Source organism: Vicia villosa, linkage group LG7 (genome assembly GCF_029867415.1).
Source record: "Vicia villosa cultivar HV-30 ecotype Madison, WI linkage group LG7, Vvil1.0, whole genome shotgun sequence".
In the NCBI taxonomy this organism is placed as follows: Eukaryota; Viridiplantae; Streptophyta; class Magnoliopsida; order Fabales; family Fabaceae; genus Vicia; species Vicia villosa.
Window position 1 is genome coordinate 76205282 of NC_081186.1, and position 72089 is coordinate 76277370.

The window sequence follows — 72089 nt, forward strand, 5'->3', positions numbered from 1 at the left end:
ATTACTAAAACAAAACAAAATCTCTTTCAAAAAAATATAAATGGTAGTTATAAAAAAATAATGATAAATAATAATCATGAAAAAATAATGATAAATGGTAAAAACTGTACTATCATTTTATAAATTCAAATATTAATACAATTGTTTTTAACATGAATAAATTAAAATATTTTTATAAATTGTCACACAAGTTCAAGACACTTATAAACGAAAAAAATCTACATATTAATATAATTACTTTTATAAACAAAAATAAGTTACAATAATTTTATAAATTACCATTTTTTTTATAAATAGTAAAAATTTAACTATTGATACATAAATGATTATATATTGTAACTATATAAATGTTAGCCAACTAAATACATGAAATAGATTAACTGGTAGATGATTTATAAGATACTAGCGTAGACTATTCATTTTAATGTCCACCTTTTACATTTTTCTTTTGTTATTTCTCAATTTATCAATAGATTGTTCATTATAATGAAGGTTCTTGCGACATAGATTCACGAGTAGATATAAACGTATATCTGAGATATCAATTGTAGACGGTTTATTTTAATGTCTATCTTTTAAATATTTTTTCCTACTATTTTAGATAATTGAAGTTAGAGAATCGAGAGTAAGATTTATTATAAGTACAAATCAATGCTTTAAAGTTTGTACATATTATTAATCTTTATTTTTAATCAATTAAAATATGAATTCAAACTTTATAAATATGTGTTTAGTATAAGTGTGTAATGTAAATTCGCTTGAGTTTCTTACTAGTTAAATTAAATACATAAAAGGATATATAATTCTTTATTGAAAAAGTTGTTAAAGGAAAACAATGATAACATATAGTTTGATACACTGAGCATCATTTGAGTATTTCACTCAAAAATAAATACATTAAGTATCAAATGCTATTTACTTAAGTAGGTATTTGGCTATAAGTCAGCTATCTCAATCGCACATTTAAAGCTGGCAACTCCAACAAGTGAGTTTGTGATGCTTGATCTAAACATCTGTATGAGTTTGGTTCTCATGATCAAAATTGTTTTTAAATAAATTGATTTTATCAAATTCATTTTTGGATAAAAATCAACTGAAAAAAATAATTTATTTTAAAATATTTATTTAAAATGGGTTAATGATAAATATAAATGTAAAAATTACATTTAAATTTAAACATTACAAATCTAAATTATAAGTAAAATCAATTTTATTTTTAAAACAAAACATAATAAAATCAATTTTATATTTAAATAATTATTTTTAATGATAAAATTATATGTAGTTCGATTTAATTTTACAAAGTCAAATAAATAAATTCAATCTAACCTGCTTAATTTGGATTAATTTTCAAGTATCAAAATTTAAAATATAAAAGATTTTTATTATAAATTTTTGGTAAAAGAATAAATTTGATGCAACAACTTATTTAGACTAATATATAATTATTGTTAATGGAAAGAAATGATTGAACTTTGAAACAACAAATTACACCCATTTTATATTTTGTTAATGGAATTAGTATTTTATTGAAAATGAATTGCTTAAAATTAAAATCTATAGTAATCTATAAATTATTTATAATAAAACATTAAATTAGGTTATGTTAATTATATAATTAGAATCAATTTTGAACCAAATTATCTAAACAATATGAAGCAATAAAAACCAGTTTTGAGTTAAAAAATTTAAACTTAAATATATTTATATTCAATTAATTTCAATTAAAATCAATTCAAAAACAAAATTAGTTTATTAAAACAATAGTAATATAGAAAAGATGTAACCAATAAATTACAAAATCAATCGTTAAAGCTCTCTGAAAAAAGATAAAAGTGGTTTCACTTTTATAAAAATGACTTTACAAATTAAAATAGATTTAAAAATATTTAATCTTTTAAAAATTAAATTAAATTAAATTAACTTTTAGAATTGATTTTATTTAAACTTAAAATCAGCTCTTGATTTTAAAATTAATATTTAATTTAAATGTGTTATTTAACTCACTTTTTCATAAAAATATAAATTATTTTATCTATAATAACTTTGTCATTAAAAAAAAATAGTCATGAATTTTTTATTCGTTTGCCTTATACTTTTACATAAACTTTAAGGGCCTGTTTAGTGCGCAGGATAAGAGACAGGATAGGATAACTGTATCATATTCTATCTCAATCCAGTGTTTGCTGATACAACAGGATAGGATAAATTAGTCCTGAAACTTATCCTATCCTGCCTTACTAGTTCAAATTGCTATCCTGAATATGAGTTGGGTTAGAATCCGACAGGATAGGATAAGAAAATGATCTACTAATTTACCCCTGTAAAATATAATTTAAAATAAAAAATTAAATATGACAAAATATAAATAAAAAATAATTTGATATTATATTAAAAATATTAATAAGTAATTTTAAAAAAATATGTATCAATGTCATCAGGATGATTTTTTAACTTAATAAAATATAAAAAATTAGAATTTTTAAAAATAAAATAATTATTAAAATTTTAATATATGAATACTATTTTTATTTTTATCAAATATATATATACTTTTATTTTGTTTATCTAATATATACTAGAATTCATGATTTTTTTTTAAAAATTGAAATTATTTACTCAATAGTGTTAATGAGTTTTTTTTTAATTATAGAAAATTATAATTTTTAATACCAATTTATAAATTTTAAAATATTTACAAAATAATTTTAAAAAAATAGAATTGTTTTACAAGGGTATACATATATATATATATATATATATATATATATATATATATATATATATATATATATATATATATATATATATATATATATATATATATATATATATATATATATATATTTAGCATCCATTGTAAACCAAACACATGATAGGATAAGTCTTATCCTGTCTGTATCATATCCTATTCTTATCCTGCTTGATATCCTATCATGTCTCTATCATATCCTGCGCACCAAACGAGCTCTAAAACTACAAATAATAATATGACTTCAAACGTAATTTACTATTAGTCAAAATCTATTTATTTTAAATTAATTTTTGTCACAATATATCTAGAATCGATTTTAAAAGCAGAAACGTTTTTTATTTCTTACACAACCAACCAACTTTTTAAAGACAATAATTCTTGTTAAAGGTTGGGAACCTAACTAGAAGACATTTTAATGTCTTCCAAACATACAATACAATAAGTGCTTCTTCTATAATCAAAGATTAATAACTATATGCAGATATATTATCAAAAGTTATTACAGAAACAAGACAAATATCAATTATCACAACATGCAATCGTTTTCCATTTTTTTCTTTCTTTCCATTCTTATTCATATAAAGACAATTATATGAGTAACAATAAACCTTAAAGTCTACTATTGATGTTAATGTTTGGAACTTTATGCGATTTAGGAGATGAATCTTTAGGAACAACAACAGTGAGAACTCCATTTTCAATATGTGCCTTAATCTTATCCAATTTCACATCCTCAGGTAATTCAATCATCCTTGAGAAATCTTCTTTTCCATTTCCTCTCTCAGCAATATGCCAAATAATTTCCTTTCCATGTTTCTCTTCTTTCAAACTTTCTCCTCTAAGGTGCAAAATATTCCCTTCCTCAATCTGCACTTTTATCTCATCTTTCTTAAATCCTATCCAATATCAAATAACAAATAAATTTTAATCAACAAAAAGATTATATTTTTACAACATAATATATAATCACAGATTAATAATTCATAGGGGTTATTAAAAATGATGGAAAGAAAATGAAAATTGTACCTGGAACATTGATTTTGAAGATATGAGCAGTTGGAGATTCAATCCAATCCAAGAGTGATGTTGAGCCATAGTATTCTCTAAAATTTGGAGGATGGTCCAAGAAAAAGTTTCTAAAAGGATATCGAAAAATATTGTCGGCCATTGATTTGACACAATTCTAGCAAAATTGATGAATAAAATGTTGGTTCAAATTTAGTGATATTTGGTATGTGTTTATGATGAAATAGTAGTTCAAAATATTCGTTGGCTGTTACCATATCTAATATCACTAAACACATACCTAATAGTAGTTCTATAGGACTAGAGTGGGGTTTTAGTAGCTTTTTCCATGAAGACCAAATAGGATCACCCAACCACTACTAAGGGTAAGTATAACACCATAGAAGGAAAAGAACACCCTAATGATAGGTGAGACCTCTAACCACTGGCACATGATTTTGAACACCGAATATTGCCTTAGATATTAGGTGTAATTTGAGAAAGGGCGACGTTGGTGGCCATTAAGAGTTTCGTCTCAAATGGTGTGAATGGGACTAAGACTCGCTGATCATAAATGATGGGAAGGTGAAGCTAGAAATAGGGAGTAGGAGAATCATCCATGACGACCATGTTCGGTCTCTCCCTTTTAAAACAAGGTTCCAAGATCACATCTTCCTCGTGCCCGATATCAGAAAGCCCAATCTTACTCTGAACTTCAGTCATCCTTTCTTCGTCAAAATACAAGGATGTAATATATTGCATATTGAAACGCTTATCACCAACCATCGATTCCTAATAAGAGCAAGGAGAGAAATAAAGTTACTTTCAAAATCACCCAGGACTTCACGTCCCACAAATCCCTGAACATGACGTTAAAAGTATAACTACTCCTAAAAAGACCTCAAAGACGCTAATAACAAAATATATAAGGAAGGAACAAAGCCATAGCTATAACCATAATTAATAAATTAAAGAGAAAATGCACTATTTGGTGATGGAGACCTTTAACTGTATGAATAAACACCTAAAAAAGGGCGGGAAATATTTGTTTTGTTTCGGAACCAAAATTAGGTGTAGGCTATAGATGAGGAATCATGAACCAGGGGTGTTGATTTTCAGTACAACGACGTGGGGGTGAACTTACAAGATTAGTACTCTAACGCTCAAGTCAGTTCAAAATTCCATATGAGTATAGTGAAAATGGAGATTAGAAAGTATGCCTTGCATTTCGCGTGAGATAAATTTTATACCATAGGTCATTTGGAGTGGATTGACATTAATTTGAGCCTTAACACTTTGGGCCGACCTAGGATAGTTGCCCTCAAGTCTTGTCGGGAGCTTAGGCAGTCGTGGACATCTTTAGCGGTCGTGGCCAGCCTCCGAGGATTTCGTTCGCTTCGAAATAGAAGTGGAAACACTTAAAGTTAGTTGAAAAAGTATTGGGGAACTAGCACGTTAAATGCATTTCCATCTTTGAAATCTTTCACTGCCTTTTTCTGACATGTAGGTTGAAGTGAATACTTAGGGCATGACGCCGTTTATAATACACTCAAGTTTGTTTATATTTCCCAAGGGAAAATCTAAACGTTGATTTGTTAGCTTCCCTTTGCCTCTAATTTGGCTCGTTTAGTCGATATTACCTATATATATGGATTGTTGAGCACAAAGGAAACTTTTCACAATCCTTAAAAGTCAGTTTTCATTCACAAATATTTATTAATAACAAGTTTTTTCCTCTCTTACCTCTTGAAAGTATCTAGAAGAGAAATTGGAGCTCTTTGCTTAAAGCTTATACTTTTCTCCATTACATTTACTTCGCCAACTTTGCCTTACCAGGTACCCTCCTCAGCTCAAACTTTTACCTTTAGCATTCTCTATTATTTTGGTCATGATGAGTGATATCCCTATTCGCATAGTTAGTGATACTGAGAGTGACGCTTCTTCTATCGTGAGAACGAGAGTATCTCCTGTCTCAAACCCCTACCCTTTCCCATAATTGCATGAGCCATGAAATTATATCCTTGACCGATGACTCTGATTCGAAAACAGTATATGGTAACTCCCTTGATGAGTGGGCTTCCTCCATGGATTATTTCGTTGCTCCCTTTTCAGATGATGATGCTGGAGCGGGTCATATGGTGGCTCTCATATCCCCTCTCATTTTGTCTGTTGCAGAAATGCAAGCTGCTAAGTAGAGGAGAGAACACTCTGAACATTTGTTACCTTAGATTATCGACACAAAAATAGGTTAAGGTAATAAGGGTCGGAAGCTTAAGAGTTTAGGTCTGAATAATTGTGTTATGGTAAAAAAAGTCTCAGTCGACCTAGGAGTTTAGTTCATTTAATTGACTTTTTCAAATGGCCAGATGAAGCACCCATGACCTTGGTTGAGTTCTTCTCACTAGGGAAACCAAGGTCATGCAGTTTATAGACTTAGAATTTTTTTGGAGTTTCTTGTTACCTGAAGCGTATTTGAAGCAAGTTAAAGTGGATAAGAGTATACAATTATTAAAGACACGTGAAAGCTTGCATGACGAAATCTGCATGAGGTTGGAAACGTGGCAGATTTTGCTTAGTCAACCATTGTAGACGGTTATTTTATGATTTCTATATAAACAAAATTTGTTTTCAATTTTAGAGGTCCGCATTTGTTACATTTCTCTAGGTTTTTCCTAATTTTTTCGCAGTTTATAAATGTTTGAGGCGAAACCTTGTTTTGCAGGTAATAGGTTTTCTGTTTTGATGATGACAATTATGAAGAACTATAAAAAGATCAAACAAAGTAAGGTAACATCAACATGATGACAACTATGAAGAACAAAATAAGATATTTAACATGATAAAGATACAACATGACGTCAACTGTAAAAGATAAGAAAAGGTCAACACTCAACATAGTACAGATGCAACCATTGTGAAAGTCAGCCAATGCATTTAAGTGGTTAAAGATGCAAGCCATAGGTTTAATAAAGGGTTGATAAAGTGTTTAGACAAAGGCAAACAAAGTGATTATCAGAAGCCTCAGGAGATCTCAAATAATACATCAGACACATGTTTAGGGAAGTTATCCCAATTTAGTAAGTGAGTGAAACTTTTGTAAACGCAAAAATATTTCTTTATAGAAGTAGAAGGCTAGAAGCACACACATACATACACACTAAAACCTTTTTTTAAATGTCCTTGGAAAAGAAATGAATTGAGAAAAAAATATATAAGTTGCATAGAAAGAGATGGGAACATTAAAAAAGCCAGAAAATATTTTTTACTGGATCTAATCGATTATGTCAATCAATTAGATTGGTACGTTTTTAAGGTTTAAGGTTGTTTGAATGATCTAATCCATTGGTCCAATTGATTAGTAACGGTCAAATTTAATTTAATGAGGTTTCCTATTTTGGAGAATTTGAAGCCTATAAATAGAAGTCTCATTTCATTTCATCCAAAACTTGATTTGTGTATTGACACACACACACACACACACACTCACACACACACACTCTCTTTCTCTCTCTCTCTCTCTCTCTCTCTCTCTCTCTCTCTCTCTCTCTCTCTCTCTCCCTCTCTCTCCCTCTCTAAATTTTATTTTCACTTTCTCTCCCTAGTTCTTATAGCCAAATACTTTTGTGAGGATAAATTTTTTGTCAGTGAGGTGTCCTTGTAATTCTGGATGGGTAGCATTGTATAAGTTCTTCAAGAATGTTGTTTTTGCTTCTTGGATGAAAACAATCCATTTAGGTATAAAAATATGTGGTTAGAAGTTAAACCCCTTAAAAGGTTTGGTTGGGAATTATGTGATCAGTTCCTAATATTTAGTTAGGTTGAAGATCTTTAATATGGTTGAACTTCCCTGAAGGCTATTGTAAAGCCTTGTTCATTCAAAGGATGAAGTTCTTCAATATTGACGAACTTACCGTTAGGTTCATGATTATCTCGTATAAAACCATAGTTTAGATGATGAGCCTATTAAAATCATTAGAGGTTATTGGTTGTCCTGTTAAACCAAATTGAGCTCCAATATTTTATGGAGAGAAGTCTTATCGCTTCACTCTACTGTTGGGAAGGAAGCCTGGCCACTTCGGTCTCAATATTTCAATGGAGAAGACGCAAACGATCATATCATCCGTCTTGTATTATCATAGTTGTAGGTCAATCACTATTTCTTTGTATAATGGGGTTCGTGAGCTTCACCAACTAAAAGCTCTTAAATACTTAATGGAAACTCTCAAGATTAATTCTTGGGGAGAGGAGTAGGTCCTTTAGATTTGACCGAACCTCTATAATTCTCAGTGTTTTTCTTCTTCCTTTAAACTCTTTAATTTCCGCTACTTAGATAAAGTATTTTTCAAATTACTTAGATTTAGAAAAATATTTTTCAAACTCTGATTTTAACCCGAAAAGTTTTCAAAACCATGTTTTTCCAAATCACAAAATTCACCTCTCTTGTGTGTGAAGTCTCAAGTCCAACATTTGAGTATAAATCATTCTCAAAATTTACTTTGGTATATGAATCTAAGAAGTGGTAGAGGTCCTCCAGAAATGACGCATCCACCCATCAATAGTTCACACAGTAATCCCCAAAGTAGTGGAGAACCACCAGTTGCATCAACAATGGAGAAGCGGTTATTTCGACCCATGTGGGGGCAACTGCCCCGTTAGCATCACAGACGTCGACAATGGCAATACCACCAGAACAAAATGTAAATGCTTCCTAGGTATTAAGTTCCCCAAGACCAATTTTTGGTAAACCCATGATACTTTGTTCCGGCTTTGCAATGCCAACAGATAATAGAACTTACTCATACAATATGTCTTCATAGGTTATGGCGGTCTTCAAGCCAATGTTTCGGCTTTGCATATGTCTTCACAATGGCGACTATGCACCCTTTTCCCCACCATGCTTCGGTGCTGACCATGAACAATTTGGGTCGAACGTTGCCACCATTTGGAGGGACAAGTTACATCCCCCAGACGACACCATCGCTGAATACGACGTTTCTGATGTCTATCAGGCATCAGATGGATGAAAGCAACTAGGAAATGGTGAATGCTCTAACGCAACAAATTGGGACAATTGTCAATCCCCTGATCAATAAAACTGACCAGAGTTATGAAATGATCGCAAACCAGATGGCGCGAATAACCGACTTCTTCGGCACCCTACAGCCTCAAGCGAGGCTAAACCCTCAAATTTCGAATGTCAGGCCTGTCGAAACCCCTGATAATGGGGCAATTTCTAGTAATCAGAGGCAAATACCAAATAAGGATGACGAAAAATATATATGTCAAAATAACCCAAGAGTAACAGTAGTGAACATAATTCAAGACACCGACCAAATTCTTAGGAATGCCCAACAAAATAATTATGGGGGCCACACCAACATAGCAAACGTGGTCGATCAAATTTTAGTTCAAAATGGCCTGAATATAGGTCTTCATATACCCAATTTCATATCTCCTCTCTCAGAGTGTGTTTAACAAACTAAATTTACTCGGGGTTGAAAAGTTCCTAAATTTATCAAGTTCGCTGACGACACAAATGAGCCTACAGTCGAACATGTCTCTAGGTACCACATTGAGGCTGGCAACATAGTCAATAACGAGAATTTAAAGATGAAATATTTTTCAAATTCTCTTTACTTAATTTACCACACTCCCGCCACACCCACTAACGGATAATTTAAAATGCACACAATTTTAAATTGTGATAAAAATAAATGTCTTCTTTTAAATTTACTACTTTTTGATGGATTAATGGCTTGACCCCTTTTTTATTTTATATATAAGTTTTCATTTGAAAAAATGTCCTCCAAACATAAAATAAGTGCTTCTTCTATAATCAAATTTCATGTTACTATAAACTATTTCTATAAACAAATAAAAGCTGGAGTCAGGAATAAAAATTTTTGGTAAATTTTGTATAGTGAACAAAATCTATCCGTACAACCTTCTTTCAATGTGAATATACTAAAAATATTTAAAAGTAATTACATAAACACAAGACTCATATCAATTGTTCATACAATCCAAACAGAAAAATTCCATTACTTTTGATCACAACATGCAATTGTTTTTCATTTATTTTTCCTTCCATTCTTATTCATATAAATACAATTAATATGATAAACTTAAAGCCTACTATTGATGTTAACTTTTCGAACTTTATGCGATTTAGGAGATAAATCCTTAGGAACAACAACAGTGAGAACTCCATTTTCAATATGTGCCTTAATCTTATCCAATTTAACATCCTCAGGCAATTCAATCATCCTTGAGAAATCTTCTTTTCCATTTCCTCTCTCAGCAATATGCCAAATAATTTCCTTTCCATGATTCTCCTCTATCAAACTTTCTCCTCTTAGGTGCAAAACATTCCCTTCCTCAATCTGCACTTTTATCTCATCTTTCTTGAATCCTATCAAAAATCAAATTACCAATCAATTTTAATCAACAAAAATATTATATTTTTACAACATAACATATAATCACAGCTCAATAATTAATAGGGGTTATTAAGAAATATTGAAGAAAAAAAATGAAAATTGTACCTGGAACATTGATTTTGATGATATGAGCAGTTGGGGATTCAATCCAATCCAAGAGTGATGTTGAGCCATAATATTCTCTAAAATTTGGAGGATGGTCCAAGAAAAAGTTTCTAAAAGGATATCGAAAAATTGTGTCGGCCATTGATTCGACACTATTCTAGCAAAAGTGATGAATAAAAATGCTGTTGGGTTCAAATTTAGTGTTATATGGCATGTGTTTATGATGAGAAATAGCACTTCAAAATATCTGTTGACTTTTATCATATCTTCTTAAATTCAATGAATTACTTCAATAAAAATGGATTAGATAAATTCAAACAATTATTCTTCTAGTTATGGAATGTGACAACTGCAAATGGGTTTAATTTCTAGGCCCATATATTTTTGAGCTCAGCTAGAAATTGACTTTTTGTTTGGTCACCCCTAAAGTTTGACATGACACCCCATTGCAGTATTTTTAATATATTATTCTTTCATTTTAAAAAATTATTTATACATTTTTATTATTATATTTTGAATTTTTTGAAAAACTGTGCATTTTATCGGACATTTCAAGTTAACCCCCTAATTTTTATAAGTTGTGTTTTTATCGACAATTTAAGTTTTATACCGCATATTTCGTTAAAACCATACACTTATACCGGTATTTTCAGAATGTCACATAAAAACTCATATTTCTCATGCATTTTTACCTTTACTTTTTGAAAAAATGCAGCACCCAATATGCATTTTCACCATAAATTTTAAAAAGTTCAATAAAATGCATGCAAGTGTAGTGACACTTTTAAAAAATCAACATACAAGATGTTTTATTAGCATACTTTTAAAAAAATTTGGTAAACCATGTAAAATTCCGGATTTCTAAATGATGGGTAGTTCTTAATTTTTTTGCTTTTTATTTATTAAATATTACAGTGAGGATCAGAGGTAAAGACGATAGTATTTTGTTTAAAGTTGGTGATCTATTAGAGAGACAGACTACAAAGAGCTTTCACGGAGAAGGAGACGGAGAGGACTCTCATATCCGAGCGAGTAAAGTAGTTTTGACCGGTTCTAACAGGAGGTGGATCGAGCAATCTCAGGCACCTTGTACGCTGCAGTGTAGAGGAGGTAGAGTTAGACAGAACAAAGATCTTGCTAATGAGCCATATATTGCAGTTGTTAACTATGTAGAGACATCAACTCAAGAAGTAAAGGGTCGAGATGACAAGCATGTGGTGGCTGAGACGAAGGTGATGACTTCGACTAATACACTGGAGGTGGCTGCTCCGACTAGTACGAAAGTGACCGCTCCAAATGATACGGAGGCGACTGCTCTGGTTAATACAGAGGTGACTGCTCCGATATCAACGGAGCCGTCGATATACACTTATGAGGGTTTTTTGGAGGGCCCAATGACCATACCTTGCTCACTGGATATGTCAATCATGTGGCATTGAGATTATGATATATATATCAGGGTGTGTGCGCGCGCGTGTTGTGTAATTTTAATTTTTTTATTAATTTATTATTGATACTTTGAAAATAATTGATGGTTTTTAGTTTACTTGTTACAGGACCGCGCCCCATTGAAGGCGCCCATCCACGAGGCGAAGCTGAAGAAGTTCTCAAATGTCCAAATGCTTGAGGAGGTCAAAGACATTGTCGATGATGGTGGTATCCTTTTGTCGGTGGATTGTTCGCTGACCATGCTGAACGTTCCACTGTTGTCCTCTTTTGTTGAGCGACGACATAAGGAGACACCCTCATTTCATCTTCCATTTGGTGAGATTCATCTTCCATTTGGTAAGATGACGATTATTTTAGATGGTATCTCCTTGCTCTTCTATTTCCCCCTTCCAAGGAGCTTATTCACCGCTTTTCTTATTAACCATAAGCTTACATGTATTACTGCTACACAATGCTTGGGTCATCGTGGCATACGTGAGGGAGGAGTTTAAGTTTAACAGGGGTGCTCACTTTCGCCTCTCTTGGCTTCTGAGAGGTATACGACACTGGTGAAACACTCTATGCATGAGGCAATTGCTTCGGTATACATGTTACATCCTATAGGATACGTCTCATGTATATATTGATGTCAGGTACATGCCTTTGTTTACTGATCTTCACCATTTCAACTAGGCATGTAATGTGATGTATTGATTGTACTATGGAAGGTGTTGTCTCTGAGACGAGGCAACTTTCCGGTAATATGATTCTATTTCAGGTATAAAATTTCATTATGTCTTATTAATTTAGTTCATGTTTATGACATTTTTTGTTTTTCCTATGTTCTTGTGCAGTGTTGCATATACGAGCATTTCCGTCCTATTGTGACAGGCGTGTTAGTGGTCCTACCACTGATGGCTCCCCACGCGCCAAGAGATTGGGGCCAAACAGTCACACCCATGCGATCTTCAGGAGTACAGACGGAGGATCAATGTGCTGATTGTTGACGATGTCATCCGGACACCCTATGCAGACCATAAAGAGTGTCAGGAGTTTGATGAAACTTTATTTTTTTCCAGTTATCTACAATGAGAGATCAATTGCTAAATACTTACCTGAGAGGTGTCTGCGCCAGTTTGGATATGTTTAAGACATCCCTCGACTAGTCCCTATTGTGCCAGTTGAGGGCATGGATAGATAGTTTATGTCTAACAATGTTAGTTGTGCTCGTGCTATTAAAAATCATGCAATGGAAGTTCAATTTCCTAGTCAGTGTATGAATGGTTACTTAGAATGGCACTTTATAGTATCACACCCTCACATCATTCCATATGTTCAGCATGCAAATTATGTTGGTCCTTCCGATGTCGCGGGACTTTTCGATGACGCGCCACCACTTCTAGCGGCGTGGATGACCAAAAGCGTCTGTAGATGATAACATTACTTTCAAATAATGTCATGGGTTTGATAAATCTAGATGGTAAGGTTTATACTTTAGCATCACATATAACACACATAACCCATGGGGGACATGTTTAGATTTTATTATTTTTGTATTATTTGTATATTAATGACATTTCAACTTACCAGTTTATTGGATAAACATTTAACATTACATTATTACGGGATTAACATAACTTAACACGAACAATAACATAACTTAACAAAACAATAATAAATAACAAAAAAGAAGTGATTCGTATTGGTATTGGTATTGAGTTTGATAATCTGCTTGGTATTGGTATTGGTATTGGTATTGGTATTGGTATTGGTATTGGTATTGGTATTGGTTGTTGTGGATCACGCCAACGTGGAGAGGTACAAAATTCTGTGTAGAAATCCTGATTGTGGATTCAGGCTGGCTGCATCACACAGGAAGAGAAGTGATTCCTGGGTGATAGGATCTATTTCCCAAGATCACACATGCGTTAACACAGATCTGTCCCAAGATCATCGAAAGCTAAGTTATGATTTTACATCTCTAAAAACCTTACCTCTTGGGACCAACGATCCGTCATTAAAGGTGAAAACGATAATCTCTCATATCGTTACAACGTACAACTATACTCTATCTTATAGAAAGGTGTGGTTAGCAAACACCAAGGTAATTGAAATTGTGTATGGAAACCAGGAAGACTCATACAAACAACTTCCACGTTTCTTGACTGCGCTTCAGACTTATGCTCCTGACACCGTTTCTATTTTAGAAACACTTCCAGCGCATTCTCCCGACTGAGCGTTTGTTCAAAGGAAATTGGATATTCCATCGACTGTTCTGGGCATCCGACCTTGCATTATAGGATTTGCATATTGCAAACCAGTTCTTCAAATAGATGGCACTTGGCTATACAGTAAATACGAGGGAACCTTATTGATGGCCGTTGCACAAGATGGAAACAATAATATTTTTCCAATTGAATTCGCTCTTGTGGAAGGTGAAACTGCTGGGGGTTGGAGTTTCTTTCTCAGGAATCTCCGGACAGACATTGCTCTACAACCTGGGCTCTGTTTGATTTCCGATAGGCATGCTTCCATCGAGAGTGCATACAACAATCCTGCAAACAATTGACACGATCCACCTTCAGCGCATGTCAAAATTTCATGTGGGAGATCAAGTATAAGGTTCTTCGAAAGATTCTTGTCAATGGTGGATATGCATTAAATCAACCAATATTCCAACATTATTGCCATGAAATCGTATTGTCAAATTCGGATGCAGGAAAATGAATTGATAATCTAGCCCGAGAGAAATAGACTAGGGCTTACAACAAAGGGCTGCGATGGGGCAACATGACTATAAATCTTGTGGAGTCGATTTATGGTGTTTTTAAGGGCATCTGACACCTTCCGATTACTGCCTTGGTGAGATCAACCTACTTTAGGATGGATTCCCTTTTCGCAAGAAGAGGTGAGCAGTGGAGTGCAGTTTTAGAATCGGGACAACTGTTTAGCGAAAGTTGCATGAAATTTATGAAAGAACAATCTGCCAAAGCCAACAACCATCATGTTATATCTTTCGAACAATTCAACCGCACATTTAGTGTCAAAGAGATAATTGACCATAATGAGGGCCTGCCGAGACAAGAGTACAGGGTTCTGCTAGAAGAAGGGTGGTGCGATTGCGCTAAGTTTCAAGTGTTTCGTATGTCTTGCTCCCATGTTATAGCAGCATGTTCATATGCGCACCAAGATGTCTTAACACTCTTATCTCCCATTTATAAGATCGACACCTTGCTCGGAGTATACAACAATGCATTTCCAGTGATGGCAAAGGAGGATTACTGGCCTGCGTATGAGGGACAAGTAGTTTGGCATAATGATATGATGTGAAGAAAGAAAAAGGGTCGATCCAACATCACGCATATTAGAACTAATATGGATGATCATGAAAAAATAGAAAGAAAGTGTAACATATGTCGTCAGGTCAGACACAATAAAAATAATTGTCCTAATCGAGGAACAACCTCCACCAACCAATAATTATATGTCCTGTATTTATACTATCTTTTGTGAAATCAATTAGACTTTATTTATTCGTGAAACATATTGATATTACAACTAAACGAACACAAACAAAGATTAAACAACAACACAAACAACGCTTAACAACAAACACGAACAAAAATTGAATACATTAATACAACAATATTTTTACGATATCACAACCATCAAAACAAATGTTGTTTGTGTCATCCCACCATCGCTCAATTTTTCCCGTTCTCATAATAATTTTTGAAAAATAATTTAATTAACTTTTAACGACCAGAGTTAAGAAACCTTATCTTTAATAGAGAAATAGATTCTTTTTTTAAAATTTAAGAGTTGTTTATTTCAGATGACATAAATCAGTAAACCATAATATAATTCAATGTTCAATATATTTCATCACACATTCATTCGTCATCACAAGATGCAATGCAATTGTTTACACCACCATGTCACCATTTTCTTGCCCTCTATTCTTATTCATATCAACACAATTACAATATATTTTTGCCAATCTTAAAGCCTACTAGTGATATTAATGTTTCGAACTTTATGCGATTTAGAAGCTGAATCTTTAGGAACAATAACAGTGAGAACTCCATTTTCAACATGTGCTTTAATCTGATCCAATTTCACATTCTCAGGCAACTCAATCATCCTTGAGAAACCCTCTTTTCCAGTCCCTCTCTCAGCCACATGCCAAACAATCTCCTTTCCATGATTCTCCTCTTTCAAACTTTCTCCTCTAAGGTGCAAAATATTCCCTTCTTCAATCTGCAATTTTATCTCATCTTTGCTTAATCCTATATCCAAATGACCCATCACCCAAAACTTAATCAAAATCAAATAACCAACAAAAAAAATTATATTTTTACAACAAAACATAGAATTACAAGTCAAAAATCCATTTGGGTCGGTAAAATTGAAAGAGGAAAGAGTGTGATTCATTTACCTGGAACATTGATTTTGAGAATATGTGAAGTTGGGGACTCAATCCAATCCAATAGTGCTGTTGAGCCAGGATATCCTCTGTAAATTGGAGGATTACCCAAGAAAAAACGTCTAAAAGGGTATCCAAAGATAGTGTCAGCCATTTAGTACAACAAAAAGAGATAATCGAAAAATGTTATAGAGCAGAAGTGATGAAGTTGATATATTATATACTATATGATAATGTTGTGTTTTTGATGAGACACTCGAGAATGTTCTTTGATTTGTTCCTATGTTCCACATTCATCATTCTTCTAGGTTCTTCCGGTTATGGAACGTCATAAAATACTATTGGGTTTAATTTCTAGGCCCATAATTTTTGGGCATGGTAATAAGTGGGCATGGTAAAATTTGAAGGATTACTTTAGGTTTTTCAAAAAATAAATGTTTAAAAGAAGTAAAAAGTTAAAATTAAAAATTAAAATTTTTTCTAAACAAGTTCAGGAGTGTATGGATTAGTTGATGGGTACTATAAAGTGATTTGGAGGGACTTAAATAAGTGTTTTAAAAATAAATTTAATTGAAATAGATTGACGGTGTAAAGAAATTTGACACTGTTAGTAAATTATAGTGGTTAAAATTTTGTAAATATTTAACTTTTTCTTTAATCACAATTAAAGGATTATTTGTGAATGATTGAAATGCGTTAACTGTGTAAAATATTTTACATTGTCAATGTCTAGCAATTAATCTCTTAAAAATTTTTATTCTACTTTGTTATACTACACTCATAGTTAAAAATGAATTAAAATTAAATATTTATTTATTATTTTCTACAAAAATCTTTTTTAAGTTTTTAGAATGACAAATATAATATATAAATTAAAGAAAGAAAGACAACTAAAGAAGATCCACACAGATAAAAAAAATTTGTTCAATTAGTTTGCACAAGATTTACCGATGCAGTGAGTTTATAACGCCGAGAACTAAAAGAAAAAGTAAAAGAGCAAACTATAATAACAACAAAACAAGAAGCAAAACCCCAAAAATATTAAATAAACTAACTAGTAAACATGCAATAAAAACTCAAGCAATAAAACCTCACCCCTACGAGGAGAGCATATATTAGATCTCAACCCTCAAGAAACCACCATAATCATTATGTAATTTTATGTAGTTTGTTTCTCAAATTGAGTAAAAAAAAAACGTCGATGTAACTCTCATTGAGAACCATTAGTCTCTTACTATGCAAGATGAGTTCAATCAATTTAAGAGAAATAATATTTAAGAACTTGTTCTTAAACCTTCGTCTAAACTAATGATTGGAATCAAATGTGTTTTTTTTGTAATAAATTGAACAAAAATTGCAATGTTTTAAGAAATAAAGTCAGAAGTGTTGCGAAAAGGTACAACCAATAGGATGTATCGTTATAAGTCAACTCTACCAGTTATCCATGCTAAACTTCTTTAGAGATATTTGAGATATATGAGAATTCCTCATCGAAGATATTAGACCATAATTCCCTAATTGTCCTAAAGCCAGGACGAGCTAGCAGTACAAAAGACGATCTTCCCCGAACCAGAGCATTTTCTCCAATGGATCTCAATAAAGGACGTTTTGTAGGTGGCCTCTCAACCTGAAGCTATTCATGTTCATGAATGGAGGTCGACCCTTCCTCGACCTCTTGCCATGAAAGGGGCAAAACTTTATCTTCCACAGTCCAAAGAAGTGAGACTTGAACTTACATTTCAACAAGGGGATGCGTAACCCAAGCAGTTGGACCAATGGGAGTTCCAGAAGATGTACTCGAACCTCAGGCTTCCCTAGTAGAAGGGGTACTTAAGATGCTGGCCAGAAGAGAAGTAGCATGAACATCCATCTCCATATGTCGCATTGCATCTTCACTCTTCATTATATCTGCACTGCCAACAAAGGTTAGTTCAAAATAAACATTCAAGGGAGTGAAACTTCTACGTCACTTACCAAAAATGATTTTCCTCTCATTCTCTTATTTAGCATTCACCATCCAGCGGGTTTGAATGCACCTTTTCAACTGTTTTCTTGATGTCGTGGCAGATGAAATATCTCCACCAACGTAACTAAGCTCCTTATACAAGGCCACAAACTAGATATTCAAATATAATTCTTCTTGAAACAGGCCCCTCCTTGTAGAAATAAGATCCCGCCCTCGTCAAGAAGTGACTTTGACTCAAATACTTAGGAAATAAGATCCTGCCGCCGTCAATAAATTAAATTATGCAACCATACAAAAATCATGTTGAAAACATAAAGGCAAGAATCGCAAGAACTTTTCAAGGTTGTAATGTGGCTTGGTTAATAAACAAGGGATAATTCCTAAGGCTAATCAAAACATAAACTTGCCCAAACTTAAGGGAGTGATAAGCTTACAAAATTTCAAACGCAAAATTCCAATCAACACAAACTAGTTGTGCTCAAAATGAAACAAAAATATATTGATCCTTTTCATGCTTTCATATAATCAACACAAAATATTAAGCATAATAAAATTCAGTTAGAACAAGAGTTTGGGTCTCCAGCATATGTGAACAATGGAAAGCTACCTTACAAAAAGGTGGGAACTAAAATAATTCACAAAAGAACAAGTATACAAAAAATAAATGGAATAGAAGTTGTAAAAAGCCTACGTAACATGAATATGCTAAAGTCAAGAAAGCGATAAACATATACCTTGGATGTGTACAAAACTTTAAACAATATCATTACCACACATTCGCAAGTTAAAACGATAAAAAATGGACAAACGCCTCAGGTGACTTCAAATAATCGGACCAAATTTTGAGTCCAAACAACAACAAAAAGAATTAAAAAAATAATACTATTAATTACTATATTATAAATCCTTGGTGGAAGTGGAAAAAAGGAGAGCCAAGTTAAAAAATAAAAAGAATTCATTGGCTATGCACAGCAGGGCACGCTAAGCGCGCTACACCAGAACCAGAAAAACCAGTCCAGTAGACAGCAGTTCTGATGCAACTCCACTTAACATCTACACATCTCATTTACACAACTAAACAAAATTTACAAAAGTTGGGGTGCCTCCCAACAAGCGCTTGTTTTACGTCATTAGCTCGACGCCTTTATTGTGCTTAGATAGTAACTTCCTCCCTTCATGCCATGGTGATGCTTCACTGTGCAAACCAAAAGTAAGTGTCCTAACCAAACACTTGAACAAACATTACGAAACAATATAATTTACAACAATATGTAAACAACACATATGTGCACATACTTGAACAATAAGAAAAACGTAATTTTTATAAAACGGAATGGTGAAAATGAATAAACAAGTTGAAAAGGGAAGATTTGTAATTAAAGAGCTAATCTGAGTTCAACTTGTTTAGTCAGTTCACCAAAAAAATTGAAGTATGTATAACTATACACAAGTATACAAGTCTCAATATATACGATATCTAAAAAACTCAAAAACAAACAAAGTATTGCAATGTGATCCAATAGAACCACGAGTCCCTGTAACGGCGCCATTTTGTTGAAGCGATAAAGCGGCAAACAAAAGATTGGAAGTATTCTGGAATTTATCGTATCCACAGAGAATGGTCTAGTTATAATTCCAATCAATGGTTTCTGCGTTTCTGAACTTGGTTTTGAATGGTTTAAAGTAAATGTGGGAATTAAAAGATATGAACATAAAAAGAATTCCCTCTTTGAATCTAAGAAAATCTGACAGGTTTGTGTTACACCCATCTATCAACTACTTAAACCTAATGATCATTTGCACTCAACCTAAATCACTCGTCAATGTCATCACATATCACTCATAACAAGGTTATGTCTAACGCAAATTTGAGAGAACAATCATATTGTCTCAAAGGCGATGTTGTGCGCAACTCAACAACACAAAAGCATTAAGAACCGTTACCCACTGTGAACATCAGACCTAAATCTATCTCTAGAGTCCAAAATCTAATAGATAATCATCCTAGATAGAGATTCGAGAAGTATATGCCTATAGCAACCAAAACCCAAGCATAAAGCATAAAGCAAAAATCAAGGATAATCACCGATAAAGATTTGAGAAATAAATTCTATACAACACCATAATCAGTAGATATACATAGAATAAAAGTAAATATACATAAAAATCCACACAAGAGTAAAATACATAGATAAGAGAGAAGTGGAATCAACTAACTCCCCCGGTGTTAAACGCGATTGAAGCTTAATCCGACTTCGAATTCTCAAGATGTAAGCTCCAAATGTGTTGTAGAATCATCCAAGAATCAAAGAAATGAAGGTGATGGTGTTGGGATCTAAAAATGCCCAAACTATACCTAAAAAAAATGTGTTTTTGGCCTAAATATACAATTTTGCTCAGCAGATCTCGCTTAGCGGTAGAAGAAGCTCGCTAAGCTCGGTCTTCTGGAAGTTGAAATATTATTTCGGCCATAACTTAAGAACCGTAACTCCGATTTGCATCCGGTTCGAAGCATTGGAAAAGTTATTCAATGCTCTATCTAAAAATGACTAAATGGCAACCAAATTGATGATTTTTATCATCCTTACTTTGAGCCTTATTCTTTGATAAATTGCTAAACATTGCAATCTTGAAGCTTAGCCTTTGGCCTTTATTACTCAATGCTCCAACCATGCATGAATACCTTAAAAAAAACATAAAAATTATCAAACGGTACATAAATGAATCAAAAACAAAAAATTATATACAATATGTACAAATCTAATTAAAACGTGGGAGTTCACACACAAGTTGAAGAACAAGAGACGATAAGTGCCGCAAAACTATATGCACAAATAACTACAATTTGACACTTATCAAAGGCGAAGTCATTCATTATGCCATGTTAGTATACGATGAACTTGCAAATACAAAATAAGCACTCAAGAAGAAAATTTGGCTGAAGGCCGTGAAAGAAGAACTAGAGGCTATAGAAAGAAACAAGACTTGAGAGTTGACTGAGCTTCCAAAGGAGAAGAAAGCCATCAGTGTCAGATGGGTCTTCAAGGTAAATTTGAAGCCAGATGGATCAAGTGGAAAACACAAGGAAAGATTAGTAGCTAGAGGTTTTCTTTAGAATCCTGGGCTAGATTATTTTTGAGGTGTTTGCACATGTAGCTAGACATGAAACAATCAGGTTGGTGATTGCTATGGCTGCTAATAGGAATTGGCCTATGATACATATAGATGTTAAATTGGTATTTTTGAACGGTCCTTTACAAGAAGAAGTCTATGTTTCACAACCTTCTGAATTTATGGAAACGAATCAGGAAGGGACGGTGTACAAGTTGCATAAAGCCTTGTATGGATTGAAGCTCTAGAGCTTAGAATTTGAAGATTGATTTGTTTTTCAAGAAGCAGGGGTTTCAAAAATGTGAGATAGAATATGGTGTTTATGTTCAGCATACTTCTGAAGGAAATATGATTATGTTATGTCTCTATGTTGATGACATATTGCTGACTAGAAGTTTTAATGATGAGATAGTCAAGTTCAAGAAGGTGTTGATGAATGAGTTTGAGATGACTGATCTGGAAAATATGGTATATTTTCTAGGGATGGAGATTTTGTACTCTTAAAAGGGTATCATTTTACATCAGATAAAGTATGAACTTTAACTTCTAAAGAGATTTGAGTTACCAAATTGCAAGTTTGCAATCACAAGTTAAATTCTGATGATGAGGGTTATGATGTAGATGCTACAACTTTTAAATAGTTGGTTGGCTCGCTAAGATATATCTATAATATCAAACTTGACATTTGCCATGGAGTGGAAATGATGAGTATGTTTATGAACAAACCAAAGTGATCACAGTACCAAGCTGCAGTTAGGATTGTGAGGTATATTAAGAGGACTCTGAAGTTTGGAGTTTTGTTTCCTTATGGTGCTGAATGTAAGTCAGAACTGATGTGCTACTCAGACTCTGACTGGACTGGTGAAAGAGTTGACATAAGAAGTACTTATAGATATTTTTTTAAAATATTTGGGAAGTCCCATTTCTTAGTGCTCCAAGAAGCAACATGTGGTTGCCTTATGAACTTGTGAAGTTGAGTATATTGCAGGTGTTTTGTCTGCGCGTCAAGTTGTTTGGCTTATGAACTTATTGTAGGATCTGAAGATTAATGTGAGCAAGCTTGTGAGGTTGATGATTGGAAACAAATCAACTATAAATATTGTCAAGAATCCATTGTTGCATAGAAGGAGCAAACACATTGACAAGAAGTATTTTTTTAAGGAATCAAGTTCATAATGAAGTGTTAGAAATTATGCACTGTAACACTCAGAAACAACTTACAAATGTGCGGACTAAAGTTGTTAAGACTAAACACTTTATCAATTTAAAAAATGAAATTGATGTTATTAATTTTATCTCTGAATGTGAATTCATTGATTTTCTTTCATCTTCTTCATCTTCATCTTTAACCTTTGTGTACCTATAGTTACTACTAATTCTTCACCCTCTCTTCAACATATTTTTGGGGCCGTTCCATTAAACATATAAATTTTTATTATTAATTTATTGTATCATGGATGTATGGTGTATATTTGTGCATGATTGCATGGTAAGCGTTTCCTTAATCTTTAAGCTTTGATAACCATTTTTTTATATAAAAGAATTAGGTATCCAAAAAGTTCAAGGGCGCATATACCAAGTATGATAAGATAAAGCAAAATATGATAGAACTTTACAGAAACAAATTAATAATATAATTACTTTTCTTTGCAAAGCTTGAGACATTAGACAACACAACTTTGTAAAGTGGAGAGGAAAGCAACTAGAATCTCTTGACTCAATTCTTTTTTTTTTTCTTTTTTCTTTTTTCTTTTGTATTCAAATACAAAACACCCATTCTTGCACATCTTTTTTGGCATCCTCTTCAAGGTTCAAAGTCCTCTCTTGAATTCAATTTTAAATTTGAAAGAGAAACAAGGGAAAGAAAAGATAAAGAAAGAACAACGTGAAACAAAAGAGGCCAAAAGCAAAATCATAGAGGATGACCATAGGTGAGATTTGATTTGTGGGAATGCCACTGAGTGCTACAAACTTCATTTAATTTATTTACCTGCATGGGAAAAATTAAAGATTGCTTAATCCATATAGTTATTTTTCTTCATGATTTGAATTGAATATATAAGCTAAGGAAAAAACCAAAGAGACCAAAATAATAATAATAATAATAATAATAGTACTACTTACCCTGTTTCCTACAAATTTTGGTTAAGAAAGCAAGGAGAATAACAAATATGGCTACTCCTGCTAATAACCCTATGATCATTGCAAATTTCTTTTCACCCAATTTTCCTGCAAGCCATTCAACAAAAAAAGTCAGGTAATCTATACAATATATTATCATAATTCAAATGGAACTCATAAGTAACATTAATTTTGATAAATATTTTTCCTCTATAAAATATAGGTTTTTTAAAAATTGAACTTAAATGTAAAAAATACAATATAAAATATTGAAAATAAAATATTCATAAATTATCATATAAATATTATAAAACAAAAAAAAACTAAATTTAAAAAAAAATTAATAATAAAGCATAATATTTTCACTAGTAATAATTACAAAAAGAAAAATATGGGCATAACATAGGACATGTTTAAATAAACAAAACACAGTTATTATTATTTTTTATTAAATCTACCAAATCCTCCAAGTCCAGTAACTTACAAATTAGCATGGAGTGGCCAAATAGAAAAAAAAAATGAAAAAAGTGACATAACATAAAGTAAAAAAAAAAATACATGACATGAAAATTTTCATCTTTTACAGTTCAATTAAGCAATAAAGCCATACTAATTAAAAAAGAAGTAGAAGCAGCAACAATGGCAACATGAGAAAGAATCCCCTACGGGCTTTACCATGGGCCTTAGAACTATCATGGGCCCCACCAGTAGAATATCTCGCATAACATTTCCCCAAGAACAAATCTCCATAATCCGCCGTGCCACAATCACTTTTCAACCGTCCGATCGCCTCCGCAACACAATCCTGACACTCCCCAAAACTAAGATCCCCCGTACACTGCGCCACACCCCGCACAATCCCTGACCCACCAACCCTAAAAGGCCCACCCAACCCCACAAGCCCGCCAAGCACAGCATCCCTTGAGCCCATGGCCTCCGGATTATAGCCCACGGACGGCCCGCACTTTTTCAACAAAACATTCTTATCCTCCACGCCCAAAAAAGTAGCGTTATCGTACTTCACGTAACAACCGTCGAGCTGGACCGTGCCTCCGCATGTGTTGCGGCACATGTCGCCCGCCCGCGTGACTGCGCGTGCGATGCATGACGCGCAGTCAGGCATGGCGAGGTCGCCGCGGCATTGGTAGAGACCGTAGATTATGTCTTGTTGGGTGGAGCCTAGGACGGTGAAGTTGTTGTAGGAGGAGTATGTGGCTGAGTTGACTAACGAGGTGAGGAGTGAGTCGAGGTTTAACTCGTAGGGGGAGTTTGGTGTGTACATTTGTTGTGTGCAACCACCGTATAGGTAGAGGTTTGTGGTTGATGATTCTGATAAGGAAATAAAAAGGGTTGTAGAAATAATAAAAACAAGAAATCTTTTGGAAAAACTCATTTTTATTTTGTTGGTTGAGGAAGTATATATGTGCATGGAATATGTGCTTTGATATGGTGTAATTTGGTTAGAGTGAAAACTTGGATTTTGGTTTTTGGGGCAAGACCTATGAGTATGGATATGGAGTTGGTTTAAATAAGAGAATTTTCATGGTATAGCCATGTCATGTCACAAAAAAGTTGAAAAAGCTTTTCTTCATTTATTTTATTACATAATGTGGGATCTATGTGAACCTTTATTTTTTTTATCTTAGTTATGTTGATCATTTGGTTTGCTTTTCTCTTTTTTTGACAACTTTAATTTGGTTTATTCTTTTTAATAATTTGAATTTTGATAGGGTTTAGTGTTTTTTTATTTGAAAAATGATTGAAGTAATTATGAGTACTTTTCACACTCGGCATCCACTGAGAAATAGTATGAAGTAAATAATTGCAGTCATTGTATTTCTATAACTTAAGTATATATAAAGCATGATAGAGAAGAACTTAGTTTACAATAAGTGTCCAAATTGGTATAATTTATACCTCTAATTTCTTTTGTGATTTCAGTGTTTATAAATTACCTTTAATTATTCATTGTGTTTTAGAGGTGAGAATAGACCGAATTAAGGTAGGCTTAAAAAGTTTAAGTCCTGACGTGATAACAAAAATATGAAGGCATAAGTGTGATATATTTAAAATTTTGAAGTTTGGCTTAAAGAAAATTTATGAAAGAATTACTTTGTCTTGTAGAAAACTCAAGTTAAGTAAGTGTTAACACAATCATGATTACACAATTCAATACATTCACTAATTCACACATATTTTATAACTTAAATAAGATAAACACATCATATAATATCAAATAAAATTTATCCATAATACATAGCATTTAAACTAAAAGAATCCAATTAAAATTTTACACAAGATAAACAATGATAACAATTACTCTGTATAATATATCACATACATATCTTTTTCACTGTTTGCTTCATAGAGACTTTTATATTGATCGATTTCTTAATAGTTAAATCTTAAACTTGTCACACGTATACACTCATCAAATCCTTTATTTTCTTAAAATTAACACCTATTTTTAAAAAAAACATGTGAGTTAATGTATTGACAACTTAATAATTATGCTTGTCATACAATTGTTTTTTTATTTCAAAATGTTTAAATAACACATGTATTAGAAAGTTATAGAAAGAAAGTTATAGTTATAATTCAATTTGAATGTATATTAATTTAGAATACAATTCAATCAACATAATCTTAAGAGAAGAGTGTTGTTTTTATAGTTAAAGTTGTTTTAATTCTAAGTAAAAAATAAAATAAAAATTAACAAAAAGCCCGCGGCCAAAATCCGTCCAGCCCCGTCTTAGTCCGTATTTTTAAGTGGGTTAGACGGGACGGACCAACTTAAAGTACCAAGCCGAAAACTTTAGCCTAACTCGCTCAAGATGATGGGTCAAATAGATGACCCGGCAGATTTGATCCGTTTTATCATCCATAGTTATCACGGATTAGATTGAGTATACTCATTATTATTAAATGAGTTCGAATAATTAATATATTGATTTGATTTAAGTTACAGATTTATAGATCGATCCGCATGAACATCTCTAATTAACATCGACCGGATATGAAATGAGTTTTAGGCTAATCCATAAGAGTTTCTTAATGCCAAATAAAAATTATTTGAACACGTTAAAAAATACAAATAATTTAATTATATTAAAGAGACTCTCTTCTATTATTTTTTAATTAAATAAATATATTTTTATCTATGATTGATCTCTATGGATTAATAGCGAAGTAAAGGTGACGTGAAAAAAGAAAGAGGTTTTGCACTTTTTCTATCGAAGACACTAAAGAACAACTGTAGCATCGCACTAGACCTAATACCGTCCTCAATCTCATTAATTCTTGCTTTAGGACACACAAAGTTTCATTCATAAATGTCGTATGCAAGCTAGCCGCACAAGACACTTGGTTTGCATCAGCTAAGTAAATCGCCAAAATAAGCATCAAGTGTTTCAAGTGTTGTGCAGTATCTGAACTTTAGATAAATGAAGCCCATATATTCTGGAAAGATCTTTGCTGCAGCCCCTCACCCATCATACTACTCTCTCCTCCACAAAAAAGTATAGATATTAATGAAGATGGGTGAACTTCTCCTACGAAACTTGTCGCCAAGGTAGAGGACTCTATAGGCTTTGACTCTATGAATTCATTCAAAACTCTCAAACTCAATGGCATTAAGTGCACTTTAAAGAAATGATGACAGTGACATATTGTAAAAACGATATCTTAGCCTTGTCAACAATGCTCTACATGAAACATCTTGAGATATAAGTGTAATTTGAAAGTTTCATATTGTTTGATAAGTTGAGATCGAATATTTTATAAGCGAAATGGCTCATACACCTATAATTTTAGAGTGTGTTTGGATGAGATAATTAGAAATTTTAAAAAAATTTAAAATTCAAAGCAATTCAGATAATTCAATTAAAATCCATTTAATTTTAAATTATTTTGTTTGGATGGAGTATTAAGATAATTCATTGTTAGATTTTTGGAGTCATTTTTTATAAAATTTAAATTTTTTGACCAACTTAAAAAATTAAAAAGTAGGGACCAATTTGCAATTTTTAAAAATTTAAAGTACCAAATTGTAAATTGTAAAAATTATTAAGGATCAATTTGCAATTTTAAAAAAAACAATTTGGACTCAATTTTATAATTTTGAAAAATATGAGGACCAATTTGCAAAATTTGAAGAAATAATAGTAACAAATACATTCTAGGGAGTATGAGAGGAATTTCAAATTCTTTGGTTTTTTGGTGTCATTTCAAAATGATTAAATTTAACTTAGATAAAATACTCCATAAATTTCCATTATTTTAACAATTCTTCATTTTTGTATCCAAACAATAAATTTTATGCAAATCATTTTAAATTCCCTCAAAACATTACATTACCTCATTAAAATGCGTCATCCAAACACACTCTTAATGTTTTTGGTAAATATGTGACGTCACTCTTACTTATTTGGATGGATTTTTGACCCAATGTGGACTCTTCCCTTTTATTATGACACATGAGTGGCATTAGAGTCTGGTTCGAGTAAAGGATCGACTAATTGTATCAAAAATCTTCTAGACATGGTGGTAGTCATGCGGCATGTCCCGTTGAAGTTTTCGTGACGTGGCAATGGTGTCAACATCGGTACAAGGGTATGTGGATGAAAGATCTTCCACTTGAGACGAAACATAATGGATGAACTCACACTTGAGCGCGAGATTGTTGAGATACAAGTGTGAGTTGAAAGTCATGCATTTATTGGAAAAGTTGAGGTTGCACACTTTATAAGTGAGAGGACTCATACAACTATCACATTAAGTCTTTGGGCGAGTCTTTGACTCAATGTGGTGCTTCCTATGATGGCCCATTAGAGCTCTTGCTCAATTGTTGAGATACAAGTGTGAGTTGAAAGTCCCACATTGCTTGAAAAAGTTGAGGTTGAACACTTTATAAGTGAGATGACACATATATCCAATATCTTAAGGTTTGTGTGAACATGCGGTGTTTGTTTCACTTATGTGTTACTCTTGACCCAATATGGATGCTTATCCTCATGTAGACTCATCTCTGATATCAGAATCGATGGTTTCGAGTAAGAGATTGACTCCTTGTATCGAAAGTCTTTCTAACAACGTGGTGTCAGGCGGCGTGTCTTGTTGAAGTGCTTTTGATGTGGTAAGGATGTCAACGACGATAAGTGAGTGTTGATGAAAAAGCTTTCACATGAGGGAGAACATACTGGATGAAATCATACTTGAGGGAGAGATTGTTGAGATACAAGTGCGATTTGAAAGTCCCACATTGCTTGGAAAAGTTGAGGTTGAGTACTTTATAAGTGAGAAGACTCATACACCTATCACCTTAAGGTTTTTGAGTGAATATGCAATGTCTCTTTTATTTGTTGTGAGTCTTTGATCCGATGTGAATGCTTTCCCCCATGATGACCCATCATAACATTGATCCAAACATCTAAAAAACTTTAATACCCATCAGTCCAAAATTGAAATCCCCAAAGTGACTTTTAGAAACTATATGCCTCTCCATAAATGAATCGCTCATATCCCACCTTATTTTTTGAAGATGACCTCCTTCTATTTTCCATGGACATGTAGCCTCAAATTAAGCATATTGCTTACCTTTTATGAGCATGATCAGTGATAGAACGTTTACCTCTTGTGGGATTAACATCTTTGATGCAAAATCATAAGAACAATCTTAAGAGTTGAAAGAAGAACAATACCTCTATTTAGTTCACATGAACAAAGTGTCTTCAATCTCAGTACTAGATGGTCTAAATGAACACCTTGAGAGAGAGAGAGAGAGAATACAAATAGGATTTGAAGCCGAATTTATCAATTGTAAAGGCTTCTGCACAAGGGTTTTATTTATAGAAATGCTTGTGTGGACTTCAAGCTAAAAAATCTCACTTAAGTGCATCTTACCTTATAATGTACTACATTTCACTTAAGTTCATATATCTTATAATATTCTATAGTCCACTTAAGTGCATTGTACCTTACAGTGCTCTACAATTCATATAAGTGCACCGTATATTATGGTGTTCCATATTTATTTAGTACAATTTATCTTACGGTGTTTCGTATTTCACTTATTCATTCTATCTTTCATCAATATGTCCTTATGAGTGTGACCCTGTAGTGACGTTGACAATTATACCAAATCACACATTTAATATAATAAATAGTGAGCAATATTTGGCAACACATCACTGCTATCCAAGTCATGATAATGTCATGTGATATGACAAAACATTTTCATGATATTGTTTATGTTTACATTTACCCTTTTGTCCTCGTGTATATATTGAGCACAAGGCATAGACTGTGTCACTTTTGTCCAGTTCAATATTGGACCCCTATAAATCTATTGTGTCATGCTAGATGAGAAAATTCTATCTAGGTCACTTATGTCCCTTAGTATGATTTATGGAGTACGCATCAACTATCTTTATGGCCATTAAGTCATAGAAAATATTTGATTAGAAATAAAGTATTCAACTCCACATCTAGGGTTCATAGTGGTTTCAAGTCAAAGGGAGATATACACCACTATCACCGTGAGAATAACTTATGACACTTGCATAATATTCTATGTAGTATTCTCATAACGGCTCAATCCAGTATAAATATAACTCATAATATCCATACCTATGTGAAGACTTGATAACTCTTTATTCATGATCCATGATACGTGATCATCAGTCTATCTATATAATAGTCTCAATGTTTTAATGTTATCCCACATTATAATAAAGCTCGACTACATATGTACTTTAAAAATAATAGCCTTATGTTTAATGGGATCTCGTGATTAAGTTAAACTTAATATGTCATTAAACAGACTAGCTATTATAAGGATTTTATTATTATGGAAGTACAAACATATCAAATAAATGTTTTTTATTAATAATTCAATACAAGTATCAATTTCTAATAAAACTATTGATTTTTATGTTTACACCAACAATCTCCCACTATCACTAGATCCAATCAGACATACACATAATAACGAAAGATCTAGTATGGCCATTATGCTTCTGCTGTGCAAGAGGCTTTCTCAGTGGGTCATCAAAGCTTGATACCTTTTGCAAACCCTAAGGCACGAATCTTGCACTATTACAAAACCTAATCGTAAAACTCATGACAACAGAACTGTTGCGTCGTCATAAACCCTAATGCAACATGTTCATACCATTATAAACATTATGATCGATTATTCAATAGGGTTGATCGAAATGTCATTACTTCACCATACAAATGTCGGATTCTGAAGCAGAATGAATATTGATCATTCAAATGAATAAAAAACATTACACTAATCGAATGAATAAAATAAAATAGCATATCAAATACACTGTCGTTTCACCAACATTATTTATATATTACATAAATCGATCAATCATATTTGTATTAATTATGGATGATCGAAGTATCACAGTTTCACCATACAAATGTTGGATTCCAAAGCATAATCAACAAAGAACATTCAAATTCTAAAAAAATGATTTCATATTTAATTTCTTATTTTTCTTTAATTTATTATGTGTTTTAATAAAATTTAGACAAAAATTACAGAAAATTAACAGCTATTTAATACATGGATTTGTAAGCGGCAGTGATCCCATTCAAGAGAAATTACAATCTAAAATACAATCGAAAACAAAAATTTCCATTAAGTTGATCCTTACAAATGAACATGATCATTGATAAAAAAATTTCTTCTTATTATAATTAACACCTTTGATGCAAAATTAGAAGAATGATCACAAGCATTAAAAGAAGAACAACACCTCTATTCAGTCCATGCAAATATAATGCCTTCAATTACAGTGCTAGTTGTTCTAAATGAAGTAATTAAGAGAGAGAGAGGGAGAGAGAGGGTGAGGGAGAGAGAGACAGAGGGGGAGAGAGAGAGAAAGATAAGTATATATAGAGAATATGGTTAGGGTTCAAAATCGAACTTCATCAAGTGTAAGAACTTATGCACAAAGGTTCTATTTATAGTGCTGCTTGTGTGCGATACAAGCTGAAAAAGCCCACTTAAATGCATTGTACCTTATGATGTATGGTATTTCACTTAAATGCATAATATATTACGGTATTCTGTATTCCCCTTAAGTGAATTGTACCTTACGATATCTACAATTCACTTAAGTGCATTGTACCTTACAATATTACATAAATATATTGTACGATACGTTGTTTTGTATTTTGCTTATTCATTCTATCTCTTAACAATCAACTCTTATGTGTGTGACCTTGTATGTTCTCGCAATATTGGCAATTAAATTAAATCTCACATTTAATAAAATAGTGAGTGGTATCTAGCAACACATCACTACTACACAAGTATAAAAAATATCATGTGATTTGACAAAACATTTATGTGATGAATATTGTAAGTACAAATGCCCTTTTGCTCTCATGTATATATTGAACACAAGATATAGATTGTGTCACCCTTGTCCTTGGCAATATTAGGCCCTTAGACATTTATCTTCTTACGTAGTATGAAAAAAATTTCATCTCGGTCACTCATGTCCCTTAACATGATTTATGGAGTACTCATCAACTATCTTTATCACCATCTAGTCACAAACAATGTTTGATTAGCAATAAAATACTCGATTCCATATCTAGGATCCATAGTGGTTTTAGGTCAAAAAGTGGCATACACTATTATCACCAAGAGAATAACTTCTGACACTTGCACAATATTCTATGTAGTATTCTCATAGCGATTTAATCTAGTATAAGTATTATTCCTAATATTCATACCTATGTGAAGACTTGATAACTCTTTATCCATGATTAATGAGATGTGATCATCAATCTACTCACATAATAGCTTCAATGCTTTAATGTTATTCAACTTCATAATAAAACTCGACTACAAATACTTTAAAAATAGTGTTCTCATGTTTAAAGGAATCTCATGATTAATCACACTTAATATTTTATTGAACAGGCTAGTTCTTCTAATGACTTTATTAGTTTGAAAAAACAAACATAACAAAAGATGTCTTCTTTTATTCATAAATAATTCCATACATGTACCAAATTCTAATAAAATTATTGGTGTCAAGGGCTTACACCAACAATCTCCCACTAGCACTAGAGTCAATCAGACATACACCTATTACCCATAGATTTAATATGGCCATCATGCTTCTGATGCGCAAGATGCTTTGTTAGCAGGTCAATGATATTGTTAAGTGTTGGTACTCTACATATCTTCACATCTCCTTTATCTATTATCTCTCGAATTAGGTGATATCACGTTGGTGAGATATAGGCTCCTTGGCTTGTGTTATGGCACCATTGTTATCACAATAAAGATCAATGGGTTCCATAATGCTAGGGACTTGGCTTGTGTTATGGCACCAATACTTTTAGTGCAAACTGTATTTTGATTTTAATTTATTTTAAAAAAAATTAAAAAATGTACATTAAATTCTATTATTTGATTGAACAAGGATACCGGTATCCAACTAAATTCAAATGTAAATCAGTGTTCGTCAAGAATTTAATCTTTATTCTATGTGACCTTAATTTATAATAAGAGATACTATATTAATTAAAAAGTTGGGAACATTTTTCCTATTTATAACTAAGGAAATAGGTGGATGAATTGTTTACTTCTTCTATGTGATCTACCACAATCTTTTATTATATATTATAAGACTATCAAGTAATATTTGTACAAATTCCATATGCTACAATTTTAGACTGAGCTCTATATCTATGCATCAATGTCCAGGAAACTACCATGTTCACAAGTCAGAATTGGTGTCTCCTGTGCACTGAACAGAACCTACTACTACCAATTGTTTTACATGATCAAGTTTCTGACCCTTGAGACGATTTACTAGTCTCTCTAATGCCTCTTTCATCCACCACTGTTGACAAACTTCCCTTGCTTCTGAAACGTTCATCTACATCAAAAAAATATACATAGAAAATTCAAACACTGCTCTATCAATAATCATCATCATTTGGAAGAAGTAACAAGAAGGGAATAAAATAGAAAAAGGACAAATTCAATTTATTCAAACCATTTGTGTTCCATGCACGCATGCCGTTTTTTCTATAAATAATTAAATATTTAAGCATTTTTTTATACTTTTTATAATATTTATATTTAAGTATTTTTTTTTCTACGTACCCATTTTCTTTGACGAAAATTTTGTTCTGGCCAAATCTCTAATTGCTCTTGAACAAGTAGAGGGAACATGTAGCCTTCATATGAAGAACCATGGTTTTTACTCTTGAACCTCCACTTACCTAATTTACCCTGCACCAAAACCATCAACAATATCAACAAAAAATAAACTTTAATTTTGATCTATAAGTTTATTTATTCTAAGCTTCACTCAATAACTTCACCTCTACAATGCCTCTTACTCCTGCTTCCTCCATGGTTTCTCGCAGAGCTGCTTCTTTTTTTGATTCGTCAATTTCCCATCCTCCCTATTGTGTTTTTGCAATGACTTGTTTAAAAATATTTGTAAATCAAAATAACAAAATAACATTCAACACTTTGATGCACAGGCTTACCTTAGGAAACAACATCCTTTTTCCTTTCTTAGAAGTAATAACCAAAACTTCTAATTCTTCATTTTTCCCTAAGGAAGCTTGGCCACCACTTATGTATCTGTATGGTATGCATCTACATGAATAGTTACAGATAAATGTTCAATAACCATTAGAAACAAACCCTTTGAGGCTTAGTAAAAAAATGTAAAAAAAAAATGTTAGTAGAGTGAAGAGACAACAAACCCGACAACTTGACGACGACCTTTTCGGTAGCGTTGCAACTCTCTTCCAGTACGAGAAACCAATGTAACAATGTTTTCTTGGGATAAAGTTGTCATTGTTTTGTTTTGTTTTTAAGTTTGGCCTAGGCTGTGAGGAGAATATTTTGAAAGAAGAAAAAAAAAGAGAGAAGGAAGAGGAAATTGATAGAACAACTAGTGTGGAGCGCAAGGAAGGTGCAAATGTGAATTGTGATTGTTGGTGAATCATAGGATGATATATAGAATAAGAAGATCGATCATATTAAATATTGATAATAGTATTTAATATAGATAGTTAGGGATAAGGGCAGGCAAGGACAAACAGGAAGGGCACACATTTTGACTGGCCTTGGAAGAGAGGATCACATGTGTGTAAAGTTCATTTAATCTTTGATATACTGGTATAGGTATATAGCATCTATAATATAAGAAAATTTACTGTTCTTGATTTCACCAAAATACCCTTTGATTATCTTAGTTTAAATTAATATTTTTGGGACAAAAAATGTCTTTTGGTTTTTAACAAATAATACCCTTTTTATGCTGAGCTGTATGTCATTATCTCAATTTAAAAAAAAATTCTTATTCACTTCTCATTTTCTTTCGTTTTCCTTTGTCTGCTCCTTCAAAACCCAAATCCTCTCTCTCCAAGTTCAAAACCCTAACCCAACCACCCAGCCACCTCATCTCCCTTTCACCCTCTCTCTGCTATTCGGAAAAGATTTCTTCAATTTCAGTTACGTGTTTGTTCTCCGTTTTTGTTTCAGACGAGGTTTTGGTTACGTTTTTTGTTTTTGTTTCAGATTAAAGCTTTGTGGTTTCAGTTTCTAAAATTTTGCGATTTAGCCTTTTTTTTCGCCTGGTTTAATATTTGTGGTTTCGATTTCAGAAATGTCCATGTGTGCATTTTGGTTTCAGAAATGTCCATGTTTGAATCTTCGGTTTCAGTTTATGGCTTTGGAGTCACAGAGAATCAAGCACATGATCGTATTGATGAAAAAGATTGGAAAATCAACACCATAGATCTGTGAGTTTTAATACTTTGATTCAATTTGCATTTTATCAAACATTATTGTTTGTTATAAGAAATTGAGGTGTGGAAATTTTAGAAGGTGAAAATGAAATCAAACATTTTAGTACTTTGATTTTTTTTATGCTGATACTTTTGATTTTCAGGTTTTTTTATTATGTTGTTAATTTTCAAACTAGGGAATCCATCCATCAATTAGAGGAGATGTTTGGGAATGGAATATATCATATAAGAAATCCACATCAGCTTTGGTAGTTTGGGAATGGTAACAGGATTTAAATATTGAACGTTCTGTGATGTAACAGGGTTTCTGTTGATGCTCAGGTTCTTATATACCAAATTTGATGCAGTAAGTTTCTTTTGTTTTCCATTATGATTTTTAAGGATAGAAGAATTATCTTTCTACTTCATTTGTTATTATTCTAAAGTTCTTACACATATACACAAACGCACATTCAATTGAAATGGTGTCGGTCTGAACCGTTAATGTTTTATTGTTGTGGTTAATGTGACATTTGTTGGAAATTTTGTTATTAGTTCCCCATATCTTACCATGGTTGTTTTAATCTTGGTATGTGGTTACATTCTATCAGCATCCAAAATTGGCAGCTTAAATACAATCTAAAGCATGTCATTTGTATTGTGTTCTCAGGTCTGATGTTTGTGTGGACCGGGATCGATACGATGCAAGCCGCGATTCTGATTTGGTTTTCTTTGTTCTGCTGCAGATTTTGGCACTGCAATACTGTTTGTCAGTTTCTTTATTAGGTCCCCGATGACCTAGACTTGGGAGGGATGGATTTCTTGGTATGTATCGCGTTCATGCTGTTCTCAGTTTTAACCCTCTCTTACTAATGTTGTTTTATCCTAATTGTTTTTTGTGCTGCAGCAATTTGGCGGGATGGGTGGCGACGATGCAGTGGGTGATGATTTTGATGACAGTGATGATGAGTGTAAGTATGATGTACAAATTGTGTGATGCAGCAATGCATGATTAAGTAATAGTACAAGATTGTACGGTGATAACGCAGCAAAATTAAACTATATATCCAAAATTAAGAATTTGATATTTCTCCTGTTGTTTAGTACCTCAAGTTGTAATCCTCTAGAATTTTATGCTCATATTGCTTGCAAAATTGTATAGGGCAAGAAGTGTCGAAGCCTGAAAAAGAAGAGGATGATGATAAGGAGGGACGTTCTGCTGTTGGAAAAGAAGCAAACAAGAGCACCGTTGAAGAAGCTACTCCGAGCACATAATGGCTTTGCAGTTCATGATCGTACACTTGGAAAAATGCTTTTGGGTCTGTTGTTAACAGTTTTAATAGCATTTCCAATGGACAGATTTCATGGTTATTTCCAAGAGAAATTGAAAATAGGAGAGTAAGTGTAATAAATTGTTCACAATTTATTTGGAAAATAGTATCAATCCAACTCTGCAACTGACGCACAATTATCTTTTATTTTCATTTGATTTACATGGATCTATGCAGCCCCCTTGAATGTGGTGAAGTTCGGAATTAACTCGGTGAACATATGGATGTATGAAGTCATGGTGCTTTAGCTTGAATGTATTAACACTCAAATCTTGATGATAGACATGATTTGTTTGTAAGAGAAGAAACTCCTATCCATTTGTCCAAAGACAGCATAGGACCAAGCTATAGACCCAAGCTGACCCCTACTTAAAGTAGGTAAATTTGAGGCCTCATTTCGATCAACAGATTCGACACTGATTTGTTTGTGATTATTGGATAATTTTTCACCTGTAAAACCACTTGATTGGCTATGATCTTCGAAGAGTTTGTCTAACGAATCAAATACAGTGTCAGCTGGCTCATATAGTGATGCAAAAGCCCATAAAAGCTGTGACAGTTCTTGTCCTTTGAAGGTATGAATTATTTTAGAAGCCCTTTTCGACAATTCAGTGAAAAGATCGGGAGGTTTCTCACCGCAGGTGTGGCTTAGGAAGTGAGTCTTCTTTATGTCATTGAAGCTGAAGTAACTGCTCTGAAGGAAGCATTCTAAAATGCCATCTCTCTATATTGATTGTCAATTTGTAATCCAGTTTATTCATACTAAACATCTAGATAACTCTGAATTTAATTTTATTATTAAGGCTATTCAGAATTGGTTGCATTTATTTCTGAACTTTGAGGTAAAGTTCATAAAGCGCCAAGCGAATTTGATTGTCCATACCTTAATAATGGCGGCCAATTCTTAATTTAGGCGTAGTTTCCTTAATATGATACCTCCTTGTATTGAACATTGGTTGATGAATGATATTTGTTAAGTTTGTTACTGAAACAAATTATTTAATATAGATAGATGGAGTTATAAAGTTATAGACAAATAAATATTTAATAAATATATATTAAAAAAATGAAAAAAATACATAGATAATAATTGTACCGATTAGTTGATCAGAAACAGAAAGGGCTAAGGACGTTTGCATAGTGTTAGTGATAAAGATGAGAGGTGTACCTGCAGCACAAATACGATTTAGTGTTTCAAAGGTCTTAAAATGTGTTATCTGACCCTCTCGAGTGAGATAATGTCTCCAGCGCTTGGTCATTGGTCCACGTTTTAGGTCGGATTGTAAATGTATGTAGGCCCAAAACACGTGACTGTCAGAATTTTAGGAGTAAATTTAGAGAAAATGAAAAAAAATAAAAATAAAGTTGCAATCTATCCATTTTAAAGTTGAAAAAATGAAGAAAAAAAACATAAATAATAATTAATCTGTCACTTATTAATTGATGAATAGAATCTATCCATTTTAAATTTAAAGTCGCACTATTAATAACAAATATTAAAATTATATAATATAGATGTATTTATAAAGTTATCAAAAAGTCTAATTTAAAATTGCACTATTTATAGGAAATACCAAAAGTGTTTAATATAGATGCATTTATAAAGTTATAGAATAATGAATATTTGATAAAAAAAATACAAAATAAAAATAATTAAAAATATTTATTTTAAAAAAAAATTGTGTAACATTGAAATATACTCACATTGAAAAAAATTTGTTTTATAAAATTGAATATGTAAACCAAAAACATATAACATTTGGTTAATTTTTTGTTTAGTACACAAAATAGTACTAATAATAATAATAATAAAAATATTTAATTTTATTATTAATAGAATTAATTACTAATATATTTAAAATATATCAAAAATTTAAATCAATCAATATAATATAATAATATATTAAGTAATATATTTAAATAACATGTCCTTTAAATATTTTTTTAAAGACCAAAAAGTTTTATACTTAGGGATATAAAAGAAAAGAATAACTTGTTAAGTTGAAAACTTGAAAAATGGTGGTTTAGGCAAAAATGGATATTCCGCTGGATTGAAAATCCGAAAGAAGATCCAGACAAAAATTAGGGATTAAGAATGAGAGACTGTGGTTTGAAAACTCTTCATAAATAATAGTGTACACCCTTGGCTGGGGATGGATCAATTCAATTGCTACTCTTCAGAAGTAGAGCATTGAGACTATCAAGGATAAGAGAACTACCAATATGGGTTTTAATGAAAATGCGAGCATTTCCCATTGCCATTTTACCTATTATATTTTTTCTTTATTTTTGCAACTACCTCATTTAGGAGTTGCTTCCCTGTACAAAAGTCTATTCACAAGCAAATCTTCATCAATAAAATTGTCCTTTGTTGAAAAGCTTTCTTTGTTATTTTTATTTCTTTTTCATATGCGAAATGTGATTTAATTCTTTATTAAACATTGCATTGAAAACGTTGGGGAATAATAATCACAAGATGAAAATGAAACATGACTTTGCATTGATATGAAAGCATCCCAAAGGAGTGCTATGGCATCCAAATGTTGTTTTTTTGTGCAGGTAGCAAGTCATAATAATCACGTTGACCTAGTTTAGAGTGCAAGAGTCGTCATCATCCCCTGCATACGTTTGAGCACGTAACTCACCAGCATTAAAGCAACTTGGGGCATTTTAAGAGGTCCACATCCATTTCACCATCTCTAGGAAGTCCAGGATGAAGGGAAGGTCAGCTCACTTCTTCCTCAACAAGACTACAATTCAACCCCCAGCAGAGTTGTTAATGATCTTTGGTACTACAAGGTCTTTAACCCCAATTTGTATTAGTACCTTAAGACAGCAAGCAACAGACCCCAATGATCCTGCTTCTTTATCCCCCAGGGCCTATCTTTGGCACTTTGCATATAGTAATTGTCATTGAATATTACATTGCATCCTCAAAACCGTAGCATATCCATTAAAACAGGTCATTACGCCATACAAAATTTAAATATGCATACGAAGCATAAGCCAGATTTGGTACCTCGTACGGAAACACAAATCACTCAAGACAATAATGCATTCCCACAGAGAATCCTTGTTCCAAGATTTTCTTTCCCTCGCACTCGTCTGTGGCATAAAATATAAACTAACTACCTTCAAAGCACTCTAACACTCGTTTGTGTCCTTCTTTCCATCCAAACACTCGTATGTGTTTTCCTTCATTTAAACACTCGTCTGTGTTCTTCTTTCCTTGATACCCCGCATCTTCTTTCAATACTCGTCCGTATTGATTTAAACACTCGTCTGTGTTAACCTTTCCTTCGGCACTCGTCCGTATTAATTTCTAAGCACTCGTCCATGTTAACCTTCTTTTTTATTCTCGTTTGTATCCTCCGACGCTCGTCCGTGTTATTCTTTCTTTGATACTCGTCTGTATCTTTTTCGATATTCGTTTGTGCCTTTCTTTTTTGATACTCGTATGTATCATTCAACACTCGTCCGTGTTAGGTCTTTATTTGATGTTCGTATGTATCTTCTTTTGATACGCGTTTGTATTGACTTTTAAACATCGATCTATGGTAATCTTTTCTTTTATCCCCAACAAAGTCTCTTTCTTTTGATTCTTGTTTGTATCATCCAACACTCGTCTGTGTTAATCTTTTATTTTTATACACCAATCAATTCTCATTCATATGGTATTCATTTGGTGTTCATGGACCCTTGGAAGGCAATAAAACATAAAAAATGCCAAGGTGGTTTGACCTAAAATCAAGTATGGTGCACCATTTCGTCAAAAGGGCATAACTTTCTTAATTTTCAACTTTTATAGGAGCCTCTTGAGGCCAAATGTCACTTTTGATGTCCTCTACAAATTTAATTTAGAGGTCAAACATGAATTAAGCCTCTAAGCATCTCAAATTTTGAATTGGACTTTAGGTCATTTGTACACAAAACTAGGTCCCATGACATGGTCAACCTAATGATAGGTCTGATTCTCAGTGTTATGACCTCAACTTCTCAAGCATGTCATTTTCAACTCAAACACTCTTTTGAATTTATTATTTTTTCATTGTATTCCCCTCCATTAAAGGGTCATTTGGCTCAAAGAAAATCATAAAAGGCACGAGCAAATTTCATTTGGCATCATCTTGAACATGGCAACTCAAACTCTCTCTGAAGCATGACCTATAATTTACAAAACGTGTGAAAACTCAAGTTGGGACCACTCTCACAAGTGCAACTCTCTTTGTCTTGACAAAACGCATTCCATTGAGTGAAAAATGACTCATTTGAGGACCTTAATCGTGATTTTCACCCTTGCTTCGCACGCTTAGACAGTCAGAAAATTATAGAGTTTGATTCACTCGTTTGGGATCTGATTTCACTCCCACCATGAGCTCATTCATTCTCCTATAAATTGAACATCACTTCCCTTCATTTGTAACCTTGAATAGCCTCCAAAACTCTACAGAAATCTCAATCCGACCCTCTCAAAAACCAGAAGTTTATTCTTCATTTCAAACTTATCTTAACTTCAAATCACCACTCATAAACCTTCATCGGCATCATGTGAAGCTGTTTGAACACCTACTGAAGTTTGAGACACCTTGCAAGCATCTTCACCATTTCACTATTTTTAGACCTTAAAGCTTCACTTCGAACAGGTAGATACGAGTTCCATTTTAACAAAACCAAGTTATCACTCTCCCCGTCTTGATCTTCTGATGAAAAGCCCTCACTCACTTGTTATTTGTTCATTGTTTTAAGCATTTAATTTTACTTTGAAGTTTATAGGGTTCATACGTTTTTCTGCAAACTCTCTTTGCTTAGATCAAATAAATTGTTCTTGAGCACATAGATATGAACGATGATGTTAGTTGAGGCTTAACGATGTGTTCTTATAGATTAAAATAACTAGTTTATGATTCTACAAAATTGGAAGCTGGAGGTTAAAGATGAAATGTGTGCGCGCGTTGGAAGAAAATTCTAATTATGTGTCAAATAGCGCGCTGACACCTCACTTGACCGTTGTTGTTTTTATTTTTTTTCTTTTTAAACCATTTTAATTTCTTTTATTTCTAACATTTATTAAAAATATCTCCTAAAACCTTTTTCACTCAAACTTTTTCCTTAATTTAATAAAAATATTTTCTATCATATATGTTCTTTTTAGAATTTAAAAATAATTTTTAGTAATTTTTATTATTTTTCTCTTATTGTTTTTTAATTTCTTTTAACAATTTATTTCTCCATCCTTTTGAAGCTTTTTTTATACCAACTTTTGAGGTCTCAATGCTTATAGTATTTGTGATTTTCTCAAATTTTTTTAGACATTTATATGATGTTTGGATACCTCTTTGGTATTTTTCTTTTAATTTCCATATTAAAACCATTTTCAATATTTTTTATATTTCTTTATATTTTAATATGTTTTTACTTCTGACTTTTATTGACTTTGATCAATTGTGGTTGATTGATGATTCATCTTATTCATTTGGACTTTGGAATGGTACTTTTGATTGAATTAACTTTTATCATTTCAAATTTATCATTAAATGGTCGTTTGATCATTTTTGGTACTTTGGATTAATGATAAGTTTCATCTCATTCTATTATTAAGAAGTTTAATTAAAGTAATGATCTCATCCCTTGCCTTTATGCTTGATCACTTCTCTTCTTCTTCTTCTTTTCCTTGGTTTGTTTTGACTTGTGCTACATTGTTTTAGGAAAATAATTCTTATCATTTCTATAACATGTATGACACATAAATTTCTATTGACCGAACTCATATATGTGTTACTTCTACATAAATACACTTACAATTGCTTAAGATAGTGCTAAATTGTCTCGAATCGGTTGATTCATCATTAATACTAACATTGACTATTAATTATGCTAACTTTACTTTTATGCACCTTTACTTTAATGTCATTTATGATTTTATCATTAACATTTCATATAATTTATTTCTTGTTATTGTGTTTATGCTTCTTGTCTTTATTGCTTGTCAAAAGACCAAAAGCATCTCAATATGACAAAATCCTAAAAATTCTTAATAATTTTGTGTGGACTTGATGTTACTATCCCATGCTTGAGGAGTTTGGATTTTTGGACTTAGGTTAGACTTTAACTTTGTTTGGATATTGTTGCATATGAGAACTTGATGATTCATCTAGAGCTTGACCCTTATATTAATAAATAATTTAACTTTTGAACTTGGGATTCATCTGATACTTTGTGATCTTAATGTTAATCTAATACACTTGTGGTCTTGAATTTCATCTAGTACTTAGTTCATCTGAGGCTTTGGATTCATCTGATCATCTTGCTTTGCTTGCTTGCTTGTTGCATCTTGTGGCTAAATTCCCAAGGGAAAGGGATTCTCATTTAGACCAATGTCAAATGCTTGCTCCATCTAGTGGTTAGTTCACTTGCACACACAAAGGCTTTCTCTTGGGCTACCTTACAATGAGACCTTTTATTTTCTTGTCATTTATCTTTATGCTTTAGGATAGTATCTTCAACTCCTCCCACTTCTTCAATTTTAAAAACTTCTCTCTTTTTCAAAACCATCTTGTTTTCAAACTTCAAACCTTTCATAATAAATTTTGTCATTGTCAAATGATTGTGAAAATATTTTCTTAAATAAATGCTAAGACAATTAAGTATATCCAAATACTTTCATAAAACCTAAAAAGAACAAAACTCATCAAACTTCTTTTTGTGTCTTTGTGCACTTTTCTCTTAAAACCTTTTCAAAAAGGAATAACATTAGTCCAATTCTTTCAATGATGCAAATCTTAAGCCCCTAAGTTGTAGTTGCAGTTGTTGATATTTTCTACTTGAATGTGAGACATGCTTGTTGATTAAATCCAAGTAAAGCTCTCCATATCAAGATGATGCAAATACACACTCCCTCATACTTGTGTATGGCAAATGGTATTTTTCACTTGAAGACGATGAAATATCTTTTCCATTAAAATCAAAGAAAACAAGCCATCAAGTTATCTTTTTGAGCAGAACTACAAATGCTTTGACTTCTCTATTGCACATAAGAGGTATGTAGGCACAAGATGCGATGTTTTGCCAATCACACAAAAATAAAAAATAATTCTTTTCTCATCCCATCAATCTTTTGCAAACTTTAACCCTTTAGCCTAAAAACACAAATTTTCAAAAGGTTCCTGCGGAGTACACCACGGATGTGAGTGGTACTAATACTTTATCCTTGCATAACCAACTCCCGTATCCAAATCTTTTCTTTTTTTGGGTTTTATCAATACTTTTCTTTTCCTTTGGAACCAATAAAATTTGGTGACGACTCTTGATTTGAGAATTAAGTTAATCGACAGCTTAATCTTAATTTTTCCGGTGCGACAGACGCCATAGAAAATAAACCATCTCTTGAATGGCTCGAAACCCACCTGTCACTCTCTTCACTAAACTGAAACTCTTGAAGGACCAAGAAGAAATTAGAGACCATAAGTTCTTCATGCACGAAGAACAATCTCCTCCAACCAAGGTCCCTAGAAATCCTCCCTTATTATCACACTCTAATTCACCAATGTCTTTTTTGTCTGTGCGATGTTGAAGAGTCTTAGAAACCTAGCTCTAAGAGATATACTTTCTATTTAAGGATCTTTTCAAAAAGATATCTGAAGACTTGTTCCGACCTTCTTAACAAACCCTACCTCAAACATATTAGGAGAATCTTCCTTTTCGATCCAATAAGTGATACTTTTTTTCCTCTAAGAAAAGGTAGAACGAGACCCAAGGACTGATCTTGCACAAAAAAGTGTACATATCTGACAAAAAAGATATCAAACCAAAGACTAGAAACATCTGACATAAGCCTCATTCTCCATTTAATTTTTTTTTTTGTGGAAGTAATAATAAACTTTATTAAAAACCACCAAAATAGTGCAGAACAAGTGATCCTATCGGATCCAACAAATCAAGATAACAGAGGAAACAAAAAACTTAAGCCAACAAAATAGCACTAATGTGATGCCTAAGTTTGTTCTTCAGCCAGCAGCGATTCACCACAGAATATGTGATTCTCTTCTCTATAGCTTCAGGAGCAATGTTCTCACCAAAGAAAACATAATTGATTCAATCTCCATTTAATTCTCCATTTAATTAAAAGAGTTAAATTAACTATTCAGAAATCTCTAACACCAAATCTCCTGTTCTTCATAAACTTCCATACTTCAGTGTACCAATAAACATTAATAAGTGGTTTTGAAAAATAGTCTCCTCATTTAACAATGACCTTTTATTATTGATATTTCCCCCTTCAAATAACATTTATCTTACTCCAAATATAGGATGAGTAATCGAATATTATTTATTAATTAATAATATTTAAATTATATAAAAATAACTTAGAAGGATCTGTTAGACCATTTACAATGGAGGTGTTGAATAATTTTTTCAATTGTTGAATGTTTCTAATGGTGTGTTGAATGACATGTTAATATGATGTGGATTAATTGGTGTTGAATATATTCAATATGTTGAATGACAAGGGAATGGGGACCACATCATATACTTTGCAAAGTTTTATTGGTTGTTTTTATTATTTAGATTTTTATTTTATCATAATTATTTAGAACAATATTTTATAATAAACTAATTTATTTATTTATTTTTATTTTCACCAAAATTCATAATTTTTTTTGTCTATAAATAGAGACTTGGTTCATTTGATTTGGCCACACAAAAAAAATTCGACCTTTTTCTCTCTAATTTTTTTTATTTAGCCTCCAATAAATTATTGTTTGTAGTTCTAAACATCTTTTTAGTGAAATGATCCCAACAATAACCCTTTTAACATTCAAAATTCTATTTTACTGCATTTTATTTTAAATTTTGTAACTTTACTTGTTTTAATAATGATTATCCCTATATCTCGTCTTTATTACTTGCAAGAAAAAATTAATTAAAAATACACAATTAAAAAATAAAATTCAAATAAGTTATTAAAATAGAAAAAAATTAAAATAAATTTAGTTAACTTTTAATTATTTTAATTTAATTTCATTTAATAATTATTAATATATAATCACAAAAAAACAAAATATAAAAGAAAGTAAGAATATGAAATAAAAGTGATGGGGTAGGGTGTTGAATTAAACAAAACCATTGTATTGAGTTAAAGTTGAATGAGTATTGAATTATTAGGTGGAAGAGAGAAAAGATGATGTGGAGCGTAAAAAGTGGAAAAAAAGTGTTGAATCCATAAACCATAAACCATTGTTGATAGTGTTATGCTTGAATTTGGTATTGGAGAGCATCTTGTCCACTTATTGCCAAAATGTGCTTTAGACAAACTTAATCAAATTTGGAATATCGAGGAAGTTACGCATGCATATATACATTGTATTGGATCTGATTTGATAAAAATGAATTAGATATAAGTTTGTAAAAAATTAAATTAAAAAAGTAAATAAACTATTCTACAAAAGGTAACATTAGTGTGTCATGTGTATGGAGTGACGCTCGAAAAAATTCAACGCTGGCTGCCAATGTCTATCAAGAAGTAGTACTCAACATTCCCTTTGGTAATGTGAGTATAGCACACATTAAAATGTGAATAAACGTGACGCCAACACACTTTTGTATTCCCTCTGTTTCAAATTATAAGAGAAATTTTCTTTTTTTTGATTCATTGAACTATTAATGTATATGGTCTATATACAGACCAGATACATTAAATATTCAATGAACCTAAAAAGTAATTTTCTCTTATAATTTAGGACAGAGGGAGTATACTTTAAAATTAAGTAAATAATTACACATTGAATAATTAAACGGATTTTGACGTTCGGATATCTAATGTAAGACTACTAACACAAACATAAAAAAATTAAGCGCGGATAAGTTGTCTATAGAAAATTATGAAATTAAAATTAGTCATAGCCAACAAATATTAGTTTAGTCGATAAAAAAGTATCTCAACTCATTTTTTTAAGAGTTTAATTGTTATGCTTTACTAACGTAAAATAGTGTACACTGTTAATCAATAAAAATAAATTGTCAAATAATTTAAAATTTACAGTTTGATGTCACAATATATATGGTGGTAATTAACTAACAATATAAAATAATTTAACACTATCAATTTATATTCCATTTTCTTTTTAAAAAAAAATTACAGTTTAGAATATTTTTATGCATAATATATCAATATCTCTAAATATTTTTTAAGTTTTAAAGTCTATATTAAATCGAAGAGTTTCAAAATTCAACTCCAATAAATTTTATTCAATAAGGAATTTAAGTCAATTTTTAAATAAAAGTAATTTAATATTAACAGTGTTCTATTTAAGTTTATTTTTAAATAAAAAATGATTTAATATTAATAGTATTCTATATCCAATTAAGTTGGGTTAACATATTTACAATATTATCTTCTACGAGATTTTTTTTTTTTTGTAATCAAGAAATAATATTAAACGGAGAACTAAGGGTTCTCCAACCCGATTACAAAGGAGAGCGGGAAAGCCCGACAAAAAGAAAAATTACACACCAATTATCCTTACGATAGAAAGAAAAGAGGCTCCTTACTAAAATCGTAAAAAGAGTAATTGGGATGGGTAATCTTCCCGCAAAAAGACCATTTCCAAACCAAGAATTTGATGTTCCAAACGGTGTTGTTAATGCTCCAAGCTTCCTTCCGAAAACGCACTCCATTCCTAAGTAACCACAAGGCCCAAATAGTGGCAATCCACACCAAGTCCAATTTGCTATCTTTAACTTTACGCGAACGAAAATACAAGTGCCAATCCCAAAAATGCGGCATACACTTGTTATCCAAAAACTCCCCTTTACCAACCCACATAGCTATAACATTCCAAATCTTTTTACCCACTAAACAACCAAAAAAGTAATGATCCCTATCCTCGAATACTAGACCACACAAAACGCATTTAGACGTATCAAACGGAAAATTCATACCTCTATACACCAAACCATCAATCGTTGGAAGCCTATCAAGAAAAAGTCTCCACCCAAAAGCCTTTATTTTAAACGGGACCTCCATTTTCCAAAGAAACCCAAAAAGCCCATCATATCTATTAGGCGGTCCAAACGGAATTTGAAGGTTCAAATAAAAACTATAACAAGATGCTACCGTAAATTCCTTCGTCGTTTCTTTGTTCCACAAAACCGAGTCGTTGCCATGATTCCAACCTATGAACGAATCCACTCGATTCTTCATCTTAATCAAATCCGACTCTAAAAAATTCCCCTCCAACTTTAAACCAAAATCACCCCAACTCCAAACTCTGTCACTCCACCCCCCCATACCCGCCACCGATACACCCTTCAAAAGAGAATTATCATACAACTCCGGGAATTCCTCTTTCAACGGGATCCCTTCCAACCAATTAGATTCCCAAAACGGCGTTTGAAACCCGTTGCTAATAGTAAATTTAACATTTTCCACCATAGGATCCGTATGAGAGAAGGACCGAATCTTAACCAAATCTTTCCACCAAAAAGAAGAAGATGAAGAAGAAGCTACGGAAAGAGAGTGAGAAAATTTACTAACCTTGCCATCAACCAACAAAACGGACGATAAATCACCATAACGGGCTTTCAAAACATCGAGCCAAAGAGACTTACGGCCTTGTAAAATACGCCACCTCCACTTGTTGAGAAGGGAAATATTAAACAACGCGGTATCTTTAACACCTAATCCCCCTTTCTCCATAGGAAGCAATAAGTCTTTCCACCGAACCCAATGAATCTTTCTTTTCTCCTCCACACCTCCCCAAAGGAACTTACTTTGCACACTATTGAATTTCTTCACCACCTTCAACGGCATTTTATAGAAAGACATAGTGAAAATGGAGAGAGAACTAAGAACCGACTTCAATAGAGTAATCCTTCCTCCAAAATTCAAAAAGCGATTAGTCCAACCTTCCAATCTAGTCTTCATCTTGTTCAACAAAGGATCCCAAGTAGAATCCAACCTAGGATTGTGACCGATGGGGATGCCAAGGAAGAGAAACTTGTTTTCCTCAATTTTACAAGACAAAAAAAGAGAAGCCACTTCCAAAAATTGGTTGGTAGCATTGATACCAATCAATTTACTCTTGTTATAGTTTATACCAAGGCCCGACACAAGTTCAAACGCTCTAAGAACCACCTTGACCGCCTTAATATGCTTCCAACTACCATCCCCCACCAATAAAGTGTCATCCGCGAATTGAAGAATGTCCACTCTATAAGAACCTTTGATAACAAAACTTTGGTACTCCCCAATTTCCATGGACTTTCTAACCAAGGCCGTGAGAGCTTCCGCCACCAAAACAAAAAGAAAAGGAGAAAGGGGTTCTCCTTGTCTCAACCCTCTAAAAACACCGAACTCTTTCGAGGGGCTCCCATTAATAAGTACCGACATGTCGCTCTTAAACACCAATAAATCCATCCACTTCAACCATCTCTTACCAAACCCCATCCTTTTGAACAAAAATTTTAGGAAAGACCAACTCACTTTGTCATAAGCCTTTTCAAAGTCAACTTTGAAAAGAGAACAATTACTACCCGTCTTCCTAGCATAATCGACCACCTCGTTCGCAACTAACACCCCGTCAAGCAATTGTCTACCGGGAACAAAGGCGGTTTGATTAGGGGAAATGATGGAGCTTAACACATTTTTAAGTCTACCCGCCAAAAGTTTGGCCGCCACTTTGTAAATGCATCCCACCAAGCAAATAGGCCTATAATCGTCCAATCCCAAAGGATTATGCTTCTTTGGAATTAAAGTCAAAAAAGATGAAGTGATTACTTTTGACAAAGAGCTCCCTCCAAAGAAATAGTTGAAGAAATTGAAGAAATCTTCTTTAAGAAAGTGCCAACATCTTTTAAAGAAAAGGAAGGAATACCCATCCGGCCCTGGACTTTTATCACTACCACACTCCCACACCGCCTCTTTAATCTCATCTTGAAGAAAGGGTCTCTCCAAAACATCCGCCTCCTCCTTACTTAAAGATTTGAACGGAATGCCCTCCAAAACCGGTCTACTATCCTCCGTTTCAACGAATTTCTCTCCGAAGTGTTTAAACACCGTCTCCCTAACCTCCTCAACCGATTCCATCAAACCTTCCGAAGATAGGATCGGGCCTAAATGATTGTTCCTCCTCCGTTGTTTCATCACTTTATGAAAGAAACCGCTATTGGAGTCTCCTTCCTTTATCCAACTCAATCTAGACTTTTGTAAAAGCATATTTTCTTTTATCCTTAAATTCCTCCAAAACTTGCCACAGGCCTCCTTTCTATCTTCCATAGTGCTTTCGAAGTCGATGAAATCGTCGGAAGCTAGCTTATCATCGGCCAAGTTCATCTTGCTCACTCCTTCCTCCATCTCCAAGTTTATTCTACCGAACACCTCTTTGTTCCAAATTCTTAACTTATCTTTTAGAAGCCTAAGTTTTTCTTTTAGCACAAAGTCACCTCTACCTTCCACCTTCATACTTCTCCACTCGTTCTCCACGAAAGGAATGAAGGAATCAAAGCAAAACCATTCATTATTGAATCTAAATGGTTTTGGTCCCCAATTCCGATTATCCTTAACAAGCCAAATGGGACAATGATCCGAAATATCTCTATCGCCAATGAATTGACCCGTTACCTCCCAATTGGACACCACATCGTTATAAACGATAAAGGGATCAATTCTACTCATCGACTTCCCATCTCCGCTAAACCACGAGAACTTTTTCCCTTTGCAAGGAATATCCACCAAAGAGCTTTTAACTATAAACTCCACGAAAAGCTCCATTTCTCTTTTATTCACATTCAATGCCCGCCCCTTCCTCTCTCTAATGTTCTTGATCGCGTTAAAATCCCCCCCCACCATAATCCATTCTCCATCCTTGAATGTCTCCTTCAACTCGAGCAACTTCTTCCATAACTCCATTTTTTTGATCAACAAACATGGCGAATAAACATTTACCACATAATACAACTTATTCTCCCACCAAACTTTAATTCCCAAATAACCTTCTCCTTTAAAGCTACTAACAACCTCCACTTTGTCGTTCCACAAAGTGAGTAATCCTCCCGACCTACCTATAGAATTAGAAAAGGAAAAACCCACCTCCGGAGAAAACCAAAAAGACTTAGCCAAATTTTCTTCCATTTTGACAACCTTTGTTTCTTGAATTAAAAACACATCCGCATTACCTCTTTTAATCAAAGCGCTAATCCTCCTTCTTTTAAGAGCATTAACTCCCCCCCTAATATTTAATAAGCCTATAATCATTGAGCACACTCTTTAGTCTCCTTGCTTACCTCCCGATTCTTCCGTCCCTCTAACTCCAAGGATTTGATTCTATCTATAAGAGTTTTCCTTCCCTCCGAATTCACTACACCAAGCGCAACAATAGCCGAACAAAATTTACCCCCTACATCCACATCCATTAGTCTCCACAATCTCCCGTTGTTTCTACTAATATCGGAATCGTCATTTTGTTCACCATAACATGGCTGGCCAGTGACACAGTTAACACAACTGTTAACCTCAACAGAATTACCATCAACCTGTCTATTAGCGTGTCTAACCGGAAAAAACAACCTTTCAGGGGCAGAAAAAACACTATCAGGCAGAAGGGGATTTTTCTTTTTACTTACAGCATTGCCAGGCATACTGTTCAAAAATTTCATCTTCAACTTCTTGCGAAGTTTCGGGCCAGCACTAGGAACTGTCACAATAGTAGAGCAGCCCACGTTGGTGGGTGTTACAACGCCAACCGTGCATTCTGCGCCACCACGAAAACTGATCACCGGGTCGACTGTTCCAGGCGAAACTGAGACAGGGAGGTTCGGTGCTGACAGTATGGGGCATTGATGGTGCTGTTCTGTATGAACTTCAGAATCAACCGCCACCGATGAAGCAAGATCCGAAACTGCTTGCTTGTGTTGGTGTTGTTCTAGATGGAATCCAGAATCCACAGCCGCGACATCCTTCACTCCGTCGGTGAAAATAGAGTAATTTCTAGCCTTCCAGAGGGCGTTATCGAATTTACCAGATTCACAGCCTCCAGACAATCCAGAAAATCCTTTCGCCGAACCTGCCACTGATTTCTGATACGGTAAATGCCCTGTTGCAGCTAGGGCTGGAGAAGAAAAATTCCTCAAACCTTCCTCCCTAACTTCGTTTTCCGAGAATTGTTCAATACTATCCTCAGACCTAACAGTATTCCTGTCGAAATTCCTAAGGCTAGGGTCGTCTTCCCACAAATCTTCTGACTCCGAGGATGGATCATCAGATGGAGGTTTAGATTTAACAGAATCTGTGGACAGAGAAGAAGAGCCCCACTGATCCTCCCTAACGGTTAAGCTGAAATTCTTCCCATCAATAATAACGGTGACGTCTTTGGGTGAGCAGACCGAAAGCTTAATCCTAACAAGAATCCTAGCGACGTCGAAAGCGCAACCCTTTGCCGTTCTCTCGTCAATACACACGAAAGTGCCCCACGACTCTGCTAACGCTTTGAAAAAATCAGCATGCCACGCGTGAGCGGGTATGCCATAAACTCTCATCCACACCTCTCTGTGCCCCTCAATCATTCCCTCCTCCCACTTCTTGACATCACTGAACCAACTCCTCCACCAATCCTGACCCTCCCCTATGAGATCACAAATAAAGCCTTCCTCCGATTCCTCGAGAAGACAAATATTCCCTCCCATTGGTGTTACCTTCACCTCGAACACACCTTCCATCTCCATATAAGTTTGGATGTTATATGCCGATCCCGGAATAACCACCCTCCCAATATATGCTTTCTCGAACCTGTTCCTATGTCCTTCAGGAGTATTGAAACAAACCATTTTTCCCGTTGCGAGCCCTTCAGCATGGTTAGTAAGGTCCTGCGCAGAAGTATCCTTTGCAGACTCTCCCACGACTACATTGGCAAAAGAACGGTTTAGCGGCCTCCCTGCATCAAACCCGTTGTTACCCTTCCTAACAAAATGTTGCTGGAAAACACCCCTCTTGGGAACAGGATGCTGTCTCACAAAACCTCCTAGGTTCCTTTCAAAACGCGGGAGATTCGCGTGGATTTTCTTCTCCCCAATCACCACATTATCCAATTTCACCGCAAGAATCCGACCGTCGTCAACCTCCACAAATCTGGCGAACCCGAAGCATTTGCCAAACTTGTTCCTTCGAGGCGAAATCGCCACCTCTACCACATTCCCGATACACCCGAAAAGGTCGAACAAATCCTTGGCTCGAGAGACAACTGGAAATTCCGAAATATAAAATGAGGTCACCACCTTGTCAATATTGGGTCTGTTGCGATTCCAACCACCCAACGGGAAGACGTCCCATCTCAAAATATCCCCCCCGCCTTTCGCGAACTTGAGACTTTCGTCCACCCATTCTGTTGCTGAACAAACCTTCTGTCCCTCATCCGAAAGAGAACCAGGAACTCGAACTCAACGAAAAACACAGAAAAACCTATCAGCAGCCACACACTCAGAAGAACCAAAAAGATACCACACACAGAAGAACCTAATGATAACCACACTCAGAACAAACACATAGCCAGAAAAAGCAGACGAAGACCGAACAAATCGCTACCACCGGCTGACCCAAAAAGCCCTAAATCGATATCGTGCTGTACCTTCCCAACAAGGTCCCTGAGCCCTAAAGCCAGGAATTTAAACCGAAGATGGGAGAGTACAAGATACCTTTCTAGGCGCCTTCGAGATCCACCGTGGACACCGTAGCTCAGGCGCTAAAGCTCACCGGCGCCTTCGAGATCTACCAATTTACTTATACGCTTTGTTTTTGTTTACAACACTTTCACACTGTGTGTTTGATTTTTTTACATCTTCTACGAGATTGTTTTGCACTTTTACTAATTCTTTCCAATTTTATGAATACCTTTTTGCATTGTTTGGAAATTAAAATCTGAATACACTACAATCCAATAAATCTCTTCATCGGGAACACAACCAGTGCAAGTAAATATTTGGTCTGGATTTCAAAATTCAGCCACGTCCTTTAGAATTCAAACAGTTACGATTTCTGCATGACCATGTGTTAAACCCTTACACTCATGACCATATTTTGTAAACCTTTAAAAAATTCCCAAATAAATAAGAGTTTACTTTATGTGAATATATGCTACAATGTCCCGTATGAAAGTTGTCAAATTAGGTTTTGACATTGTTATTGGGAGACTGTGTTATGATATCTCGTCCCAAAAGAATTAAAAAGAAGTCAGTTTTACTTAAGGACTTTATATTAGACTAAAGGGGTACAATTATTAGTATTATTATTATTATGTATTAGTGTAGTTTTTAGTTATGCTGGCCCATGGTCCAAGTAGTGGTGATAACCCTACTATATATTATGTAATATTGCTCTTGGTTAAGGCAAGAAGAAAAGTTGTTTTATTTTATTGTCTTTTAATGTACTCTTAGATCTAGGGTTTCCTACCATTTATCTATCATTGGTGCTTTCATTGCTCTTCCTCAACCCTTCCATGGCTCCACCTAAACCCCCAAACCCTTCTTCCAAAGAGATTTTGGAGGAAGCTATCCAAATTTCTACACAAAACCTAAACAATGCTATGGCTGAAACTCAAGAACAATTAGATGTGAGATTTGCTAACATTTCAGAATCTATAGCACATCAAATAAGGGAGATTCATACAAGGATGAATGCTGAAAGAGAAGATGAAGATGCCAAATATGAAGCTCTAATGGCTGACATTCAAAGGGCAGGAATACAAAGGGACAGCCAACCTAGAGTGCCTAGTGCTGCTGCACAATCTACTTCTCCTACAGGTACTGCACAAAATTCCTCCACCATCTCATTTGGTTCTCCCCCATTTACACATACCCTCACACCAGCACACTCACCCCTAAGGCCATCCACCAGCCACGTTCACCCTAACACTACACCTGCTGTCGTTGTGACATCAGCACCGCAAATCATGACGTCAGCACCTCCAATCCTGACGTCAGCGACACCATCTCCCCTTTTTCCCACATACCCCTCTTACATTCACCCACAGACTGTATTCATACCACCCCATACCCTCCCACATCCATTCCCACACCCAGAATTTTACCCACAACAACACCACATTCCTACTTTACCCCCATACGTTCTCCTAAGCTAGAACTACCTCTTTTTGATGGGACCAATCCGTTAGAATGGCTTTCCCAAGCGGATCAGTATTTTAGTTTTTATAATTTGCCACTGGAAAATCGTTTGTCTCTTGTGTCATTTTATATGAAAGGGGATGCATTAGGTTGGTTTAAATGGATGCATCAAAATCACTTGTTAACCAATTGGGGCTCCTTCACAAGGGAATTAGAATTAAGGTTTGGCCCATCTACCTTTGAGAACCATCAGGCAGAATTATTTAAATTAAAACAAACTGGATCTGTTATGGAATATCAAACTAAGTTTGAACAGTTGGGTAACAAGGTTGTAGGGCTGCCAGCAGAAGCCATATTAAATTGTTTTATTTCTGGCTTACAACAGGATATTCAGAATGAGTTAGCTATTCATAAACCCACCTCAATTTCCCAAGCCATAGGCCTTGCTAAACTAATCGAATCTAAATTAAAAGAGTCCAAACCCAAGTTTCCCAAACCATTTCAATCATCATACCATAAACAACACGTTTTTACTTCCAGCCCCCAAAATCCAAAAATCCCAAATCCCTTCCCAACAACAAATCCGAACCCCCAAAAACAACCCTCAACCCAACAACCCAAGATCCATATTCGTAAGTTAACTCAAGCCCAACTCCAAGAGCGACGTGCTCAAGGTCTTTGTTTTAATTGTGATGAGAAATTTTTTACCGGACACAAATGCACCACTAGCAGATTTTTTATTCTAGTGGCTGATGAAGAAATTCAGTCTGAATTTCAAGAGGTGGCAGACCAATCAGAAGTTCATATTGAAGCTGACTTAGTTGATACATACTTTCAACTCTCTCCCCAAGCAGTAACAGGCCAGTTTTCGCCACAAACACTCAAATTCAAAGGCTCAATAGCAGGTCTGCCAGTCATGGTACTTGTGGATACTGGCAGCACACACAACATCATGCAACCCAGAATTGCACATCACTTAAATCTCAACACAACACCCATCAACCAGTTCTCGGTAATGGTGGGCAACGGCTCTCATTTGCAATGTGAAGGTATTTGTGATAATGTGGAAATCATGCTACAAAATAAACCTTTCACCCTACCTTTTTACTTATTACCAATTGAAGGGGCAGATATTGTGCTAGGTCTGGCTTGGCTAAGAACTCTAGGCCCAATTCAAGCTGACTTTTCAATTCCATCCCTTACATTTCAACACCTCACAAAACCTATCACTTTGACCGGCGACCCTAATACTTATCCAACCCATACCTCTTTTCATCAATTGAAACAGCTCATTCATACTGACGCAATTGCATCTTTCCACCTTTTACTTATGGAACCAACAAATGCCAAACCCCATTTTCCAAAACCAGAAACCCATGAACTAGAGATACTGCCACCACAAATTACCCAACTTTTAACAAAATTCCAAACCATTTTTCAGCAAACCAAAGGCCTTCCCCCTCAACGAACCCACGACCACCACATCAACATCTTACCCAATACTCCCCCATCAATGTAAAACCATACCGCTACCCTCATTCAAAAAAGATGCTATGACCACCTTAATCCAACAAATGCTAGAGGAAGGAACTATTATCCCTAGTACTAGCCCGTTTTCATCACCCGTGTTACTTGTTAAAAAAAGATGGGACATGGCGGTTCTGCATAGATTACCGTGCAGTAAACGCAGTTACTATTAAAGATAGATTTCCCATACCCACTATTGATGAACTATTAGACGAGTTGGGATCAGCTACTGTTTTCACTAAGATAGATTTATGTTCAGGTTACCATCAGATCAGAGTTGCATCAAAAGACACATATAAAACAGCTTTTCATACGTTTGACGGACACTATGAATTCCTAGTTATGCCCTTTGGGTTAACTAATGGACCTTCTACCTTTCAATCAGCAATGAATGATTTATTAAGGCCTCTACTCAGGCGCTTTGTTCTAGTTTTCTTTGATGACATTTTAATTTACAGTTCTAATTTTAGTGAGCATATTGAACATTTGCAGGTTGTTTTCCAGTTATTGAAGGATCACCAGTTTTTTGTGAAGTTATCTAAGTGTGTGTTTGCAGCTAAACAGATAAATTTCCTAGGGCATATAATTTCAGCGAGTGGTGTTGCACCCGATTTAGAGAAAGTAAAAGCTATTCTAGACTGGCCTGAGCCACGTTCTCTCTCGGCACTGCGGGGATTCCTCGGCCTCACCGGATTTTATCGTCGTTTTGTTCAAAATTACGCCACTCTCGCCGCTCCTCTCACCGATTTGTTGCGTTCCACTAAATTTACATGGAGTACAGAGGCTGATGCAGCCTTTACAAATCTGAAAACAAAAATGACCGACATGCCGGTATTAGCTCTACCTAACTTTACAAAACACTTCAACATTGATACCGATGCATCTGGGGTTGCTATTGGCGCGGTGTTATCTCAGGACGGTCATCCCATTGCTTTATTCAGTAAGAAAATGTGTCCTCGAATGCAGGCAGCTTCTGTGTATGTTCGTGAGATGTTTGCCATCACAGAATCTGTAAAGAAATGGTGTCAGTACCTCATAGGCCATAAATTCCACATCTATACAGATCAGAAAAGTCTAAGGGATTTACTATTGCAACGAATTCAAACACCAGAACAACAGAGATGGACAGCAAAATTACAAGGTTTTGATTTTGAGATTTCGTACAAACCTGGAAGGACGAATCTGGTAGCCGATGCCCTTAGCAGAAAATATGAAAAAGAGGGGCCGATGTTACTCGCTTTGTCTTCTCCCTTTCCAGATCCATTCACCACCCTGAAAAAGTTTTACAAGCACGACACAGTAGGTCAAAATCTTCTTACCATGGCTTCCAAAAACAATGTTGAGTACTGAATATCACAGGACTTGCTTTATTACAAAGACAGAGTTTTCATACCAGATCTGCAGAATCTTCGTATGAACATCTTGAAAGAGTATCACCAAACACCGGAAGGTGGTCATTCTGGGGCCAAAGCGACATTGGCACGGGTTCAAGCTTCTTTCTGTTGGCCAGGAATGTGCCTTACAGTTAAGAACATGGTTAAGCAGTGTTTAATCTGTCAACATAACAAGTACGACACACAAAAATAAGGGCTTACTACAGCCATTGCCAGTTCCAGAAAGAGTTTGGGAAGACATAACGATGGATTTTATCACAAACTTACCGAACTCTGAGGGTCACACAGTGATTTGGGTCCTCTGTGATAGATTGACTAAGTTCGTGCACTTCATTCCTCTTCCTTCACACTTCACTGCTAAAGACTTGGCAGCTCGTTTTACTGTGGACATCTTTCGGCTTCACGGCATACCCAGATCCATTGTTTCTGACCGCGACCCTCTCTTCCTCAGCAAGTTTTGGAAACAGTTCTTTAAACTCCATGGCACCCACCTGAAATATTCCACATCTTATCATCCAGAGATAGATGGCCAAACAGAAGTGGTTAATAGGTCCTTAGAAACTTACTTGAGATGTTTGGCTGGTGATCATCCACGAAAATGGCACAAGTTCTTACATTTGGCTGAATATTGGTACAATACATCCTTCCACACCGCGATTCAGATGTCTCCATTCAAGGCCCTGTATGGACGCGAACCCCCTAGACTGTTGGATTATGTCACTGGATCCGCTGAGGAAGAGTCCTTGAACAACACCTTGCACCAACAAAAAGACATTTTGAATGAGTTAAAAGTTCATTTAAAGAAGAGTAGGATCATCATGGAAAAGCAAGCTAACTTAAAGAGACGACCTTTTACCTTTCAAGAGGGAGATCTGGTCCTATTGAAGCTGCAACCATACCGACAGTCTACAGTAGAGCGTCGGGTTTCTCAGAAACTCTCAAAGCGTTTTTTTAGTCCATATCGTATCATCCGAAGAGTGGGCCAAGTTGACTACATGCTGGATCTTCCGTCGTCCTCACGAATACATCCGGTGGTCCATGTCTCATTGCTTAAACCGTTTCATGCTGAGGACATTAGCACCGTTTTCAAACCCTTACCACACTCAATTTCGGTTCCGTTCTCACCGTGTGAAGGGCCCCTGTCTACAAAAACAGAAACACAAAATCAAATGCCAGACCAAACCACAGAGTTAGATCAAAACCCGTTTCAGATCGAGAAAATACAAGGGTCGACGTTGTTACCTCGAGATTCTGTCGGAGAGAAACAACAAGTGACCACCATTGATGGGTGGAAAGCGTCGCGCACTCACCGGAGTTCCAATGAACAGTCGGCGACGGAAAAGAATGGTTTGACAAAAGAGAGAGAGGCAGAAGTAGTAAAGAAAAAGGAGAGAGCTAAATTTTCGGAGGAAGGGAGTGTGAGTAGATCTAAGAAGTGTGATTTTAAAAACGTACTTATGAAAGGAAGTACAACCCACATGAAGAGTTCTGATACCGAGGCCAAATACAACGTTCCAATACAGCTAATTCACATCTGTAGTCCGCTACACACTGCCCAAGTCAAGCCCTTATCTCCTTCCAACCAATCACAGGTTGTCTCACAGATTTCCTCTTATCCCTTCAGCAACTCTCCACCGCCCAAACTTAACAATCACGTGGCCTCACAACAACCACAGTTGTCCGCGGGTCCCACCATAATGGATGCCCAAATTCATCTACAGAAAGATCATATTGGGCCTCAATCTCAAACGCTGGGTGTCTCTTCTCCCTTGAACCTTGAGGACAAGGTTCTTTATGGGCCAGGGAGTAATGTTATGATATCTCGGCCCAAAAGAATTAAAAAGAAGTCAGTTTTACTTAAGGACTTTATATTAGACTAAAGGGGTGCAATTATCAGTATTATTATTATGTATTAGTGCAGTTTTTAGTTATGCTGGCCCGTGGCCCAAGTAGTGGTGATAACCTTACTATATATTATGTAATATTGCTCTTAGTTAAGGCAAGAAGAAAAGTTGTTTTATTTTATTGTCTTTTAATGTACTCTTAGATCTAGGGTTTCCTACCATTTATCTATCAGACTGGGTTCTGATTCTGATAGAAGACAAAACATTTGCTACGATGAGATGCAAAAGAAATGACATGTATAAAGAACTCATCCAAAAGTTGAAACGTGATGACACTGGAACAAGAAAATGTGGATGTCCTTTTAAGTTTCGCAAGTACCACAAATTGAATAATACATGGACATTTAGTATGATTTGTGGTATAATATTTACATTGTTCATCTCCTTCAATTTGCGTTTTAGTGTGCGATCTACTCATATTCTTAGATGGAACCGTTCAAGATTCCTTGGGCATGTCTTGCCCCAAGCCCGATTGCTAAACAACCCCCACTTCATCTGTTAGTAACAATCTAATTTCTTAGACCAAAACCTTTTCTCTAGCAGTCAACGGTGTCTGCGACATTCCAATATCTCAACTCCCTCAATCAGTGCTAAAAGGAGACAAGATTTTTATCACTATTTCGAAAGAAGAATATCAAGCCGGGTTTAAAGCTTTCAAGAATAATCTCTATGGGATAATCATTTGGTCAAAAGGTACCAAACCACTTACTACTTAACAGATTCGAAATAAACTTTCTTTGCTTTGGAAACACCTTGGAAAATGGGGAGTGATATCTCTGGGTAAAGACTTTTTTTAGTTCTCTTTCTCTTCTCTGGAGGATGTTAGAAGGGCTCGTGCATCTAGAGTGTGGCATCTCTCTCCAGGTTTGTTGAAATTATTTGGTCCAAAAATTTTACCACGAGTATTCAACAGAGTAATACCGCTCAGGTTTGGGTGCGATTCTATGGTTTGGCACAGGAGTAGTCGCATTTTATAATTTTATTTGCCATTGCTAGTACCATAGGAACTCCTATTTGCTCTGACACTACTTCAACTAAACCTATGCTAGACAGAACCTTCGCCCATTATGTTAGGGTTTTAGTCGATATGGATGTTTCTATGGAAATGAGATATAATTCTTGTGGAAAGGCATGGTTTCGCATTCTTTACCGACTTGGAATATGAGAACCTGCCTCACTATTGCACTTTATGCAAAAAAAAATTGGGCACTCTTTGGAGGTTTATAGATTTGCTCACTCTGTAGAATCAAACCAAATTGTCCCCATGCTAAGTTACTTGAATAGTGGAATATGGACCCCATAAGTCAGCATATAACAATTCAAAAGGGACATCAGTATGACTAGTGCTAGAAGGAAAATATAGCCTTTTTTGTTTTGCATTATGATAAAAATCACAAGGACCCAAATCAGGCTTATAAGAAATAAAGGGAAAAATACAACTTTTAAATCTATATCAAATATATGTCCGAACCCGAAATGCCATATTTCATATGAGTTATTATCAGCAGAATTACAAGTTGAGTTATAACTAGATGATTCAAGGATGTAAAGCCCTTTGTGAAGATTAGCTATACCAATCAGTCTCTTAGAGTTGTTATGCATAATATGACATGTATCAGCAAAAAAGGATAAATGACAATTAAGATCACTAAGAAGCTTGGCTATTGAAACAAGGTTGACATTAATTGTTGAAATATACAAAACATTGTGAATAATAAGGGATCGAGAAAGAGAAATACTACAAAAGATGCAAGCTATAATTTATGTGCCATTAAGTAATGTAACAGGGACAAGTTTGATAGTTTTGTGTGTGATAAAAGAAACAAAGTGATATGTAATGTGGTTAGTGGCACCTGAGTCAAGGATCAAAGAGATTGAAGGCTTACCAGTAATAGAAGAAGAGCTGGTTGTCATAGCAAGAGGTGTGCTGGTAATGAAGTTGGTTGTGGGAGTTGATCTTGATTGTTGAAGAAGCCCCAGGATGTTGTTGTACTGCTCTTGCATAAAACCAAACCCGATGTTTATTGAAGTTGCAGTAGGAGAGTCAGAAACACTGTTTGTAGAAGGGGGTGTTCCTCGACTTATTCTTGAAACCCAGTGGATAACCATGTTTAAAGAAACAGGTTTCAAATATGTGATTGGTGCGACCATAGTTAGTGCGCACACGGTTAGGTTTTGAAGAAGGGGATTTTCCTTTGAAATTAGGGTTCCAATTCTTGTTTTCATCATTGAATTGAGTGGAATTGATCTGTGATATAAAAGTAGGTGATGTGATATCGTTGAGGATAAATCAAGATATGGAGGGGATTGAGTTCTCATTCTTGTTGAATCACAACCTTCAAACATTTGTTATCCCAAAAAACATACAAAATATTCTAAGCATCATTCATGAAATAACATTCCTAAACTAAGTTGTCTTCTTTGCTTGAGATGAACTAAGTCTACTTGTAGGTCCTATCATATTCTTTGTATCACTCAATCTGGTTTCTTGAGTTTCTTGGCTTGAGTTTCTTGAGTTGGCTGAGTGACTTGAGTAAGTTGACTTGGTTGGTACAAACCTTATTTAGTTGGCATGGTTGTGTGACTTGAGTTTGCTTACTTGACTGTGATGGTGGAACCTTATAAGTATATTTGTTATGGCCAGATTTCTTGCACCTACTGCACATAACATTCAGCCCTGCCATCATAAGTTATGATCACATCCATCAGCTTTACCTTGCTCAAGATTATTTTTCTTCTTTGGTCTTTCTTGCATCTTTTTATAGAGTGGTGGTTGAACATCAAGGTACTTTATACTGACCCACATATTAGATCCATTTACATGATAAATCACTACTACGGAAAACCCATTTAACAACGGTTGAGAAATACATATAATCACGCGGGTCCAAGCGTTATTATGTAGAGTGTTATCGTAAATGAGTTACTTACAATCGTGGTCCTGGGACCGCTGTAATATATTGGAAAGTGCACGCGCTATCACAACGATTAGTTAAATCAACCGTTGTGATAGACCTAGAGGTCCCTGGTTCAATTCTCAACAGTGACATTTTAGAACATAAATTACAATTATCACGGTTACATTAGATAATTGTTGTAGTAAGTACCCATACTTTATTATATACTACTTAGATTGCTTATTTTTCCATACACCTCATTATTGAAACATAACAATTCAAATTGATGAAGTATATAATCGGAAAATTAAACTATTCTTGAAAACCAACTTAAACAAACCAATGTTTTCCGAATTCCACGCCTCTCACCATTCATTTCCTTCTCTTTAACATATAAAATATGTTTCAATGGTATGATTCTTTCATTGCATCGATTCTAGTTTAATTTCAACAACATCAATTTATTGGCTGGGTCAACCTCATTGTCGTTGCTTATCATCGGGATTGTTATGATAACTTATCATCATAACAATCACAATGATAAGTAACGACAATGAGGTATACCCAGCCAATAATTATATTTTATTCAAATTAAATTATAAGAGAAAATATCGATGTATTGAAGGAATCAGGTTATTGAATCACATTCTAAATGCTAAAAAAATGTAAAATAAATTATTAGATGCAAGCAATCTGAAAACATTGATTTATATAAGTTGGTTTTCAAATACTACTTAATTGTCATATTATGAGTTTCTATGTCAATTTAAATGGATGTATTTTCAGTGAAATGTTAATGAAGCGGTAAAGCGGCAAGCAACAAAAGTTTTTGAAGTATTTTTCTGGGAAATTATCGTGTCCACAGAGATTAGTGCTACTGAATTGTCGTTCGAAGGATTCTTAGTTATGAGTTTGGATTAAATGAGTTTTAAGTAAACAGGAAAAATATAACATATGAACATAAAAAGAATACATTCTTGATAGAGAATAACTTATCTGGTTTGAATCTAAACTACTCCTCACAAACTTAGATTTATTACTCCAATGCACTCAATCTACAATACTCATCAGAATCACCACATATCTCTCACATCAATGTCCATTTCTGCAACACCGACGAGAGTTCAACTATATTGCTCTTTCAACGATGTCTCAACCGATCGAACAACACAGAGACATTAAACTTAGATATTATGTGGATGTTAACCCCAATTATATCTCTAGAATCTAAGCTAACAAATATCCCCCTAATTAAGATTTATGATTTTTATTTCTACAACAACACTAATCCAAAACATTTAAGCAAAAAGATCAAGGAAACACCGATTAAGATTTGTAAAGCAAACTTTATACAACTAGTAGAAAGAGTAACAAACATCCATGGGTTTAGAGTAATTTACATAAAAACTCAACAAAAAATAAATACAAAGAGAAGAGAAGAAGATAAACCAAACATCTCACGCGTTGTCAGCTCCGATTGATGAGCAATCCACCTCTGATCATCCAAATGCAAGCTCCAATGGTGTTTTCTAAGCTATTTAGACCAAAAAATGAAGGTTTGATGGATTGAGAACAAATACCCTAAAAACATAACCTAAAAAATATATTTTCCCCTATTTATACACTTTTGAAATCCGCACAGCGCACGTCGCGCGCAGGAGGACGCATCGCGCCGACTGTGCTGTCATGAAAAAATAGCTTTAGTATTTTGGCCATAACTTGAGAACCGTAACTCTGACTTGCGTCCGGTTCAAAGCATTGGAAAGCTTATTCAATTTACGATCTAACAATTAATAAATATCAACCAAATTAATGATTTACTATTCTTTGATTTTGATCCTTATTCGTTGACAAGTTGCTCAAAATTGCGCGTTTGAAGCCGTGTCTTCGAAACTTTATTGATCGTGCTCCAAATACGCATCAATACCTACAAAATGAATAGAAAACTATCAAACATTATAAAATTATATGAAAATACAACTATTCACAAAGTATACAGATTTACAAACAAAACAGGGAATTATTCAAACGGTATTAACAAAAAGTATCGATAAGTGCAACAAATTATATACATAAAATAACGATGTTTTTGCATTTATCAGCAAACTAAATGTATGATATCCACGCATGTGCTTTGTTAATACGGTGAAGACCAATCTGAAAAAACATGAGAACAAACATTTATAAACAACAACATACAACAACAAAGCTTATGACGATGAAGAAGAGAAAAAAATATTATGAAAATCATGTGAAACATAACAACAAGATACACGAAAACGAGAGAATAGAAGAATACCTTCATGTATGACGAACAATATAAATTGTTATCACTTATCTGAAAAACACTCATATGGAATAGGTAAGCTAATGACGAAGAACAAGATTGACGGCTATTCTGTAGAATAGAAAAGCTAATGATGAAGAAGAGAAAAAATGGATGCTAGGATTTTCCTGTGAAGGTTACGGTTAGACTCGCTTGTATATAAGGTAAACTTGTCACAACGGTTGAACAAAACAACCATAGTGATGCCCCTTTTATTTTTTTAAACTAAATAAAAAAGAAAAGACGCGCCTTTACGTTAAAGGAATAAAATATTCTAGGACGCTGAGGTTCGAATCCATGAAAGCCTGATTTTATCACCATGTTGAACCTAACAACCATTATTATATCCTAAGAAATTTTAATTTAAAAATTAAAAAAAAAATGTTAGCGCCTGAGAGTTGAGCACCACGGTGTTTGGAAGAAGCGTGGTGACTTGGGTGTTGTTGTTTGCGTGTTTTGTAGTAGTGAATGACATAGTTGTAAACTGCCTAATACTTTCACTTTCTGTATATCTCATTAATGTATTAATCAAATTTAAGATTCTTGATCTTCATGGATGAGACTGCATGAACACATTTCAAGGTTGTGAGCTGCCCATTTTTCAGGATGAACATATAAATTCCTTCAAGTTGACTGAAAACTTGCCTCCTAGATTTTAAATGTGTCTAGCATCAAATATATGATCAAATGAAATCTTATAAAATCAATTGAACACATGACATCCTTTTAATGTTGAGCAAAACACCTCAATCACCTAATTATGGAGACCTCATCCCATTAGTTACCCACAGTTCCATAATGTGTGTTCTAATTTCTTCTAACATAGTAAATATGGGTTTAGCCCTTGCTTTAATGATCACATTGTTAAATCCTTCTGACATGCTTCTAAGTAGGGTCTCACATTTTGTGTTTGTCATAAATTATGATATACTCCATAACCTAAGTGGAGTCTTCATCATATGCATAAAAGCTTTCTCATTGGTAACTTTCATTCCCCTAATTTCCCTTTCCCAAGCCTGTGGGTAAGTTAATTTTGCTATCTTTCAAATAATCTCCTTCAACTTATTTCATGTATACTTTTTCATAATGTTGTTGTACAAGTGAAGAACACAAAATCTTTGCTCGAAACCTGGTCGAAACTCATCCATAGTAGGTAATATACCCTACGATACAAGATTAACATAAATACAAGATAAATAAAAGATTAAAGTTAAATTAACATAAATACAAGATTAAAGTGGAATTAACTAAAAACAAGATCATTAGTTGAAGTTACCTTTTGTTGATTAGATATGAAAGTGTAGGTATGACATTGAGTCCTACCCTTAAAATCATCAATCAAAAGTTCCAAAAATCGTGTTCAAATATCCTTTGTTTTCCCTTCAACAAAAACAAAAGCTATTTGCAAGATTTGATTATTAGGATCTCTTCCTATAGCTGCCAATTTTCGTCCTCCATAAAGACCCTTTAAAAAACACCCACGAACACCAATCACAGGCCCGTAAAGCTTGAAACTATCCTTACATGCTTCATAACATATGTATAATATTTTGATATGCGATATTTTATCAGTTTCTTCTCTTGGCGTAGGTTGAACATTTAACTTGAATGGTAACCCAAGATTTATTCATAGAACTTCATGGAAGTAATCATAAATTTTGTTATACTTTTCTAGGGATGAACCATCTACCATATCTCTATTTTCACTAATTTCCTTTGTCTTTTTTATCCCTAAATTATAATTCCTTTGAGCCTTTTTCTTGATACCCTTGATCTTCATTTTAAGATTATCTTTTAAATAATTTTGAATCCTCTTATTCAACCAATTTGTAGTTATCATCTTAACATTATAATCCTTAATACAACTATGAATGTCTACTAATTTCCTTAGTTGCCATAAATCCTCCTTTGGCAACTTGACACAATAGGTTTCTCACTCACATCCCTTTTTACATCTTACTCTAATATTTTGTTTTTCAATTTTAATGAATTTAAGGTTCATATTTGATTGGACAATATACATTGTTATAGGTTCCTTAAAATCACACTTGGAAGTAAAATAAGTCCCTAACTATCATTTATAATTTTCCACGTCTTTCTGCAACTGGAAAACTAATTGCTTATTCCTCTTTGTTTGACTATTCTCATTAGTTTCACACCTATTTTCCAACTTCTTGTAGTCATTTTCAGTACCATTAATTCTCCCCTTATGCTTCCATTTTTTGTTATTACCATGTGGACCATGATCCAATTCTAACAAATTACTCTTTTCCTCTTCAATAAAATCATTATTATCATCATAGTTTTCAAATGGTTTATCAAATGCAGTGTCATAATTAAAACTCATATCATCACTATCATACTTACATTCAGAACCAACCATCCCACCCTTATTTATCATACCTACATTAACCTCATAATTATCCACTCCTCCAGCATTCAATTTACCATTTTGCACCTCATCATTATGGACTCTATCTTCAATTTACCATTTTATACAATTTAGAAATCAAATCCTACTCATCAAGATTAATAATATTCTCGGGGTTTATATCTTTTTCCTCTATATGACCAATTGACCATCCTAAAACTCAAATTGAGACAATGAATGTTGTACATGAACATCAACACTCAAGTGCGCCTTACATAAATCTGCAATATCTTGTGCACATTTATCATCAGCCAAAATATGCATCCCAAATATTGGGTCCTTGTGCCATATAATATTTACTTCTCTATATCCCAAATTCTTAAATATAGCTACCAACTAGAAATAACTCCACTTATCAACATCATATTTTAATTCTAAAACTATACCCTTATAGATGAGGGATAAAAAAAGGGTATTAAGCTTTTGAAGTATTATCTTATTGTAAAATCAATACCATAACCTATTTTAAAATACAATACAAATTTGAAATTGTTTAAGTACTACACAAATATCTTACATAATACAAACAAATAAAATACAAAAAAAAAAAATAGGTGAAAAGTGAAATAATTAAATACTTTGATTATATTAATGTATAATATTTAAACATGGAAAGATTGAATAGAATAGAAGAGATCAAACTTAGTGAAGTGATGTAACCCAATATATTGTTTTTTAGTGAAACAACATAATATTATAATATTTTTAGAAAATTTAGTCATGTGTGCCATACGGGTTAGTCGTAATGGGAAGCAAGCTTTTTAGGACCAGGTTTAAAAATTCTATTCAAAATTCAGGCCCTAATTGTAAGGTCCAAGCCTTATATTTATTGGGTTGACGGACTGACCCATATGAGCTAACCCATTTTGACCTATCTACTCCCACTATATGAGGGGCTGCTTCGAATGAAGCGAGTCACCTTGCAATGGGATACTTCTAGTAAATGGAAATTGCAAAGTTGTAATTCTATGTTTTGTAAAACAATCTTCTTATTTACGTGCCAAAAAAAACTTCGTCGTTGTGGTAGGAGACTCCTAGTATATGTGGGTTATTTCAAATGAAGCAGATTGCCTTGCGATTGAACACTCCTAGTATATTGGGGTTACAATGTTGTAATTTCGTGTTTAGTAAAAGGTCATAAATAAAATAGAGTCATTATAGGTTTAATAATGAGATTTTTCACATCTATGCGTAAATGATTCAAAATCGAAACTTAATCACTTTTATAAATATATTTATTAGCCATTAGTTAGAGTTCTAGATTAAGGATAACTACGCAAACCAATCAATCATGCTCTGCCCACTCACCTTTAGCATTACACACTTGTTGCACTGAATTCACAAGTGCAATCATATTGTCCTTGTATTAGTTTAACACAATACTTGTGGATATGATAATTTAGTTCGCCATATTGTATTTTTTTGGCACAATTACTACGACATTTTTTTCCAGCCCAACATCGTTGATCACAAGAACTAAGAGTTCGTGATGTCCCAAGGTCATTATGCACAATATTGAAAGACAACAATGAAGATGGTAAAGACTCATAAAAGGGTAATTTATATGTTTTTCAAATTGAAAACACTGATAAATAAAATTATTTTGAAACTTATTACATAAGATGCAATTGTTGTGGTGAAGAAAATTCAAAATAGAAGCTCTTACATGTCCTAAACGATAATGCCATAATTCATTGGATTAAATGGGAGAGGTGGAAGGTGTTGAGCTTTTATTATATGGTCTTATGGTAAGAGGATAAAGGTCACCCAAGTTATTATGTCTCATTAAAGGCATTCCTGTCTTTAAAATCCTTCACCAAAAACGAAAAGAATCAAATCCAACTGAAACTTCATTGTCAATGATAAATTTTCTCATAAAAAAATATATTTTTTGATTAATTTAGGCGCATGGAAGTTATTGTTTAATGATAAGGGATATTGAGAGTTAGTTAATAATGTAATACAACAACTAATAACTGGAATATTATGATCACTTCCGACAGTAATATTATTGCAAGTGAGTGGATTTTTCCAATTATTAGTTATAGGATATGAGTGAGAAGGAGTGGCTACGACTGCCACTGTGCAATCCAAGGAGGATAAGTTCAATGATATTGTGGTGCCTGTAATTGATGCCATACTCCTTGTTCATTATATTGACATCGTCTGCCTTGACCTTCACCCCTTCTACAGCCATAACCACCACAATTATGATCATAACAACCACGACCTTCATAACTAGGTTTTTTGTTGATGCTATTGCGATTGGTGCGATGAGAAGACGAGAAACTCAAGTTGTCTTCTTAAGAAGCAATAAAGACGAAGTTGTCAGTGTTAATCGTCATTCATTTCATGTGTGTAGTTTCTTCCAAGAAAGACATAGAACAAGCCTTATGGAAAGGAGGAAGAGTGTCTGAATGACAAATTTAAGAGCCGACAATGATGTAAGCATCAAAAAGACTTTAGAAAAGTAGAAGCACCTTACATTTATTTGAAACTGGAACACCAACGTTGGAAAGTTGGTTAAAAAGAGATTTGATGTGTTGCTAGTATGATGATGCATTTGAAAATTGCTTCATGCTAACCCTTAATAATTATTGATCCAATATGAGAGCTTTAGAATTTCTATCATCAAAAAATATATCAAAGAGACGATTCCAAGCAAGTTTTGCGAAAGAGTCATGTTCAATGAATGTATGGAGAATGTCATTAGATATAATATCATAAACCCATTGCAAAACAATAGCATCTAGTCATTTCCATATATGTGAGTCAATTTCTTTTAGATATAGTGAAGAGGATGTGGCATCTCTTGGTTGAGATCTTCGTGCAACATTGTTATTACAAGAACCTACTCACCAGAGTTTCCATCCCAACAAAAATTTTAGAAATACCGACGACCAAAGGTGTCCTCACATCAATTGCGAAAGATGAACTCACAACCTCTCGATGTGTGAGCCAACTCATTGCCAACTGAATCAACTTTCTTTGACAGAATAAAGGTAGTTTGATTGCTAGGGTAATTAAAGAAATAAATGTATTATAAGAGTGATTTGGAATCTCAATTGATATATTTTAGTTGGGCTAAATAATTATAAATTATTGGTTTCGAATTTATTCTCGTTTTTCTTTGTACTAGACATTAACTAGTGGGATGCACGAGTATATAAGAACATTATATTGTATATATAAATCAATAATATATTATCAAAAAATTGCAAACAAATATATAACACAATATAATTTAATATAAAATTTAGATTTGCATAAAGCAAAATATTTCAAGTCATATAGTTGTTGATAAATAAGTAAACAAATAACTACTGAATATTACGAAAGACTTCTTTGTAAACAACATTTCCTGTTTCAGTTGTATCTTGACCTTCGTCATCGTTTAGCAATATCTTTAATCATTTCTTTGAAGTAACTCTGGATAGTGCCACATATAGTTGCCCATGGGAAAAAATTAACTGGGGTAGGTACACTTCAACCGATTTAAGTGATTGACCTTGACTCTTGTTGATAGTGATTGCAAATGAAACCATTAATGAAAATTGTCGATGTTGAAATTTAAAAGGAATTCTTTTATCAGAAGGAGTCAACGATAACCTTGGAATAAAAACCTTCTAACCAATATTACCGGATATAAACATACCTTCAAGTACGTATCTTCCTATTTTTGTAATTATCAACCGAGTGTCATTGCACAACCCTAAAGACTAATCAATATTTAATCTTAACTTGTGATTTGGAATTCCATAAGACAACAGCTAGGACAACAATATAGCATATCAAAATAGAGTTCTACAAACATACGACATCTTAAACAATAAACAAAAAGCCAAGTTATTTGACTAACACATTGTTCAGCAAGACTTTTCAACATAAATAACTAAACATAAGGTGACATAATAAATAAAAACTGAGGCAAAATAAATTACAGAGGGAACTCAATCTTTCCAGCAACAATTCTAGCAAATTCTGTGTAATTGGGAGCCATTGCACTAATGTGAATGATGCTTTTGAATCACAATTTGTGAATAATACTTTGATGTTTTTATAGAAAAAATTGTCTGAAAGCATACATTCAAAAATTTATTAATGATTGTGTATCATTATTGCATTTAAGATTTAAAATATAAAACCGATATATTAACCATATTAAATTCTATCGATTTCAAAAAAAATATATAACTATGGTAATACGTTTATTAATTAATTGTTATTAACCATTAGTATTTAAGATTTTATAAATATAAAATACTTAATTTTGCATCAAGATTTTATAAATATAAAATACTTAATTTTATTAAACATTTAAATAAAATTTAAAATGAAATTTAAATATAAATATTTGATATAAATATAAAATTTAAATAATTATTAAAATGAAATTTATTAAGCATTCTTTATTTTTTAATTAAAATAGAATAATAGAGAATTTTATGAGTTTTATTTTTAAACATATTATTACTATATACTGTTAAACCATTTAAAAAAAAACACATAGATAGTTGACATTATATCATATTTTATCTACAATAAAATATTTATATCTATAATATAATATTTATGATGTGATTAGTTATATAATAAAAATAGCATTATTAATTACCTATATGTTATTAATATTTTTCATTGCTAATTTAGTTATTATTTGAAACTGTTATTCATTGTTTAGCTATATTCGATTTTTCACATTTCAAGAATATACTAAAAGTGTTTTTATTGTATTAGTATTTAAAAAATTATTAATGATTGTGTATCATTATTACATTTAAAATTTAAAATATAAAAATAATATATTTAACCTTATTAAATTCTATTAATTTTTAAAAAAAAGCTATAACTATGATAATACGTTTATTAATTAATTGTTATTACACATTAGTATTTAAAATTTTTTACTGAATGTTATTATGCATTCAAGATTTTATAAATATAAAATTACTACATTTTATTAACATTTAAATAAGATTTAAAAATAAATTTAAATACAAAGATGTTATATAAATATAAAAATCTAA

The 72089-nt window shown here is 33.7% G+C and overlaps 7 protein-coding genes across 8 annotated transcripts; 2 read left to right on the forward strand and 5 right to left on the reverse strand.

Annotated features, from left to right (window-relative positions):
* Positions 1-3160: 3160 nt before the first annotated feature.
* LOC131617498 (15.7 kDa heat shock protein, peroxisomal-like) lies at positions 3161-4096 on the reverse strand. The gene is made up of 2 exons (XM_058888779.1): positions 3782-4096; positions 3161-3651 (listed from the first exon to the last, which is right to left on the reverse strand). Exons 1-2 carry the CDS (start codon positions 3921-3923, stop codon positions 3365-3367), a joined length of 429 nt encoding a protein of 142 aa, XP_058744762.1. The 5' UTR covers positions 3924-4096; the 3' UTR covers positions 3161-3364.
* Positions 4097-9712: 5616 nt separating this feature from the next.
* On the reverse strand, positions 9713-10524 carry LOC131617499 (15.7 kDa heat shock protein, peroxisomal-like). Its single transcript, XM_058888780.1, has 2 exons — positions 10306-10524; positions 9713-10172 (listed from the first exon to the last, which is right to left on the reverse strand). Exons 1-2 carry the CDS (start codon positions 10445-10447, stop codon positions 9886-9888), a joined length of 429 nt encoding a protein of 142 aa, XP_058744763.1. The 5' UTR covers positions 10448-10524; the 3' UTR covers positions 9713-9885.
* A 4092-nt stretch (positions 10525-14616) lies between these two features.
* LOC131619383 (uncharacterized) lies at positions 14617-15063 on the forward strand. The gene has a single exon (XM_058890486.1). The coding sequence runs from the start codon at positions 14617-14619 to the stop codon at positions 15061-15063; it is 447 nt and encodes a 148-aa protein (XP_058746469.1).
* Positions 15064-15594: 531 nt separating this feature from the next.
* Positions 15595-16367, reverse strand: LOC131617501 (15.7 kDa heat shock protein, peroxisomal-like). The gene is made up of 2 exons (XM_058888781.1): positions 16172-16367; positions 15595-16022 (listed from the first exon to the last, which is right to left on the reverse strand). The coding sequence occupies exons 1-2, from the start codon at positions 16311-16313 to the stop codon at positions 15736-15738; spliced, it is 429 nt and encodes a 142-aa protein (XP_058744764.1). The 5' UTR covers positions 16314-16367; the 3' UTR covers positions 15595-15735.
* A 6469-nt stretch (positions 16368-22836) lies between these two features.
* Positions 22837-24867, reverse strand: LOC131617502 (plasmodesmata-located protein 7-like). The gene is made up of 3 exons (XM_058888782.1): positions 24033-24867; positions 23361-23465; positions 22837-23226 (listed from the first exon to the last, which is right to left on the reverse strand). The coding sequence occupies exons 1-3, from the start codon at positions 24784-24786 to the stop codon at positions 23219-23221; spliced, it is 867 nt and encodes a 288-aa protein (XP_058744765.1). The 5' UTR covers positions 24787-24867; the 3' UTR covers positions 22837-23218.
* Positions 24868-32852: 7985 nt separating this feature from the next.
* LOC131617503 (nudix hydrolase 18, mitochondrial-like) lies at positions 32853-34384 on the reverse strand. The gene is made up of 5 exons (XM_058888783.1): positions 34116-34384; positions 33894-34005; positions 33723-33806; positions 33502-33630; positions 32853-33271 (listed from the first exon to the last, which is right to left on the reverse strand). The coding sequence occupies exons 1-5, from the start codon at positions 34208-34210 to the stop codon at positions 33110-33112; spliced, it is 582 nt and encodes a 193-aa protein (XP_058744766.1). The 5' UTR covers positions 34211-34384; the 3' UTR covers positions 32853-33109.
* A 996-nt stretch (positions 34385-35380) lies between these two features.
* On the forward strand, positions 35381-37214 carry LOC131617504 (uncharacterized). Of its 2 annotated transcripts, XR_009288598.1 has the most exons (5): positions 35381-35511; positions 35891-35969; positions 36052-36115; positions 36307-36542; positions 36653-37214. XR_009288598.1 is itself a non-coding variant. In XM_058888784.1 (4 exons), exons 2-4 carry the CDS (start codon positions 36077-36079, stop codon positions 36681-36683), a joined length of 306 nt encoding a protein of 101 aa, XP_058744767.1. In that variant the 5' UTR covers positions 35906-35969; positions 36052-36076; the 3' UTR covers positions 36684-37139. The 2 variants fall into 2 exon arrangements, 1 of the variants encoding a protein (XP_058744767.1); XM_058888784.1 differs by lacking the exon at positions 35381-35511 and having other exon boundaries at positions 35906-35969; positions 36653-37139.
* The last annotated feature ends 34875 nt before the right edge of the window (positions 37215-72089 follow it).

Coding starts and splice junctions, on each gene's coding strand:
- LOC131617499 (XM_058888780.1), bottom strand. CDS start 10,447: ATGGCCGACACAATTTTTCGATATCCTTTTAGAAACTTTTTCTTGGAC. Junction 10,173..10,305: donor CATCAAAATCAATGTTCCAG/GTACAATTTTCA, acceptor GATTTTTGATAG/GATTCAAGAAAGATGAGATA.
- LOC131617498 (XM_058888779.1), bottom strand. CDS start 3,923: ATGGCCGACAATATTTTTCGATATCCTTTTAGAAACTTTTTCTTGGAC. Junction 3,652..3,781: donor CTTCAAAATCAATGTTCCAG/GTACAATTTTCA, acceptor GATATTGGATAG/GATTTAAGAAAGATGAGATA.
- LOC131617503 (XM_058888783.1), bottom strand. CDS start 34,210: ATGACAACTTTATCCCAAGAAAACATTGTTACATTGGTTTCTCGTACT. Junction 34,006..34,115: donor GGTCGTCGTCAAGTTGTCGG/GTTTGTTGTCTC, acceptor CTATTCATGTAG/ATGCATACCATACAGATACA. Junction 33,807..33,893: donor AAAGGATGTTGTTTCCTAAG/GTAAGCCTGTGC, acceptor AAAACACAATAG/GGAGGATGGGAAATTGACGA.
- LOC131617501 (XM_058888781.1), bottom strand. CDS start 16,313: ATGGCTGACACTATCTTTGGATACCCTTTTAGACGTTTTTTCTTGGGT. Junction 16,023..16,171: donor TCTCAAAATCAATGTTCCAG/GTAAATGAATCA, acceptor ATTTGGATATAG/GATTAAGCAAAGATGAGATA.
- LOC131619383 (XM_058890486.1), top strand. CDS start 14,617: ATGGATTCCCTTTTCGCAAGAAGAGGTGAGCAGTGGAGTGCAGTTTTA.
- LOC131617502 (XM_058888782.1), bottom strand. CDS start 24,786: ATGCACATATATACTTCCTCAACCAACAAAATAAAAATGAGTTTTTCC. Junction 23,466..24,032: donor TGATAGTTCTAAGGCCCATG/GTAAAGCCCGTA, acceptor AATGGCTTGCAG/GAAAATTGGGTGAAAAGAAA.
- LOC131617504 (XM_058888784.1), top strand. CDS start 36,077: ATGCAGTGGGTGATGATTTTGATGACAGTGATGATGAGT. Junction 36,116..36,306: donor TGATGACAGTGATGATGAGT/GTAAGTATGATG, acceptor AAAATTGTATAG/GGCAAGAAGTGTCGAAGCCT. Junction 36,543..36,652: donor GAGAAATTGAAAATAGGAGA/GTAAGTGTAATA, acceptor GGATCTATGCAG/CCCCCTTGAATGTGGTGAAG.